The sequence below is a fragment of the Cenococcum geophilum genome (genome assembly GCF_001692895.1).
Source record: "Cenococcum geophilum 1.58 unplaced genomic scaffold K441scaffold_1, whole genome shotgun sequence".
NCBI classification, from domain to species: domain Eukaryota; kingdom Fungi; phylum Ascomycota; class Dothideomycetes; order Gloniales; family Gloniaceae; genus Cenococcum; species Cenococcum geophilum.
This window is the reverse complement of record NW_027137559.1, coordinates 4,622,824-4,677,920: the sequence shown is the minus strand read 5'-3', so window position 1 is coordinate 4,677,920 and position 55,097 is coordinate 4,622,824. Positions and strand designations below refer to the sequence as shown.

The 55,097-nt window shown below is 45.1% G+C and overlaps 13 protein-coding genes across 13 annotated transcripts; 11 read left to right on the top strand and 2 right to left on the bottom strand.

Moving 5' to 3' along the window:
- Nucleotides 1-477: 477 nt before the first annotated feature.
- Nucleotides 478-4,504, top strand: K441DRAFT_691870 (uncharacterized protein). The gene is made up of 5 exons (XM_067652515.1): nt 478-1,316; nt 1,368-1,679; nt 2,056-2,110; nt 2,163-3,781; nt 3,831-4,504. Exons 1-5 carry the CDS (start codon nt 567-569, stop codon nt 4,473-4,475), a joined length of 3,381 nt encoding a protein of 1,126 aa, XP_067510474.1. The 5' UTR covers nt 478-566; the 3' UTR covers nt 4,476-4,504.
- Nucleotides 4,505-7,038: 2,534 nt separating this feature from the next.
- K441DRAFT_422940 (beta transducin-like protein HET-D2Y) lies at nt 7,039-10,726 on the top strand (the record flags this gene model as incomplete). The annotated part of the gene is made up of 3 exons (XM_067641559.1): nt 7,039-9,312; nt 9,368-10,306; nt 10,430-10,726. Coding segments are annotated over 3 exons (3,510 nt in total), but the record flags the coding sequence as incomplete, so codon positions are not given.
- Nucleotides 10,727-10,888: 162 nt separating this feature from the next.
- On the top strand, nt 10,889-11,296 carry K441DRAFT_485688 (uncharacterized protein; the record flags this gene model as incomplete). The annotated part of the gene is made up of 1 exon (XM_067641932.1): nt 10,889-11,296. A coding segment is annotated over one exon (408 nt), but the record flags the coding sequence as incomplete, so codon positions are not given.
- A 928-nt stretch (nt 11,297-12,224) lies between these two features.
- On the top strand, nt 12,225-17,284 carry K441DRAFT_683445 (P-loop containing nucleoside triphosphate hydrolase protein; the record flags this gene model as incomplete). The annotated part of the gene is made up of 9 exons (XM_067651692.1): nt 12,225-12,387; nt 12,435-12,720; nt 12,774-13,437; nt 13,491-13,808; nt 13,843-14,202; nt 14,450-14,843; nt 15,200-15,487; nt 15,753-15,861; nt 16,102-17,284. The coding sequence occupies 9 exons, from the start codon at nt 12,225-12,227 to the stop codon at nt 17,282-17,284; spliced, it is 3,765 nt and encodes a 1,254-aa protein (XP_067510471.1).
- A 583-nt stretch (nt 17,285-17,867) lies between these two features.
- Nucleotides 17,868-21,009, top strand: K441DRAFT_672552 (uncharacterized protein; the record flags this gene model as incomplete). Its single annotated transcript, XM_067650568.1, has 2 exons — nt 17,868-20,437; nt 20,517-21,009. 2 exons carry the CDS (start codon nt 17,868-17,870, stop codon nt 21,007-21,009), a joined length of 3,063 nt encoding a protein of 1,020 aa, XP_067510470.1.
- Nucleotides 21,010-21,354: 345 nt separating this feature from the next.
- K441DRAFT_532691 (uncharacterized protein) lies at nt 21,355-21,827 on the bottom strand (the record flags this gene model as incomplete). The annotated part of the gene is made up of 2 exons (XM_067642247.1): nt 21,355-21,459; nt 21,561-21,827. 2 exons carry the CDS (start codon nt 21,825-21,827, stop codon nt 21,355-21,357), a joined length of 372 nt encoding a protein of 123 aa, XP_067510469.1.
- A 746-nt stretch (nt 21,828-22,573) lies between these two features.
- K441DRAFT_672550 (phospho-2-dehydro-3-deoxyheptonate aldolase-like protein) lies at nt 22,574-24,134 on the top strand (the record flags this gene model as incomplete). The annotated part of the gene is made up of 3 exons (XM_067650567.1): nt 22,574-22,643; nt 22,692-23,754; nt 23,831-24,134. 3 exons carry the CDS (start codon nt 22,574-22,576, stop codon nt 24,132-24,134), a joined length of 1,437 nt encoding a protein of 478 aa, XP_067510468.1.
- Nucleotides 24,135-25,662: 1,528 nt separating this feature from the next.
- K441DRAFT_650499 (HET-domain-containing protein) lies at nt 25,663-28,338 on the top strand. The gene has a single exon (XM_067647046.1). The coding sequence runs from the start codon at nt 26,048-26,050 to the stop codon at nt 28,295-28,297; it is 2,250 nt and encodes a 749-aa protein (XP_067510467.1). The 5' UTR covers nt 25,663-26,047; the 3' UTR covers nt 28,298-28,338.
- A 1,185-nt stretch (nt 28,339-29,523) lies between these two features.
- Nucleotides 29,524-30,697, top strand: K441DRAFT_600011 (uncharacterized protein). The gene is made up of 2 exons (XM_067645175.1): nt 29,524-29,734; nt 29,831-30,697. Exons 1-2 carry the CDS (start codon nt 29,560-29,562, stop codon nt 30,274-30,276), a joined length of 621 nt encoding a protein of 206 aa, XP_067510466.1. The 5' UTR covers nt 29,524-29,559; the 3' UTR covers nt 30,277-30,697.
- Nucleotides 30,698-31,035: 338 nt separating this feature from the next.
- On the top strand, nt 31,036-31,628 carry K441DRAFT_650497 (uncharacterized protein). The gene is made up of 4 exons (XM_067647045.1): nt 31,036-31,169; nt 31,206-31,425; nt 31,462-31,463; nt 31,496-31,628. Exons 1-2 carry the CDS (start codon nt 31,055-31,057, stop codon nt 31,295-31,297), a joined length of 207 nt encoding a protein of 68 aa, XP_067510465.1. The 5' UTR covers nt 31,036-31,054; the 3' UTR covers nt 31,298-31,425; nt 31,462-31,463; nt 31,496-31,628.
- Nucleotides 31,629-32,433: 805 nt separating this feature from the next.
- Nucleotides 32,434-35,029, bottom strand: K441DRAFT_672547 (uncharacterized protein; the record flags this gene model as incomplete). The annotated part of the gene is made up of 4 exons (XM_067650566.1): nt 32,434-33,070; nt 33,118-33,326; nt 33,376-34,031; nt 34,144-35,029. 4 exons carry the CDS (start codon nt 35,027-35,029, stop codon nt 32,434-32,436), a joined length of 2,388 nt encoding a protein of 795 aa, XP_067510464.1.
- Nucleotides 35,030-35,795: 766 nt separating this feature from the next.
- Nucleotides 35,796-36,166, top strand: K441DRAFT_683441 (uncharacterized protein; the record flags this gene model as incomplete). The annotated part of the gene is made up of 2 exons (XM_067651691.1): nt 35,796-35,906; nt 35,960-36,166. The coding sequence occupies 2 exons, from the start codon at nt 35,796-35,798 to the stop codon at nt 36,164-36,166; spliced, it is 318 nt and encodes a 105-aa protein (XP_067510463.1).
- A 1,905-nt stretch (nt 36,167-38,071) lies between these two features.
- On the top strand, nt 38,072-41,921 carry K441DRAFT_625057 (transcription elongation factor Spt5). The gene is made up of 3 exons (XM_067646097.1): nt 38,072-38,444; nt 38,494-39,971; nt 40,027-41,921. The coding sequence occupies exons 1-3, from the start codon at nt 38,145-38,147 to the stop codon at nt 41,420-41,422; spliced, it is 3,174 nt and encodes a 1,057-aa protein (XP_067510462.1). The 5' UTR covers nt 38,072-38,144; the 3' UTR covers nt 41,423-41,921.
- Nucleotides 41,922-55,097: the final 13,176 nt, after the last annotated feature.

Below are 55,097 nucleotides of genomic sequence, written 5' to 3'. Positions count from 1 at the left end.
GTATAAGTGAGTCGTGTCTAGGGGCACGAAATACGTATAGTATCGTATGCTTATTTAGACGGTGGTGACTGTCTCTTGTATTGAAGCAGACTACGTGGTCTATATACTAATGCATCTCCCCCTGATTAGTTAGTGCTTCATAAGTGCACCAGACGCGTAAGCGAGTGGTTGGTGCACCGAACGCGTAAACGCGTGGTTACTGTACCGAACGCGTAGGCACGCGGTTGGTACAACAGGTGCTGTAATCAGACAGTAGCAATTAACACCTTAAAACACCAAAAAATATCGATATAGAGCGTCTATTATACAAAAATAAGGCTTCATATAACCTCTATAAGACGACTATGCCGTGCGATGTTTTTTACTAGTATTTTGCCTGCAAACAAGCATTTGGCAGAATTTTGGTGTTCAAAACCGTCATAACCCCATGGACCGTCATAACCCCGTTGCTCACGTTACTTGTTAGACGCTGACGTACTAAGGGATAATCGATTTTGTTGTCGTACCAGAACAAGGCTGTGCTGCTGATCTAAGCCCTGAATTAAGCGTCAACCACTCCTGTGGTCATGTCTCCATCGTCATTTCGGTCAAGATTGAAGCTTTTCCGCAAAGATCATAGCGCATCGAACCCCGAAAACTTAAAGAGGAGGAAGGACGGTGATCAACACCAAAGTACTACAGCCTTATCCACCGTGACGACAACACCATCTAAAAGTGTCAGGGAGCGGATCGTGACGGTTCAAGATATCTCTCAACATGGTCAAACCCCAGATATCATACCCCAAATCGAATCCCAATCTACTGAGCGAGTCTTGTCACCTACGGCTCAGGCTGCTACTACTGTTCAGCAGCCAGTAACTGCTGTTTCATCAACATCTCCTTCTCCATTAGCTCCAACTGCTCCAGCAGCAACTTGTACTGATTCAGCCCCTTCCGATACCGTAGCCACTGATGCCTCAAGCATAGCGCAGCGACTCTGGGACCGAGCTTATGACGACCTTAAAGTCGATGAGTCTGCATTAGTACTGGCATACGAGAAAATCTTGTCTCGCGAACTCAATGAGAAGGCTCCAAAATCTGGAGCATTGGAGTTCCAGATAAATGTGATTGAGCAGAGAGACCCAGCGGTGCGAAGGTTGCAGATGGGTCGACTCGTCCAAGCCGGCCTGAAGAAGACGGAGAGCGTGGTCAAAGTGAAACTTGGTATTGGGGAGGTTGTAGACGTCATACTCTCGGCAAAGAATATTATAGACTTGGCCGTACAGACGGTACCACAAGCTGCTCTTGCTTGGACGGGTGTTTGTTTTGCACTGCAGGTAAATGTGTCGTCTAGAAGCACCCACTCTACGTACTGAACCTGCCTCGAGGTACTCCAAAATCCTACAACTGAGACAAAAGCCAATCGCGAAGGGATCGTTCACGTCATCTCCAGGATGCACTGGTACTGGAATATGTCAAGCCTCCTCCTGAAGGAAAATATGGTCAATGAAGGATCCTCTGCGGGATTAAAACGTGAATTAGAGAAACGAATCGTCGACCTCTACAAAGTGCTTCTCTCATACCAGATGAGAAGTGTTTGCTCGTACTACCGAAATCAGTTCCTTGGTTCCTTACGAGACGTCATCAAGCTTGATGACTGGGACGGCAACTTAAAGAATGTGCAAGACGCTGAAAATGCAGTTCGTCAAGATTCAGATGCATACAATGCCCAACAAATCAGATCTCACCTTGAGCAGCTCGTTGATAATTGTCGACCTGAATCGAAGTTCCTTACTACCATCGTAATACTGTCTGACGACCTAGATCGTCTATACGAACTATGTCTCAGTTTTCTCGTATCTTGAGCTCGTATGTCTCATCGAACGTCTCATTACCTGTTTCTCTTAACTATGACCTACTACATGACGACGTCGTCGTCATTGTATTTGGACCTACCTGATGTATATAAGAGAGCTTCTAGAGCCCTCTTTAATAAACAGAGTTCTCATTCCTGATCGTCCGTTCAACAATAATGCAAAAAGCCAGCAGACGAAACTTCTTCAAGATATCTATCAGGCGCTTCAGGAGCAGCTCGACAGAGGTGCTAACGCCGAACTTGCGTATTATTCCGGTAGGCGTACTTCAGCGATCGCAGCAAAGCGGTACACTGACTGATAAACTAGGACCGGATAGCCCGCTGAATCGTTTACCTTACGCTGAAAATGCCCCATTCAATTCATTCGACACTCAACACATTCCTACCTGCCTCCCTGATACCCGAGTCGACGTTCTTCAGGAGGTATTTGCTTGGGCTGATAGTTCAGATGAGCGGCGCATATTCTGGTTGAACGGCTTGGCTGGCACGGGCAAGTCGACGATTGCACGCACTGTCGCCCGTAGATACTATGTCCAGGAACGTCTTGCAGCAAGCTTCTTCTTCTCAAGAGGTGGCGGCGATGTTAGTCGTGCCGGCAAGTTTGTAACAAGTATTGCGGTGCAACTCGCAAAGAAGTCGTTATCTCTACTACGCTACATTTCCGAAGCTATTACGCAACATAGCAATATTGCGACCCAGTCTCTCCGCGATCAGTGGCGACAGCTCGTCCTTGGGCCCCTTTCGAAACTACATGGCAACTCTTGTCAATCCTCATACATCCTTGTCGTTGATGCCCTCGATGAGTGTGACGATGATAATAACATTCGGACGGTTCTCCAACTCCTAGCTGAAGCTCGATCATTGAGGACGGTACAGCTGCGGATCTTTATAACGAGCAGACCTGAAATTCCAATCAGACACGGCTTTTACCAGATGCCAGAGGCTGGACATCAGGATTTTGTCCTCCACAACATATCGCCGCCGATTGTCGATCATGATATCACTATTTTCCTCGAATACAATCTGGGGCTCATCAGAGAGGAATTCTCTCTAGAGACTAGCTGGCCGGGTGAGGATGTCATCAAGCGTTTGGTCCAAGAAGCAAGTGGGCTGTTTATATGGGCAGCAACCGCTTGCCGGTTTATTCGCGAAGGCAGAAAATTTGCTGCAGATCGACTGTCTAAAATCCTCAAGGACAAACCCTCTACGGATGACTGCTCTATGGATGACTCCGCGACAGATGATTCTTTCGTGGACAACTCTATGATTGCACCAGAAGAGCAACTGAACAAAATTTACATCGCAGTCCTCGAAAATTCTATTCGCATTTATAAAAGGCAGGAAAGAAAAAAATGGTACAAATCGCTGAGGGAAACTGCTGGAACTATTGTTCTTCTATTCTCTCCCCTTTCCGCCTTCTCATTGGCTGGCTTACTTCATGTTCGTAGAAAAAATATCATCCAAACACTAGATGACCTACATTCCATCCTCGACATTCCAGAAGACCAGTCTCGACCAATTCGTCTTCACCATCCTTCATTTCGCGACTTCCTTCTTAGCAAAGATAGGTGCGGCAATTCAAAGTTGTGGGTAGACGAGAAGCAAGGGCATCAGGCGTTGGCCAATACCTGCATACAGCTCATGTCGACCTCTCTCAAGCAAGATATCTGTGGCCTGAGCGCTCCGGGTGTGCTCGCGACCGATGTGGAGGGCAGTCGAGTGGATGAACGGCTCCCTCCGGAGGTACAGTACGCATGTCTCTACTGGGTCCGGCATCTTGAGAGGAGTGGTGCTCAGCTATTTGACGACGACCAAGTCCATCAGTTCCTGCAGGTACACCTACTCTATTGGCTTGAGGCGCTGAGCTGGATGCAGAAGGTTTCCGAAGGAATCGTTGCTATAGCCTCCTTAGAGTCGATTGCTCTTGTAAGCATACCTGCGGTGCATCAGAATTATTAAGCTAAACCATATTTAGATGGGCCAGTGTCCCAGTTTATACGCGTTTATTCATGATATGAAGCGATTTGCCCTGCATAACCGGTCAGCAATCGAACGGGCTCCCTTACAGATATATTGTAGTGCGCTCGCTTTCACCCCAGTGCTGAGCATAGTCAGAAAACAGTTTGCGGATCGGACGCCGCGCTGGATACAAAGAGGACCAGATGTCCAGAGGCACTGGAGCGCTTTAATACAGACGCTTGAGGGCCATTCAAGCTCGGTCTACTCAGTAGCATTCTCGCCGGACGGAAAGCTGGTGGCGTCGGGTTCGTACGACGACACAGTCAGGCTCTGGGACGCCGGCACGGGTGCGCCGCTGCAGACGCTTAGGCTTGGTATGACAACTAGGACTCTTTCATTCTCTACCTCTGGTCAGTGCCTTGGGGCGGATAGGGGAGTATTGGATGTAAGCTCTCTTGAGTTATTGTCAGATTCTTTAAAGCAGGTGCGTGCTCTATATGTGTTAAATGATTGGGTAATAGAGGAAGGAGAGAGTATTCTTTGGCTTCCTCGTGACTATCGAGCGACTTGCGTAGCTGTCTGGAACGGAATGGTCGTGTTGGGACACTTATCAGGGGGTATTTCATTCCTCAAATTTAAGCTAGGGTTAAAGACCGTATAATTAAGAAAAATGTATAGATTGCTAGTGAGGTTATAATAGTCTTATATATATAATATATTATTTTCTTTACACCTCTATTTTATAGAGGTTAAGGGGAACATGTGCCTATATAGTTGTCGTATTCGCCACTCGGATTCTGGTGTCTTCCACGAGGTTTCTAGAAAGTAAGGTATACAAGAGTTACCAGATAGCGGCAACACTTTCCTAACTACGTCAAGCAATACTAGAGCGTGCGCGGCTAAACTACACGCCAAAGTAATAACTCACTTTAACGTTATACAGTACCGGCGCTAGCAGGGAGGGTGCCAACCCGTCTCCGGTGGCGAGGCAGCCTTAAAAGATACATTACTATAAGTTTTAAAGCTGGAGTAATCTAGGAAGGGCCTTAGCTGGAATATAGGGAACTAGATACTAGCCTAGGTGCGGTATAGACAAAAGCCGAGAGCTTCAGGAAAGACCGTGCGCCGAAAATTTAAGTAGGGCGAAGCCGATGTTGCAAGGGACGTGCCCGGTGGCTAAGCCTCTCCCCAGACTTGCGGCTGACAGAATATCCTGTCAAACCTGTCAAACAGACAGGGTGTCAGCTGACAGGGCTGTCTGTCAGACAGCTGTCATAACAAGGCTTGGCAATCTAAAAATTAATCTACCCTCCTACAATACCTATCGACATAAAAATTACACCAAATTATAGAGAAAAGCCTCCTCTATAAAGCTATGAGATCTTTAGCTCCTTATACGTGCGTAACGTTAAGAGGAATTCGTCGCCGTAGAGGCCCCAATTCTACCTCTGCACCGCCAAGCCGCGCAGTAAACACCAACGCTGAACGCTTACGCCTACGCCACCAGCCCTCTGCGTAGAGCTGTGGAGCTTTGCGAGAGCTCTACGGAATAAAGCTTAGGGAGACCTGCATAGAGCTCTGCATAAAGCTCTACCAAAGCTCTATATAAAGCTCTGCACGAAGCTCCGTACGAAGCTCCGCTTAAAGCTCCGCACAAAGCTCTGCTTAAAGCTCTGCTCGAAGCCCTATTATTAATTCCCATTACCAAATACTAACTAAGTGGCGTTGTTGATAGTAGCAATTACAAATCATAGTCATTAGCTCTATCGTTAGCATCGCTATTAGCGTTTTGCTACCTATATAGAGCTCTAAAGCTCTACTAATACGCAGCACTAATATACTAGGAAGGTTCTATAATTGCCTGTACAATCGCCCGTACAAACGCCCATACAATTAAATCGATCAATTGCCCATACAATCGTCTCTACAAACGTCTCTGCAATTAATCGCCCGTACGAACGTCTGCACGTCTGCACAGCTACACGTCTGCACGCCTGCACGTGGCTCTGCACGAAGCTCTACACGAAGCTCTACACGAAGCTCTGCACGAAGCTCTGCACGAAGCTCTGCAAAAAGCTTTTATATAGAGCCTCCGTAGTAGAGCCGTCGTACGCAGAACCGCCGTATGCAGAGCCGTCGTGCAGAGCCGTCGTGCAGAGCCGTCGTGCAGAGCCTCCGTATACAGAGCTTCGTGCAGAGTCTCCGTACGCAGAGCTTTGTGCGGAGCTTCGTGCAGAGCTTCGCGCAAAGCTTCGGTACGCAGAGCTTTGTGCAGAGCCTCCGTACGCAGAGCTTCGTGCAGAGCTTCGTGCAGAGCTTCGTGCAGAACTTCGTGCAGAGCTTTGTGCAGAGTCTCCGTACGCAGAGCTTTGTGCAAAGCTTCGTGCAAAGCTTCGTGCAGAGCTTCGTGCAGACCCTGAGTAGGCGAATCGCCCATTCGGCGGCGCTTTCCACTAGATATCGTGGAGGCGTACGGAGTAGATATACTTATCGATTATAGAGCTGCTTCTGCGGATTAATTTAACGGTATTTCTGAGATAATAGCTGTTGTAGGGGTATAGATTAATTTTGTTAAAGAAGGTGACTACTCTACATATAAAATAAGTCGCATTGTTTGATAAACCTCGCGAAAGTCTCTTAGACCATAGAATTAACTTTTTAATAAAAAAGGTTAGCGATATCCGCTAATTAATTCTATGGTCTAAGCTTACTGAGGTAAGGGCTGATTAAGGAATTCTGGGTATCCCTTTATAGTTTCTTTATCGTATAGTAGCTGGTAGAGGGTTTTAAGATAATAATAAATTAAAATTTCCTTTTATGGCTTAGGCTGTCAGACCCTGTTCTGATAATATCTTGATACTGTCAGCTGATAGGCTGGCTGTTTAACAGGGCTGTCAAGCCTGTTACCCGCAAGTCTGGCCTCTCCCCATCTTTTCTCCACCTCAACAACCCTATGGCCGGAGCGGGTCGGCCGTCCTCCCTGCTAGCGGTGGCGGCATCAAGTGTTAAATTATTTGCTATTCGATCACTTCAAGCTCGCTTACTCATCCACATGTGGGAGTTCAGCCACTTTGCACTGCCTCCTGCCCCGCTATTATCCATTACTCTTCCATGAATTCACCAGCTAGCACAGTCGCAGTCCATTGATTTTTCGGACCGTACATGTCTTGCCAGTATCTTTTCTCATAACTTCCTTTGCCAGAGCTCTTGGACAATCCCCCCTTATGCGACTCTTGCGAATTGAAGACGACGGCAACTTCAGCCTGGTCGATCGTGTAGGCAACAACATTTCACGCTATGGTGTTCTTTCCCACACTTGGGGAGCGGACGAGGAGGAGGTTACTTTTAGGGATCTAATAGACGGTACAGGCAAAACCAAGGCTGGCTATCGCAAGATCTGCTTCTGCGGAAAGCAAGCTGCGAAAGACGACCTCCAATACTTCTGGGTGGATACATGCTGCATCGACAAATCAAGCAGCGCGGAGCTTTCAGAAGCCATTAACTCTATGTTTCGATGGTACCAGGATGCGGCGAAATGTTACGTATATCTGTCCGATGTTTCAGTCAGCACTTCCGATGGAGACAACGAATTCTCCCGGAGATGGAAACCGGCATTCAAGAAAAGCAGATGGTTTACTCGTGGCTGGACGCTTCAAGAGCTTATCGCTCCAGCATCCGTTGAGTTCTTCTCTAAAGAGGAAACTCAGCTCGGCGACAAGCAATCGCTGGAACAAACTCTCCACGAGATAACGGGAATCGCCATCCAAGTCCTTCGAGGAAACTCCATATCTTACCCTCCTGTGGACGAGCGCATGTCATGGGCTGCAAGACGAGAGACAAAACGCGAAGAGGACGCGGCATATTGTCTGCTAGGCATTTTCGACATCCACATGCCGCTCCTATACGGTGAGGGACGGAAAAAAGCGTTTGCTCGGCTTCAGAAGGAGATCCAACCTTCAGTTCAAATGGAGAAAGAAGATAAGGAATGCGTCCAACACTTACGCCTTACCGATCCCCGCGATGACAAGATGCGTATTGAGGAAACCAAGGGCGGCCTGCTGGAGGACTCGTATCACTGGATCCTCGAAAACTCCGACTTCCAACAATGGCGCGACGACCAGCAGAGCCGATTGCTATGGATCAAGGGAGATCCCGGCAAGGGTAAGACGATGCTTCTCTGCGGCATTGTCAACGAGCTGAAGAAGTTGATGGCCAAGACGGATCTTCTGTCCTACTTCTTCTGCCAGGCCACCGACTCGCGAATTAACAACGCCACGGCCGTGCTGCGAGGTCTGGTGTACTTACTTGTCGATCAGCAGCCATCGCTTATCTCGCATATACGGAAGAAGCACGATCAGGCAGGTAAATCCCTCTTTGAAGACGCAAATTCTTGGGTCGCCCTGTCGGACATCTTCAAGAACATACTGCAAGACACGAACCTGAAGACGACATACCTGGTTATCGACGCCCTTGATGAATGCGTTACTGACTTGCCGAAGCTCTTAGACTTTATCGTCTATACCTCCTCATCATCGGCCCGCGTAAAATGGCTCTTGTCAAGTCGGAACGAGCTCCACATCGAGCAGAAACTGAGGTCTGCCGACGAGCAGACGAGGCTGAGTCTCGAGCTGAAGGAAAATGCGGAGCAGGTATCTCGCGCCGTTGACGTATACATCGACGATAAGCTGTCCCGTTTCGAGTCACTTCAAGACGACGGCCTAAGACATCGAGTACGAGACATCCTGCGCCGGAAGGCGAATGGCACATTCCTCTGGGTTGCCCTCGTGGTCCAGGAGCTTAAGAGGCCCGAGAGCTGGGATCCTTTACAGGTGGTGGAAGAAGTGCCAACGGAGCTACACCAGCTGTACAATCGCATGGTGAATCAGATCCAACAGCTTACGAAGAGAAACTCGGAGGTTTGCCGGCTCATACTTTCTATTGCCACCGTCGCATATCGTCCACTTTACTTAGCTGAGATAGGCAGCTTGTGCAAATTACCAGGCCAGATTTCGGCATTGACGAAAAACGTAAGAAAGATCGTGGCTATGTGCGGTTCGTTCCTTACCGTCCGAGATAATCAAGTCTACCTCATCCATCAATCAGCTAAGGACTACTTAAGCGACGAGGCGAGAGCTACAATCTTTCCATCCCAGGGAAAAACCCATCATGACATCTTCTTTCGATCGCTGGAGCTTATGTCTAGTACACTGCAACGCGACATGTACCGTTTAATCGCGCCAGGTTTTCCGATCGACCAGGTCCAAGTGCCGGGCCAAGACCCGCTAGGGACGACACGGTACTCGTGTGTCCACTGGGTTAACCACCTCTATGACTCGGTTTCCGGCAAGAGCACGAGACGGGATGACGATTTACAGGATAATGGCGCCGTCTATGTCTTCCTTAAAAGGCAGTATCTTTACTGGCTTGAGGCTCTTAGTCTTTGCAAGAGTATGTCGGAGGGGATAGTTTCAATGACGAAACTTGAGGCTTTAATCCAGGTAATCCTTAGATCAGCGATGCTATCTATATATAACACATGCTAACATAACCTAGGAAAGAGAAAATGCATTTGCATTAATTAAACTAGTTCGAGATGCGCGTCGATTTATTATGTATCACAAATGGGAAATAGAGAAATGTCCTCTTCAGGCATATACGTCCGCACTCGTGTTTAGTCCAGCCCGCAGCCTAATAAGGTGTCTTTTTAAAGAGGAAGAACCGAAGTGGATCACGATAAAGCCGGCTATAGGAGATAAATGGAGTGCCTGCCTACAGACGCTTGAGGGCCATAGCAATTCGGTCCAGTCAGTCGCCTTCTCACGTGACTCGGCACGGCTCGCGTCGGCGTCGTCCGATAACACGGTCAAGATTTGGGATGCGAGCAGTGGCGAGTGCCTACAGACGCTCGAGGGCCATAGCTCTTCAGTCTGCTCAGTCGCCTTCTCACACGACTCGGCACGGCTTGCGTCGGCGTCATACGACTGGACGGTCAAGATTTGGGATGCGAGCAGTGGCAAGTGCCTGCAGACGCTTGAGAGCCATAGCTCTTCGGTCCATTCGGTCGCCTTCTCACATGACTCGGCACGACTCGCGTCGGCGTCGTCCGATGAGGCGGTTAAGATCTGGGATGCGAGCAGTGGCGAGTGCCTACAGACGCTCAAGTGCCATAGCGATTGGGTCTGGTCGGTCGCCTTCTCACATGACTCGGTATGGCTCGCGTCGGCCTTATCCAATAACACGATCAAGATCTGGGATGCGAGCAGTGGCGAGTGCCTGCAGACGCTTAAGGGCCATAGCGGATCGGTCAACTCAGTCGCCTTCTCACATGACTCGGCACGGCTCGCGTCGGCGTCATACGACTGGACGGTCAAGATTTGGAATGCGAGCAGTGGCGAGTGCCTGCAGACGCTCGAGGGCCATAGCTATTCGGTCTGGTCGGTCGCCTTCTCACATGACTCGGCACGGCTCGCGTCGGCGTCGTCCGATAACACGGTTAAGATTTGGGATGCGAGCAGTGGGCGAGTGCCTGCAGACGCTTAAGGGCATAGCTCTTCGGTCTACTCAGTCGCCTTCTCACATGACTCGGCACGGCTCGCGTCGGCGTCGCCCGATAAGACGGTTAAGATCTGGGATGCGAGCAGTGGCGAGTGCCTGCAGATGCTCGAGGGCCATAGCTCTTCGGTCTACTCGGTCACCTTCTCACATAACTCGGCACGGCTCGCGTCGGCGTCGTCCGATAAGATGGTTAAGATCTGGGATGTAAGCAGTGGCGAGTGCCTGCAGACGCTTAAGGGCCATAGCGGATCGGTTAACTCAGTCGCCTTCTCACATGACTCGGCACGGCTCGCGTCGGCGTCGGATGATACGACGGTTAAGATCTGGGATGTAAGCAGTGGCGAGTGCCTGCAGACGCATCAGGGCCATAATAATTCGGTCAACTCAGTCGCCTTCTCACACGACTCGGCACGGCTCGCATCTGCGTCGGCCGACTGGACGGTTAAGATTTGGGATGCGAGCAGTGGCAAGTGCCTGCAGACGCTTAAGGGCCATAGCTCTTCGGTCTGCCCAGTCACCTTCTCACACGACTCGGCACGGCTCGCGTCGGCGTCATACGATTGGACGGTCAAGATTTGGGATGCGAGCAGTGGCGAGTGCCTACAGACGGTTAGTATTAACAAGGTACTCTTTAGGATATCATTCGATACCACTAGCTCGTGTCTTCACACTGAAATTGGTACTATCGCTATTGATCCATTATCAGCTTTAAATATAACATCGAGTATTACGGATCTTCAAGATTCTCAATATCAAGGTAGGGCTTTAAGTCCAGATGGAGCATGGATAACATATAATTCAGAGAACTTAGTATGGCTACCTTCAGAGTATCGGCCGTCATGTTCGGCCGTGTCAGGGAAGACGATCGGCGTCGGCGTTGGATCTGGAAAGGTATGGATATGCAACGTTGAGCTCGACGAATTTTAAGAACTTAGAGTGTTTACATAGAGGGAACTAACTAATTATTTTATATTTCTATTATATCTCTATTTTATAGAGGGGTCTGGTAGTAAGTGTAAATATATAGTTAGGTAATTTGCTACGGCGAAGCTTTAAGAATTGTCAGAACTTGTATAAAGATTAATCTATAAAGAGAAGAGACTATATATAAGTTATAGGTAGGGGGGGGACCCCCCCTATAAAACTCCTGAACTAAGCCACATTTAGCGTCTGACAAGAATCCTCTAAATTGGTAACAAGATGACTCATAATAGAACTACCTTTAAGCTTAAAGATTTGCTATGCTTGGGTCTTATCAGAAGCGGACAAATACTTTAATCACGCTAGCAGGGAGGGTGGCCGACCCGCTCCGGCCATAGGGTTGTTGAGATGGCGGAATATACATATAGCATCCTGGCGCATCCCGTGGTTAGCGTGTTTTGTCAACTTTCCCCTAAACAACAAAAATACCAAAATTTCCCCTACAAAAGGCCGTGTGGGAGTGGCTGTGCTAACCACCGGAATTGAAGAGATGCTGTGCATACATACGTGGAGATGGTGAGAGCGTAACTGGGACATTGGATAGCGCCGAGTGACGTGATTCTGTTGGTTTCGCACAAACGTAGTTGGTCGGCTTGCGGACCGATTGAAAATCCGCACCAACAGAATCACGTCTGAGCTTGCTGGGGTAACGTTATGAACGGGCGACTGGTCGTTGGTGAAGAAAGCCGGGGGCGGTGGTAAAGAACAATATCAAAGCAACAATGCTTGCGCCTTGCTTTAGGACAACCTCACCGCCTTTCATCTAGCCTTTCCAATTAATTTCTGCCAATCCTATCTGCCAACCCCACCTTAAAGCCACACCTGCCATAGCACATTTGCTTCATGGATCGCATTCCAATCTCCGAACAATCCTATGTTACGCCATCTTCCGGACGACGATGAAGACAAACCGGCGGTAGATAGCGTTTTAAGGCTAGGCAAAGAGCTAGGTCAAGATGAACGCAACTATATTCGTCAAGCTGGGTTGAAAGCGCTCTTCACTTTCACAAGCAAGAAACATCTTGGGGTCCTCTCAGGTGCCATATTCTTCGCTGTGATTGCTGGTCTCATCATTCCCGGGCAGTCACTTTATTCGGCTTAATATTCAATCAATTCGCGAACTGTGGGTCAGGCAGAATCTCTGGTCCTGCTTTACTGGCAAACGTATCCAGGTATTGTGTCTACATGACGGTACTTGGTGCTGGGAGCTGGTTCTCTAATGCGCTGTGCTTCATGTTCTGGTTGGTGTTTGGGGAATTACAAGCCAGAAGCGCCAGAGACAAGATTTTCAATAACCTGCTTTCAAAAGACATTATATGGTACGATATAAGGAGGAACGGTGTGGGAGCCTTTTTACCTCGGATTCAAATGTGTGCTGTTTGATTGATGTCCAGCTAGAAATCATCTTTGTTAACGATCTCAGGCAAATTCGCGAGCTTCAGCTAGCCATGTCACATCCTGTGGGAGAGGTCTTCCAATGTCTTGTAACTGGGCTCGGCTCCCTCATACTTGCCTTATATTTTTCCTGGAACCTTACACTGGTCATAATATGCACTATGCCGATTGTCTACCTCTTTATGGCCTTCTTATCCACTCGCATGGAGCCAAATGTACACAAACAAGGAGAGAAACTACAGGAGGCGTTGAAGTATGTAACCAACGCTTTTCAGAGTATAGAGATGGTAAAGAGTTTCAACGGCCAGGATTCGGGACTTTGGAGATACTGTAGGGCAATCAAAGGCGCCGCAAAATACTATATCCGACGAGCAAATCTCCAATCTCTTCAGATGGGTTTCATGCAACTCGCAACGCTTGGGGTGTTTGTACAAGGATTCTGGTATGGAGGTTCGCTTGTTGATTCCGGAAAGAAAAATCCAGGTCAGGTCATGACAACGTTCTGGGCAGCACTTATGGCAGTTCAATCCATCACCGGGTTTCTTCCTCAGATTATAGTCCTTGAGAAAGGGAGGATTGCAGGCGCTAAATTAAGTGTTGTCATGACAGAAATGCAAGAGGAAGGAAATTGTCTGGGCCTCATCAGTGGACATAGACCTCGTCATTGCCCAGGCGATATTGAAATGAAGAATGTGAGTACCCCAGGGTAGTTAGTATAATTTTCATGCGTGCTTACATTATTAAGGTATCGTTTGCGTATCCTACTCGTCCAAGCCAACTAGCTTTATGCGACGCAACGATATTTTTTCCTACTGGTGAGACTACCTTTGTTGTCGGAAAGAGTGGGTCAGGCAAAAGCACACTTGGCCAACTTCTCCTACGATTCTATAGGCCATCAGAAGGCGAAATCCGCCTCGATGGATACCCCCTACACACTCTCGATATCCACTGGCTTCGAGAAAATATTACGCTCGTGGAGCAGCACTGTGTACTTTTTGATGACACAATATTCCAGAACATCGCCATGGTAAAACAGAAATCAGGAAATGTGACAGTCAAAGAAGTCAAAGAAGCTACCCAAATTTGCTCTGCTTCAGCAAATGATCAACGATATGCCTGATGGCTTTAATACAATGGTCGGCTCGAAAGGCAATGCAATGAGCGGTGGTCAGAGACAGCGGCTAGCATTAGCGCGAGCCAGGCTTCGGAACACGCCAGTTCTCATCCTTGACGAGTCAGCCAGTGCTCTCGATTACATCACTAGATCTTTACTTCTTGATGCCATTCGAGTCTGGCGCCGTGGAAAGACTACAATCGTCATTACTCATGACATGTCCCAAATATTACCAGAGGATTATGTGTACGTACTTGAGAAGTCTCAAGTTGTCCAAGAAGGCTATCGAAAGTCTATGCAAAGTAACACGGGTTCACCGTTTGAAACGTTTCTAAGTTCTCAGGTGGACGGCGTGGCCGAAGTCGACGAATCGGAGGGTAATTCCCCGAATGATCTGTTGTCACTCTATGCGGATCCTAGAAGCTCTAGCGAATCATGGGATGCGACTTCTCGGTATTCTCCTAGCCTCCTTGACCCATTGGATATGCATCTCGAAGAGCGTGAAGAACTGGACTTGCCAACTCGGCGCACTGTTTTCTCCATACATCTAGGTAAACCTTCACAGCGAAACTCCATAGTGCCTCATGTAGCTTTCCCATCGGGAGCAAGGGATTGGTAGTCCTATTGAGGCAACCCCAGAAGTCATGTTAAGATATGGAAAAACAGCAACCCGAAGTCAATTATCTTCCCCAAATGTAAGACGGCCCAGACCATTGAGCTTCATTCATTCCTCCGACTACTCGACTGAATTAAGAACCAAACGTCGCTCTCGGCGGAAACGGAGAAAACAGAAGCCAGAAGCTGTGGTAGCTCTACCCATGACTGCGATTCTCTCCACAGTCTGGCCAAAGCTTGACTGGATGTCTCGAATACTGTTGGTTGTTGCGTTTTTTGCAGCATGCATCCATGCCAGTGCCACGCCCGTGTTCTCATTTGTCTTTTCTAAGCTCTTGTCCACATTTTATATACCTCCAAATCAACGTCGTATGGCATTGCTGCCATTCAGTGATGGCAATAATCGGTTAGTTAGTTACGATTATGTTGTATTATATAGGAACATAACCAACCTAATCATAATCGCACCTGCTGATTATGTTACGTAGATATAACTATATAATCAACTGCGGAAATAAAAAGAGGGAGAGGTAGAGCTTTAGGGGGGAGCTCTGGGTAAGCTCTAGGGCAAGTGTGTTATCTACACGTGATAACTCACGTGTAGATAACATCACGTGGAGGCCCGTGCCTAAAAGACGTAATCAATATAACTATATAACCAAATCAGAATCACTTTCTTTAATTATATAATAATCGGAATCATGGAGCTGATTATGGTTATATAGTTATTGCCATCACTGCTGCCATTGATGGAATATCATCATACCTTTTTCACTTCCTTCTAGAGTATTGCGCTCAGATATGGATCAACAATATGAAAATGGAAGCCATGAAGCAATTGCTCGATCAGCCGCGAGAGTTCTTTGACAAAGAACAGAATGGCGTCTCTCGACTTGCGGAATGTCTCGACCATTTTGCTAAAGAGACAAGGAATATCCTTGGACGTTTTACCGGAGTCATTTTTGTTGTGGTCTTCATGATGGCTATAGCACTTGTTTGGAGCCTGATAAGCTGTTGGAAGCTTACTGTTGAACGGACGATCAGGAATGAGAGCTCTGTCTATTAAAGAGAGCTCTAGAAGCTCTTTATATACATCAGGTAGGTCTAGACAACTGAGTCAAAATAGGTAATAGAAATAGGTAATGAGACATTCGAGGAGACATTTAGTCATAAGCTGAGAGACAACTAAGACAGAGTTCGTATAGACGATCTAGGTCTTCACACAGTAGTACGATGGTGGTAAGGGAATTCGATTCAGGTCGACACTTACCCTTGTAGCTCTTGCGATTACACCAATTATGTACGTCATAACTACCAGCTACAAAGCCGTCAGTGGGAAGTGGGAAGGATACTCGAACGATGGAGATGAAAAAGTCGGCGCAATTCTGTTGAACGGACGATCAGGAATAAGAACTCTGTTTTATTAAAGAGGGCTCTAGAAGCTCTCTTATATACATTAGGTATGTCCCAAATACAATGACGACGACGTCGTCATGTAGTAGGTCATAGTTAAGAGAAACAGGTAATGAGACGTTCGATGAGACATACGAGCTCAAGATACGAGACAACTGAGACATAGTTCGTATAGACGATCTAGGTCGTCAGACAGTATTACGATGGTAGTAAGGAACTTCGATTCAGGTCGACAAATTCTCCATGAAACTTTCACTAATATCAGGACTGTTAGATCCCTGACACTGGAGGAATCATTCTATAAAAAGTATATCGACGCAACCTCAAACGCACTCAAAATAGGACTGAAAAGGGCATTCTATTCTGCTATATTTTTTGGTCTGACCAATTCCGCCATTTTATTTGCCACAGCCTTCTTATTTTGGTACGGTGCAATTGTGGTGTCATCGGGCGATTTCAACACTACGCATGTTGTCCAAACCTTTGCTCTGCTCCTCCTGAGCGCATCCTACGCGAATTCTATCAATGCACTAATCCCCCAAATGGGGGCTGCAAAGGATGCAGCAACTCGATTCCTGCGCCTGTCAGCCCTCCCACAGACCTCTCATGAACATACTGGCACCGTTCGCATTCCTCCTATTGGGAACATTGCGCTGCACAATTTGAGTTTTACTTATCCCGCTCGACCGGATCAAATGGTCTTGAGGAATGTCAATATAAATATTCCTGCTGGCAGCTGCATCGCTATTGTGGGTGCATCTGGGTCCGGAAAATCAACGATTGCCTCACTTCTGCTGAACCTGTACACAACGGACCTGAAAAACACCAACCCATCCAGAATACCTGGGATCACGCTTTCAGGCCGCGATATCAAACGAATTCACACGCCTGCCTTACGTTCTCTCATTGCTATCGTCTCACAAACGCCAACGCTATTCCTAGGCACAATTGCCGAGAACATTGCTTATGCTCTACACTCTTCTTCGCCTTATGCGTCACAATCAAGCATCCGCTCCGCTGCCGCTGCCGCAGGGATCGACGAGTTCATCGAAAGTCTTCCCGATGGATATAGCACCGTCATTGGAGAAGGCGGAATGGGGATATCTGGCGGTCAAGCCCAGCGAATAGCCATTGCGCGAGCTTTGGTGCGGAAACCAAATGTGCTAGTGCTTGACGAGGCAACCAGCGCCCTAGATGTCGAATCCGCGGCTATCATCAGGAAATCCATACGCAGATTAGTTGCTACGGGTCTCCACGAGACTGAAGCGATGAGCAGTAGCACATTCGGCGGGAGTGGTTCCGGAAGCGGAAGAGGGCAGAGAGGTATGACAGTCGTCATCATTACACATGCGAGGGAGATGATGGCGATTGCGGAGCACATTATTATGTTGGAGTAGGGTAGGGTGATAGAAGCAGGCGGGTTTGAGGAGTTGAGACAGAAGCGAGGCGAGTTTGTGAGGTTGCTACGCGGTGGTGAATGGGATAGCGGCGACATGGACAATGAGAGGATTCAGACGAATCTGGTTGGAAAGGTAAGGGAAAGGATAACCGGGGTTGATTGCACGACTTTCTTTTGGTTTGAATGTTATTATGTCTCAAGGAGCTGTATAACCTGCAAATGTTATGGTTGAGCTTCATTCCATCTGTATTTCATGTAGTCATTGATAGCGTGGTTGGGTTGTACATAGAAATCATTACCCAAGGACAGGGCGGCGAATGAGTGGACGCAAACGGGGATGTACAAGATGCATCAATCAAATGTGGCGTTGATGGACACGGCTAACTCTTTTGAGTTGGTTTTCCGCATTAGGAACTTCGGGAATGTGTTGCCCGTCGCAACGCGCCATCCACGTGACGTAAAACTCAAATCACAAATAAACGCCCTCTGCATAGGCCACCACGATTTCCTCAACAACTGCACTTGCTATCTTTACATTATACTAACCACTTGTTCTATGCAATCTAGTTGCTTTCTCCACCATGGTCCTCACACGCGCACAACGAGCCGGCAACACCGACGACACCAATCCTCCGCCAGCGGAGAATATGCTAAAGGCGCCCGCAAAACGCGGAAGGAAGAAGGAACCTGTTGAAGAGGTAAAGCCGAAAGCAAAGGCGGCGGCCGCTACAAAGGCCAAACCTGGAACCACACGAAAGACAACAAGGTCAAAAGCTGCAGCGAAAGCCCCAGAGCCTGAACCAGAGCCAATAGTCGAGGAGGCTCCCGAGGAGGCGGTACCAGCGCCGAAGAGGAGGACAGCTACAAGAACCAAAGCGGCTGCCAAAGCCCCAGAATCAGAGGTCGAGCCTGCCATCGAAGAGATCGTAGAGAAGCCAAAACTAATACCAGCAAAGAGAGCTACTGCGAGGGCTAAGGCTGTCACGAAGGCACCGGCAAAAGCCCCAGAAAAGGCTGCAACAAAAGCGCCAGCTAAAACTCGCACAACGGTACAGAAGATGGAGAAAAAGAGTAATGAGATTGGGATCGTCACATCAGGCGCAGCCGCTGCGAAACGACGGACTCGGAACACGGCTGCTGCTACCAAAGCCACCGTAAAACAGCCAGCTCAGGAAGAGCCAGCTCCGAGCCCTCCTAAACTCTCGAAGATTCCAATCAAACCAGCGCAACCTACCCCAGCGACATCTCCCGCTAGGCCTACGAACCAGGAGATCCTCGAGGACCCATTCATAGCACATGNATCACCTCTCAAGGCTCCGGCATTAAGACTGGGCTGCCTCTCGCCAGTTAAGAGCATCAACTCAGATTTTCCAGCTATCAACCTCTCCTCGGAGAAGCCAGGAGAGGCCTCGCCATTCAAGACATCAAGCCTAGTTCCACACGCAGAGAGTCAGAACCTGAAGGCCTCCCTGCTCTCAGCTTCCCCTCGCAAAGCACCAGCAGCTTCTCCACTGAAACTTCCTCCTGTCTCACCATCAAAATTTCGCACTGACCGTGCTGGGGCCAGCGAGGAGACCCAATTCAGGAGTTCTATACTCCAAGGTTCTGCCCGCAAGGCTCCTGCCTTCTCACTCTCTAGGTCCATAGTAGGCTCTCCTGTCAAGCCCAGTTCCTTCGCTGAAGAAGAGAAGGCATCTCTCAAAGCTTCTCCTCGCAAGATACGGATCGAAACTCCTGCGAAAGCTGCGCCCGCACTTTTTGGATCGAGTCTTAATATGCCGAACCCATTTTCTACTTCTCTTATCCAGGCATCGCCGATGAGACTCAAGACCCCGGCGAGAACACCAGCAAGAACTCCCAGAGCAGCTCCATTTCAGGATGTTGTTATGGAGGAAGATGAACACAACACGCCTCCGCAGTCCCCGGTTCTGGAGTCTACGACGCCTGCTCAAGAGCCTTCGCAGGAGATTGTAGTAGAGAACTCCGTAGCTGAGGAGCCGCTAGCTGATGAGCCCGTAGTCGAGGGATATATGCCTACAATCGAGGAATCTATGCCTACAACCGAGGAGTCTATGCCCGCAGTCGAGGAATCTATGCCTGCAGTCGAGGAGTCTATGCCTGCAGTCGAGGAATCTATGCCTGCAGTCGAAGAATCTATGTCTATAGTCAAAGAATCTATGCCTATAGTCGAAGAATCTATGTCTATAGTCGAGGAATCTATACCCGAAAAGTTTACGGCTGGGGAACTTGTAACTAAAGAGTCTGTTGTTGGAGAACATCTTGCAGAGGAGCTCGTCATTCAGCAATCCATCGCTGAGGAGCTCATGGCTGAGGAACCCATTTCTGAGGAGTCAACAATGTCAATGGAGCTGGACGCCGTGCATGATCTTACAGTTGAGCAGCCTGTACAGACAGTGGGCATTTATGTGGATCCAGAAGAGGATATACCACAGCCGTCTCTGGTAATGGAGCCCACGATGCCTGTGGAGATAAAGCCACAAACACCACAGCAGTCTCCTAATGCTGCGTCAACTACCCCTAAACAGGAGATGCCTACACCTGCATGCGAAGACGAGACTGTCAGGTTCGGAGAGCCATGCACCATGGAGCCAGCCGCTGAGCCTATGGACTTCATCATAGAATCCACAGTCACCGAGCCGGTCACTGAAGTTCCAGCACCCACGACTCCCACCACACCAACCGACCCAGCAGACCCAGCAGAGCCGACGGCAGTTATTACGNCATGGTCCATTAAGGCTGCTATGTCAGAACTTCCCGCCGGTCTCGCATCCCCAGTTAAATCCTCCCTCCGTTCTCCGGAAAAGAGGCTCAGCTCAACTTCGCCCAAGAAGAGCGTTAGCTGGCAGAACCTCTCGCCTCAAGCCAAGCCTCCCGTTGTCCCAGCAGCAGAGCCCGGTGTTCTTGCTGGAACTGTATTCTTTGTCGATGTAAGGTCGGCTGATGGCACGGATGCGGGCGGCTTGTTCGTGCCACTATTGGAGGAGCTGGGTGCGCGAGTGGTGGAGAATTGGATAAGCAATAACATGGATTTGACGCATGTTCTATTTAAGGATGGAGACAGGATGACTTTAGAGAAGGTGGTAGCGACGAATGGAGGGGTGAAGTGTGTGAATATCGGGTGGGCACTTGAGTAAGTCATTCTGATCTCAACGTCGACAATGATTTGCCACAAAATATGAGAGAACGATGACTGACATATATTTCTCTAGCTGTGAGAAACATAACAAACACATTGACGAATCCGGATACTTGATAAGCCTATCCCACATCCTTGGCGGCCAGACGCCTAAAGCCCTCTCCACCCTCAGTGCGGCCAATACTCCTCTCCCAGCACGCACCCCCTCTCGTACCCCGTCTAAGGCAGCGGATTGCACAACACCCGGCTGCAATATCGTGATTAAGCCGGCCGGCACTACACCTCTCAACGACCCAATGTTCCTGAATACCAACATTGATGATGAGGATAAAGAGAACGTGGTCCCCACTAACTCGGCGTCCAATTCTCCTGGCACGCCATACTATTTGCATCCTAGCGAGTTAGTGCAAAAGACATGCCCACCTAAGCAGAGCCAGGCGCCCATGTTTGAGGTGCTGGGTGCCCCAACGCCATTCAAGCAGCGCCTAATGGCAGCGAAGAGGCGGAGTGAGGAGTTTGCGCCAAGGGTCGGGAGTCCGTTGAAGAGAGTTAAAGGAGCGTGGTAGGTAGGTAAAGTGAAACTTGGAGAATGGCGAAGAAGTCGACGCCATATCTCCAAGATAGATATAGCGACACCAGGATTTTATTCAATGGAGTTCGGGCTGTGGAATGATACCCGGCTGAATGGCGTCTTGAGATGACACAAATTGGAGGAGTATCTGGGCGGTTGGTGTTTGGTTATTGAAACTTTCTGCTTCTGGATGTATATGGAGAGGGTCTGGTCGGCGTTGATTGTATTGATTGTATTAGTGTTAATAGTGTCAGTCTGGCCAAACTCAAACACGTATTTTAACAATTATCCTCTGGCGCCTGATCCTCCATCCTCCTCTTTCTCCCAGACTGTACAATATCTATGCCGAAGTCGTGATGAAAGCAGACATGGCTTTCACGGCATTCCCATCATGCGCTTTCAGCAGCTCCGTTGCTTTGACCTTCGAAAGCTCCAATTGCTCAACCTGCCCCGACCACAAATCAGTAGAGCTCTCTTAAATTAGCAACCCCAAGCTTTTCTTCGATTCTGCTACCCTCTCTCCCAAAGTAAAACCCTGTAACTCACCAGCATGTTCACGTCCGCAGGATCCACCTTGACAGCGCGTCTCGGCACAGCCTTCTGCTCCTCTTTCTTCGGTCCTCCCACATTCAGCTTCTCCATCGCCTGACCCAGCGCCTCGGAATCGGCGCCGCTCTTCGCTGCACCACTGTCATCGTCGTGCGCGTCGAGGGAGGACAGCGCCGCGGCCGCTTTGCGGTCTTCGGCTGTGCCGGTGGGAGGGGGAGGGGTCGAGGCGCCTTCACGGACGGAGGCCGGTTGCTCTTCTGCCATTGTAGAGAAGATATGGAGGAGGGAGGGTCGGAGGATGTGAGCACTGGGAGGATTGAGGGTTGTATGGAGAGGAGGGGTGGTTTACGAAGGGTGCTGTGGTGGTTGGATTTGAGTTTCTCCAGATTTTTTTGTGGGCAGGGATGGGGATGAACATCTGGTATGCGAGGTTGAAGCTTCACGAATTCTACTTTATAAGAGAATAAATCCCTTTCTTTGCCTATTTGAGCTTCTCTATCTAATTGCATCTTCCGATCAGATTCTCAGTCTTTCGCAGGGCTACCCAGGCCAGTGCTTCACCAGAGCACCCGAAACCCTGAGTCATTGACAGACCAGTAGCCTGCATTTCCCCAGGACTGAGATTCACGAACCACTTAACCTCTTGAATCTTTACTCGTGGGAAGGTATGTATACTTTTAAATGCTCTCTAATTTATCAATTGGATTTCCTCTAGTTGGCCTCGTAGGAGTCTTCAATTTAAAACACCCTGCCTTTAATTCCCGTCTCTTAGAGCTTTACTTCAGATATTTAAAAGCCTTGCACTGACGAAATATAATTGCGTTTCTTTTAATCATGGGCTTAATTACAAATCAAAATTGTCTAGGTTCACTGCCTTACCAACTTATTTCTCTTGTGGCACAGGATACTTGACTAACTATCTAACGTCTTATGCAGGAAAGTTTGTGACGTACAAGGATAAAAGAGGAACATATTGTCTTCGCAAAGTCTTCACCAATAACATTCCCATCATGGCAGAATCAACTGTTGCTTCAAATAACATAAAGTATGCGACATTAGGAAATGATTGGTCGCCATCGTGTAAGAGTTTTCTTCATCTAATGTGTACATGACTGATTTCCTCCACAGCCTGGAGGTCAAAGCCAATAAAACAGGGCGTCACATACGACTCACCTTCGGCCCTGAAAACTTCCTTGACAAAACTTGAAAGTTTACCCCCGATCGTCACTCCTACGGAAATTATCAAGCTCAAGAACAGCCTCCGAGATGCAGCATTGGGCAAAGCTTTCCTTCTCCAAGGAGGCGACTGTGCGGAATTGTTTTCCTACTGCTCCGAAGAGCCTATTGACTCCAAAATTAAGCTGTTGCTTCAGATGAGTTTGGTCTTGATTTGGGGCGCCAACAAACCCGTCGTTCGAATTGCGCGGATGGCAGGCCAATTCGCGAAGCCACGTTCTAGCCCTACTGAAGTAGTTAATGGCAAAGAAATTCCCAGCTTCCGTGGCGACATCTTGAACAGTTTCGACCCCGCCGACCGCACACCGAATCCAGAACGGCTTGTCAGCGCATACTTCCACTCTGCCACTACTCTCAACTACGTGCGAGCGCAGCTAGCGAGTGGGATTGCTGACCTCCATAATCCTCTCGACTGGGGTCTTGGCCACGTCCGCGACAAAGCTCTGCAAGCCAGATACCAACGCATTGTCGCCAGCATCTCAGATTCCTTGCGGTTCATGCGCACCGTAGGCGCAGACACCGCCGGTCAGCTGCAGACGGTAGACCTATTCACCAGCCATGAGGGACTCTTGCTCGAGTACGAGCAATGCCTCACGCGCCGCCTGCGCCATCCGGCAAACTACGTCTCGCCACCCGCCTCCGCTGACGGGAAGGGCTGGTACAACACCTCCGCGCATTTCCTTTGGATCGGAGACCGCACGCGTCAGCTAGATGGCGCGCATGTGGAGTACTTCCGCGGCCTGGAGAATCCTATTGGGATTAAGGTTGGGCCGTCGATGAAGGGAGATGAGTTGGTGACGTTACTGGATATTGTGAATCCGCGAAAGGAAGTTGGTAAGGTTACGCTGATAACGAGGTATGGGGAGGATAAAGTGGAGAAGATGCTGGGGCCGCATATTGAAGCGGTGAAAGGGAGTGGGCATGTGGTTGTTTGGCAATGTGATCCAATGCACGGGTTAGTTGTACTCTCTCTCTCTCTTTCTCTCCTACAAATGGCATACGTATGGACTACGGCTAATCGTTTACCGTAGCAACACCCGCAGCACTCCCACCGGCATTAAGACGCGCCATTTCAGTAGCATACTCTCGGAGCTCTCGTCAGCGTTGAATATTCACAAGCAGCACGACTCCTTCCTTGGTGGCGTGCATTTGGAGTTAACAGGCGATGCTGTCACTGAATGCGTTGGTGGTAGTGAGGGTTTGGTGGAAGAGGATCTAAGCCTCAATTATACTACTTACTGCGATCCTAGGCTTAACGAGAAACAGGCGTTGGAGCTGGCTTTCTTGGTGGCCGGGCATTATCGGGAAGAGCATGCTGAGCTAGGGGAGCTGTGAGAGGGAAGCTATGAAGTTCGCAAGAAGTGATTCTTCTGGGCTTAGAAAAGCTTGCTGCTTGAACGAGTGACGTAAATCATAGGCACTAAAAGTTATATTTTCAGGCGTCAAGGTACTCCACTGTATATATAGATATTAAACCCAAGTTCCTCTAGGGTATTCATTTTATTATCCAGTCCTTATATATTACGGACCTTATAACTAGAGTGTCACAACTACTTAGAGAGGAGTTCGTGGACGCCAGTTGCTATCCCTTACAACGTTGATTTGGGTCCTATTCTTATCGATAAGCTCCAGCCATTAGATCGTTAGGATCTTAGAGCCGTGATGAGGAATATGAAGCTCAACAAATATATACATTTTGATATCTACACTCAGTCCTTGGTGGAGATTCGTTAGATGGGCGTTCCAGCAATCGCCCTTCCTACAGAACGGAATTCTACACACTGCACTCGAATTGAGTTCTTGGCACGCGTTGGCGACGTTTCCAGTCCTGACTAGTCCTCCCTTTTCTAGTGGTGTTGACCGGGGATCTGCCAAAGGTTTCCGTCTTGCCATATGAGGCTCTATCCCTTGCAACGTTAGGGTCCTTAGAGTAAGTGGTCCGTGCGGGAACACCCACAAATTCCTGAGTACGGGCACCGAATCCAGCTAATCTAATTGGTTGGTTCTTATCGATAACCTGACGACCCATTTCGACTTTGCAAGGGATAATCATCTGTCGTTCGCCAAGCTTGGGCAGCTGCCAAGGCTCCGGAGGTAGTTCTTTTGCTACACGAGTTGGAGGAACGACGTATTTAGTAAGTTAGACAATATCAGGATCAAGAAAGGCGCGATTAGAAGGCATAGTGGTTAATTAATTGATGATTAAACTATCCTATATTATCTGCGAAGCTTCTGCGTAGCTCTGATTCTGGTGTTCCGCACGGACCACCTGCAGGACATCAACGTTGCATGGGATAACTGTGGGGTGACAGGCTCCGCACCAGCCACGGCACAAACCTGCAAAAGGTAAGCGAGTGACTGGCAAGATGCCAGGCACGGCTGTGCGGAACAACAGCGAGGTGACTTCGTCACCTGACAATAACTCGGGGCGTCGGGCGCGATAATAAGACAACGAATTAGAATTGGGTAATCGGGCAAAATAGTCTTCTTTACAGGGGCTCATTTAGTTATTCTAGCCATTAGTAATAGTTAGAAGGAAGCTGATGCTACTAGAATTAAGCTTAAAGTAGGCTCAATTACCCCGCGCGCCTATATAAAATCCGAACCGTGTACCGGACCTTCTTACGAATGTCTTACCAAAAGCGGCTAGCGGCTTGGTAAGCCTTGGCAAGAAGGCCCGGTACCGAGACAAGAAAATCCGCACCAACGGAATCACATCTGAGCCTGCTGAGGTAACGCATACGCTAACTAACTTGTGTCCAGCAGACGTGTCAGTTACGGAGTAGCTATACTAGACAGCCCCGCTTACTGCTAGTAGGTTTAAATATCCCTTGTCAAGACATTTTGACTTCAGCATGTTACCACAAAGGACTGCTTCGGGCATCTGTTCTCTCATTAGCCTCGTCATCTGCTTCCACACCCGTTTTATTAAAGTCCATCCAGCCAACTGGTTTCTCCCACCTCCTCGGTACGGCTTTTCTCAGACCCTTCCGCCTCATTTACGACTGTCCTTGCTCTGTGATCCCGCGTCGGGTTGACTGGTCTTGCGCCTCCCGGTTCTTCGTGCACTGTGGTCCATTGTCTTCGCAGCATTTCTATCCGGATATTGGTTGTTTTGTAACACCCAACACTTGAGTCCTTTGCCCACCGTGGAGGTTTAAAATAAGTAGCAGTAGGTTGCTACCGGTCCCACCGACCCCCAAATACTCCAGTCAGTTTATTTTAAACCGGTCCTGGGCTTCATAAACATGTCCCATCCAGAACCTTTGCCCGGCACGAACCCTTTATTGTGCAGCAATTGCCAGGCTTGGGATAACCCGCACAATGTGTTTAGACAACAAATCCCACACAGCGGCAAAGACATAAACGCTGCACCTCTCGAAACGCTGGCTCAGCACAGAGATTGTCTGCTGTGTCAATTTGTCTGTTCGGTGATCGAAGAAGCGAGAACGGCAAAACCGGATGGGTTCGACAGACTCGACGAGATTGTGTCTGTTGGACCTGGCTTCATCGTTCAATACGATGACCCATCCAATCCAGATAACATCAACAAATCTTTTTACCGCCCGCCCGTTGGTGAAAATGGGGACCCTCTCAAATGTGTACTCAAGCTCCACATCCATGGACATCACGCACCTGAGTCGGTAATCGACCCCAGACGCCGGCAGCCCAGGCTTACACTAGAAGTGCAGGCCCTTCTATTCTATGATTGGCCTGAGATCCATCTGATGCATATACAGCGCTGGGAAACACCCACATTTGACGTCCAGCTCGTGAAGAGCTGGATCACCCACTGTCACTCCGAACACGGGGACCATTGCAAAAAGCTTCCGGTGACTCCTCCGCAGGGATTTAAACTCATAGACGTTGAAAACCTACGCATTATTGAGGCATCAGAATCGGTTAGATATATAGCACTCAGCTATGTTTGGGGTAGCTCCTTGACTGGAAGAGATTTGCAGCTCGTTCGAAGCAATTTGGCACAGCTTCAACGATGCCATGGTTTAGACAAGTCCGCCTTGCCCGACGTGATTGTAGATGCAATGACTCTTTGCACTGACCTGGGAGAACGCTATCTATGGGTCGACAGGCTCTGTATCATTCAAGATGACCCCGTGTCCAAGCACTGGCAAATTTTAAAAATGGATCGAATCTATGGCATGGCCGCGTTTACCATAGTCTGTGCGCTCGAAGGATCTCATGTGCCCGGGATACCCGGTGTGAATGCCCGACCCAGGCGCTCATCCCTTCACAGTCGAAAGTGGAGTTACCACAGCGATGGCTATACTGTAGAACCAGACTTTTACGGTGTTGTTGATCGATCGATCTGGAACACTCGAGGCTGGACATTCCAGGAACGCCTAATGTCTCCGAGATGCCTTTATATTACAGAATACCAAGTATATTTCAACTGTCCTCAATTACTATTTCAAGAAGATTTAGGTGGCATTTCTTACAGCCGCGCAACTAATTCTGTACAAAGTCCTCTTGTTAACGTGTGGGATGCAACAATGCGTAAACATTACTTTGATTACGTTATGGACTACACATCCCGGGAGTTCTCGTACGAATCGGATGTTTTAAACGCTTTCACTGGAGTGAGTAATGTACTGGCCAATCATATGCGGACCGATTTTAGCTTTGGCCTCCCTGAAAAGCATCTCTTGCGCGCCATGCTTTGGGAGCACATTGAATATGGACAGCGAAGGCAAGGCGCGCCACCAGAAATTCCAAGTTGGAGCTGGGCAACGTGGTCAGGCCCTATCACGTTCAACCTAGCCGAATTAGTGAAAGAATATGGAGTACTGGTTCGATTTCACATTGCAGATCCGCACGGGAAGATCCGTCCTCTGGACATGGAGGAGAATTGGTTTGGATATACCGAAAATGAGAAGGGCCAGACAGTTGGACGGATGCCTAGATATGGTGTTATGCCTTTGCAATACGATTCCGATATTCTATGGCGCTCTTGCCCACACAACCCGTGGAATACTCCTAATCGCGCAGCCCTTAATGCTGAAGCTTCTGTATTGGCAAGGAAACACCCTGGATGCTTGATTTTCAACACCACAGTAGCACACCTATTCATGAAGAGATGCCAAAATAGTAGCAACAGAGACCAGATGGTCACATTGGACTTATGCGACGATAAGTTTCGGGATATTGGTCATATAAGGCTGAGCGATCGGTGGGTGAATAAGAATATTGATGTCCGCAGGCCGAAGCGCTTTGTTGCGATTGTTCTTTGCGCATCGTTGCTGCGAAAGTATAGAAGACGGGGTATCCTGCGCCGGAGGCCGGCAGGATGTGACCTAGGGAAAAACGTTTGGAAATTATGCGTTATGCTAGTTAGGCAGCGCCGGACCTGCCTCGATAGCCTTCTAATATGTTTCTCCGGACGGCACTGCCTTGTCGCTGAACGTATTGGAATCGGTTTTGTCGATGTGGGGTTGTGGCATCGGGTAGAACCTAAATGGAAAACAGCCATTCTGGTGTAGATTCATAGCTACTATTCCCTTTTAGAAAGCTATTCAAATATCATAGCTCATTTTGTACTCTAGGCCCAGCAGATATAGACGTTGACTCCCCAGATTAGTGGACCTGCCCACAACAACCGTACTTTTTATAGCGATATATACGAACTCCGGAATAAACCCTTCTAATTAGCTATAAGGTTTACATTATTAATTACTACTAAGCTAATATATATATAAAAGTGTAACGTGTTTTATCACTCATCCGCCAAAATCAGTCATCCGCCAGCCCCAAAAACCACCAAAAATTGGAAAAACTGCACCTTGATATCTCAACAACGGCTTAATAATAAATTCTGAAATTTTATAATTAGCCTTTTATACCTATTTTAAACCTTCTATTAGATTTAAAAAGTAATCTATTAAGTAGCTCTAGAGATATCGCAATTTAGCTTAAAATTAGGGGCCAAAACCTAATATCTTAATAACGGCCAGGCTTATTACGCTAGAATTTTATTAAGTGTCTTAACGTAGGCATAAAAGGCTAATTATAAAATTTCAGAATTTATTATTAAGCCGTTGTTAAGATATCAAGGTGCAGTTTTTCCAATTTTTGGTGGTTTTTGGGGCTGGCGGATGACTGATTTTGGCGGATGAGTGATAAAACACGTTAAGGGATCTTTTATCCCTTACTCAGGTACACGCCCAGGAGCTCTCAGGGGTAGCCTCGGCTAAGCCTTGGCACCTCCTTATCGCAGCCCTTCCCTCCTCACCGGTTCGTCTCTCTGTACGAGGGTATTGCCATACCCTACTCTTTACCATATCGTCCTCTTCCATCGACTCTCCTATAACTCATGCTCGGCTTACCTGCTCCCTACCGTACACCCCGGCAATATCCCTCACAGTATCATATACTATCCCTTAACCCGCTGGCGTCCTACCTTATCGATAAGATGATGGTCCGTGTGTATGGAACACCAAAAGTTCGTCAATCTAGGGCTTCTTATTGGCTGAAGTCTTATCGATAACGTGGGACCCGAATCAGCAGGTTAAGGGATAACGCCTACGCTATATATCCACTAAGCTATAATAGGTTTTTTAGAATAGCTATTATTAATCTATATAGGTTTTATATATATTAGTTAGCGTTTAGTAAAGTTATAGAGGTCTAATATCATTAATAACGCATTTTTTTTTGTGCGCGGTTAAACCTCGGATGAAAGTCTGTGAACGAGATAAGAGATAACATCCACATATTGAACCTCAATATCCCAGTTGGTACAGCAATGGGCTCTTCGGCTTCCAAAGGTGCTCGAGCAGCTGGCTCTGCCGCGCGCAAATATCCAACCCACGTCTCCAGGCCCACTAACGCACCACCGTTTGCCCCGCCACCAGGTCAAGCTATCAGACCCAGCCCAACCGTCCATCCCGAAGCCCAAGCGAGCGAATCGAGGAACGGAGGTATGCTTAACCGTCCTTCCAATCCAACAGCTCTTCTTCATCCTTTTCCCCCTGTAGACTAAAGCCAGCATTCAGCGCTAATTCTTAATCTCCCAGCCATAAACCTCGACGCCGAAGATCCCGCCTTCGCCGCCCAACTCCGCTCTCTCGGCGCCGTCCAGCCAAACCCACACTTTTCGCCCACCTCCACCTCACCGCTAGACCCACAGCGAAATACTTCCACGACCAGGCCCTCAAATCTCTCGCCGCTGTATCCTTCCTCCACGTCTCCGTTTCCGCCATCTGCTTTCCCGGACCCGCGCACTAATCCGGCGTTGATGGTGCTGCAGGCAAGGCAGAGGCTGCAGGAGGAGGCAGAGGAGGAGTTTTTGAATGTAGGCCGGAAGGGCTTTCCCGGGAGACGGTTTGTAGATGTTTCGACTGTTCGGCAGGCGTTGCTGTTAAGGCAGAAAGGAGAAGGGGAAGAGGACGTGGAGAGGAAGTTGGGACTCAGGAAAGGGAGGCTGAGCGTGCTGGGCAAGGGGATTGTAGAGGGAGTGTGATAGGAGAGGGAAATCTTTAGTGGTTTGATGCTGTTAGGCCGAAGTAAACACAAACCAGGAGGTACGAGAGCATCCGTGAAAGGTTTGAGTCTTGCATGGTGACTAGCAGGATTGTAAAGGCGCTGCTTTCACTCGCATGTCTTTGCGACTTCTTATGCGCGAAGTTTAGCGAGCAGTACAGACTGGTTTGCGGAATTAGTTAGCGGGGGTTTGTTGATTCCTGCTGACCTTGAGGGCAGGAAGTGGCTGAAAGCCTTATATGGAGAGCCTGGGTGCTTACCAGTTAGCAAAAGGCGTGTGGCTCAGCAAAGCCCTGGTCACACGCTCCAAGATGTATAACATGTATTTGTATATTTGCTGTGCAAAACGTGCCTGCCAAAAAATTGTATATAAGACAATAATATACAGCTATCTACTCTGCCTTATAGGATTGCCAGTACTGCTTCATCTCGCACTTACCTCAGGAGGTAAATGCATTGCAAGTATAGCAGACGTTATCGAAACACAGGGTTGCAAGTCAATCAACGAGATTTCAATATTGAATTGAATCGATTGAATCTTGGCACTCAATTCAACCGATTGAGGGTTCACTGGCTTTTCAATTCAATCGATTTGGAAGTTGAATCGGTTGACAAATATTGAAACTTTTGATATTATAGAAATATTAACAAGTCATAATGCTCTAAACCTTACCCGAGCATTACCCAATGTTTACACCGTCATATCAAGAACTTTGCCACCGGATTTGCCCATCAACAATATTAATTCTATCACCACCATGGCTTCCAACGCGTCAGATAATGGCCAAATGAACACCTCAATCCTTTCTACAGCTCGTTCTGATCCTACCGCACCTACTAACCTCCAGCGTGTCTCAGATTACAGCCTAGATGGTAATATTAACGCGTCTACCACCGATTCCCAATAAGAAGAGTATAAAGGAATTAAGTGGAAGCGTCTTCTTGGCTACCATATTCCTCATCTAACGGCGGGCAGACGTCGTGGGCCTATAGGCAGTTAAAGCGACCGGCGATAAAAGAGACAGTATAATGCAGCAGGAGAGTATATCAACACTATGCCAAGACTCGCGATAGGCCTATATTAAGAGCTGGGTGACAGAAAGGGCAGTCAGAAACGATTTTGGGCGTCGCCAGGTAGGTCCTCCTGCATCAAATCTATGCCAAGACTCATAATAGTTGCTGACTACTCCAGTTAAATTCAGTTGTAACTAGGTGCCAAGACTTCAATATTAATTCAATCAATTCAATTAACTGGACTCTCTGCTTACAAAGCTTTCAATTCAACCGATTCAGGGCCTCAATCGAGTTGAGTTGATTTATTTGCAACCTTGTCGAAACATCGCACTAAAGGGCCTACTACTAATTAACTAAAACCCTACAAGGCGCTGAATCTGATGTTGCCAAAGGCCCTGCAATATTCATACAAAGTTAGCCTGCCGCTCTCTCATCGAATGTGTTAAAGAGCTTCTGGAATCCTTACGTCCTGGCCAGCCGGGAACCAATCCAACGTAAACCACGATGTTCTATTTGACATCAAACTTACCTTACATCTAGCACAACCGCCTCTACCTACATAGCAGAAGCAAACCCGGATATCTTTATAGACTCTATCATTTATGATGATACCACCGTACAGAGCATGCGCTGCAGAGCATAGGCGATAGCCAGGTTGCTGCCGCGCGGGCTTCCAATCATCAAGTAGCGCAACCAGATACCCTTACCCGCCCACATCATTACCTTTGCTGGCCATAGCCTCTGTGGCATACACCAACTTCCTAGTTCGGGCGTTCGCTAGTTCCCGCCCCCAGAAGGATGTATACACATAAAGGCCTTTAGTGGATGTTGGTAGGGAGAATTTTGCTGCGCTAAAGAGGGATAATATTTTCGAATTATTGGAGTTAAGAGAACTTTAGCCTCTCTTGCCCTGCGACGACAAAAGTAGGTATCGCGCCGTGCGGCATCCTCGCGAAGCTTAATAACATTTCTAATAACCACCACTCCCAACCTAAAGTCCCAACAACCACAACGGGACTAATTGCAGGCTGTTCGGAAGAAAAGAAGAAGCAAAAAGCCGTCACGCACAAGCAACTGTAGCAGAACTGAACTCGTAAACGGCAAAATAAAGCTAACTATGCATTCAAGAGAATCTTCTCATCTTTGACAAGCTCTGTCTCCCCTTTGAGATTCTTTTGCGTTTTATGGCGGCCGAGCTCTGAGCGACTGCTGCTAGAAAAGAATCTTTTAGCCCATCCTGGTCCGCTTCGGACATGACTGCTGCTAGAAAAGAATCTTTTAGCCCATCCTGGTCCGCTTCGGACATGACTGCTGCTAGAAAAGAATCTTTTAGCCCATCCTGGTCCGCTTCGGACATGCAGCGCCGGTGGGTTGAATAATTGCTTAGTGACTCAACAAATGCTGTTCCAAGGTCATCCATAACTGTGCTATTTGTTGGAGCATCTAGCGCGAAGCTACCAACTAGGTTGTCAACAAAGTTGCCCATCTGCTCATCAGTAGTAGCATAACCCAGTCCAAATAAATTAGTAATCGCGCCCATACCAGCTGCAATCTCGCGGTTTAAATGTATTGCTTCCTGTAGGAATTGTGAGTGAATAGTGGATCCCTTCGACTTTGGCTTGAACACGTCAAGCCGCAGTATTTCCTGTACGGAGGGGCTATCAGAGGCCAACATTCCAAGCTCGGAGAAGTCAAAGTCGGATATCATACAACGCGATGGGATCTCTCCCCATATTAGCCATTCGTACTGGCCCCGGTATCTGCAAAATATAAGCTTTTATATTAATAAATAGAGTCTTGAGATCACCTCATTCCTATGAACTCCCCCTTGCGTTTTAAGGTGGATATAATATTCGAAGCCGGCCATGAGATCCCTTCCAGTCCACTAGTATCAATGACGGCGATGCGTGGATGCCTTCCTGCGTGTATTGATCTAGCTGCTACAATGCATAGGAATAGAATTGAGGTTGTCACAGATAGAAAGGGTGAGCAACCTTTCTTGTGGTGCCAGAAGTGCTACAAAGTGGTTAGCTGTTGTGACGATGAGGCAAATTTAGGACCGCACATTTTCAGCGAACACCTCAAATAGTTCGTCATCCATTGGCAGAGCGCTTGTAACTCCTCTTGGTCGGGAACCATATAATGAGGCGCGGAAACCCAGCCTTGAGTCCAAAAGACTTTGAGATTCCTCATCGTAGCATCGATATACAAGAGTGGGAATAGTTTGGCTCCTGGCTTGAACCTTTCGAGTGGGCTCTGTAGAAGTAAGCTTTTTGGTCAGATAATTAACGGGACTTAGAGCACCTTCAATAAAATCGTCTGCCCTGTCATGAAAACTTATTAAGCTTTTAGGAGATATGGGATTGCTTAAGACTGGAGTTTCCATTACAGAGAATTGTTTTGGAAAGCTAGCACTATTAGATAGCTTTGGCGGAGGTTTTGGTAGTGTGCGTGAGGCAAGAAGATGGAACTTGCGCTGCACGCGAGGCGATTTAGAAATAACGGCGTTTCCTACCCGAACTTGTTCTTCCTCCTCTCGATATTGGATCTCTATATCGAGCACTGCCGCACAGATCTCAATATTCTTGCGAGGTTCTTGAAAGTGACCACGTGGATCTTCAAATGGCGTGAGACAATAGACGCTGCTCCAAGCGGGGTCTTGTCCATAGTGCAAAAGATCATACCATTGGCTCACCACTACACTCTTATTTAGAGTGTTGCCTGTAAGATAGTTAAATATCTTAGTTATGCTATCCCATCCACCTTCTGTATTGTACCAGCCTTACGTTATATTAACAATGGAATTTGGTGGATTAGAGATGAGATAACTTACGGCGCACCGTGCAGAGCAGTTCCTTCTCATTATGAGTCCATTTGTGATTAGGGGCGCACTCAATGCGGCGCAGATTTTCCGTTAAATTAGACGTGAACTCACTGTGAGTTACTTGAGATCTTCTGACTGGTGGTTCCGCGATGACGATCTTTCTGTGGGGGATATACGGGATATCGTCCTTTCCTATACGCGCAAAGTAGGAGCTTGACTGCCCGGTCTTCTTCCTCGGTCTAATGGCAGAGGCTCGCCGAGGGCATGGCGAATCCAGTTCGGAAGAAACTGAGGTGTCGCCGCTCGTGTCCGACTGTAAGTCATCGTATGTGATGTCTAAGTGATGAAGAGAAGTTGTTGCAAAAGTAGGTTGGTTACGTTCGTTATTGGTCGCGATGATTTCGCAGAAATTACCTGGGGTTGGTGCGCTGCTTTTTGGCTGGTGATTGTAGAAAGGATCACTAATTGGGATCTTACCATATTCATCTTCGTTGTCGGCTTCCAATCGCGGAGGGACTTGATTTGAATTTTGAGCACTAGTCGGTTCACCCCATGGCAGCGATCTCATAAAGACATTTAGATAATCGCTGGTATCGTCCCGAACACCGTCACAATTATCGTGAATGGTTTGCTCATTAGGTAATGAGGACTTGGTACTCGCGGCGCTGGGAGAGGGCTTTTTATCGCAGAAAGATCCTTCAAGTCCGTGACACTGAGTATCTTCTTCTTTGATGCCCGGTGTTGTTTCCTCCCACTGCGCTTCATGCCCTCTAGGCGGCGGGGGGTCTGAGTCTTGAGACACAGGCGTCTGACCCGTGGGGCTGTGTCCTGGAGGCGCGTAAAGGAAGATTTGAAGGTTTTGTATACTTCCATTAAAAGTCCAATGCTGAGCCATTGCAGGTTAGAGCTACTGGTATCACAGCCAAATAACAGGTTGGATGAGGTTGTGATGTTGTCAGAAGAGATGGAAGACAGGAATCTGCCCTAGACGTGAGGTATTAGGGTTCATGCAGCCATGGCCTTATGATTACATCACAAGTAAATAAAATTAGTGAAGTAAAGAATATAAATGGAATGAGTGAGGCTAAAATATTTATGTGAAATTGTTGACCGCCAATTGGCACCCAAAAGACTGGTCCTATTGGCAGCGCCAATTAGGACAATAATAGCCTCAAATTCCGGTCGACAGAAATTGAAGCGTAGAAACCTTTATTCTAAGCGTGTAAGTTTTATCTATAATAGATATATCAACACTAATTGCAGCAATAAGAGACTAGTGAAAGAAAGGCCTATAAGTCGTTAGTTTGTTGGTCAGATGTAAGAGGAAGTTAAAGGATATGGCATTCGCGAGATGACAGAGATTGAGATCCGATTGATCTCCGAGAACCTCCCGACATCTCTCCCGAACGCTTTTGGCATCATCTTTACAACCATCTATACCACAGCAAGGAATAATTCTTTTAAGAACCTTTTTGTTATAGTCATAGGCTTCTTGCAGGAAAATTTCTATACACTTTAGTTTTACGCTTAGCAGCTGCTTAAGAACCAAATCCACCGTTGCTTTTCTAATTCATCCACTCCAGTTTTAACTCCACGAATATATTCCTAGCTTTGAGCACCCGCAGGATTTTAGGCAGCTGCCTCTTATTAACTCAGCTACTATGGATAATCAAGAAGCCACCTCCTACCTGACCCAATTCATCGGTAAAACTCTCCGGATCTATACTACTGACAGCCGCATCTTCGCAGGGCAGATGAAATGCACAGACAGAGTCAGCCTTTAATCCGCGCAAGCTATAAGTATACCTAGCTAACATCCTCATAGGATCGGAACATCATTCTCGCTCTAACTCACGAATACCGCCATCCATCTGAAGCAGCCGTTAAAAAGGCAATCCAAGACTCTGGCAACCCAGCCACCCAGGTAGCATTGACGAGCAGATATGTCGGCTTGGTGGTTGTACCAGGACAATATATCACTCGAATTGAGTACGAAGAGGGTCAGTTTAACAAAGATGGCGTTGTCCCATAAGCATACTAGGGCCAGAGCAATCATAAAGGGCTGGAGCAAGCCTGGATACATGTGAATTACGGGAATATATTATAGAAGCTATTGGGGAGCCTTGCAGAAGAGAGATTGCTCGCTGCATTATAGTGTTACCTTGCGTTTGGTCTAAGCAGGGCATACTTTTGAAGCGTTGACGCTTCTAAGGCGTTTTAAGAGGAGGGCCTCCAATAGTACCACCAACAATACGCATAAGCCGCATCGCTTCAGATCCCAGTTCAAGCAAGGTTGATAGCTTATATCAAGGAAGCAAGGAAGACGAAATCCGATTGTCAGCATTTGAAGGTGCGCCTCAACCTCGGCTAGACTTCCCCGCTGTCGATCTCCTGCCTCTCGAAACTCCCAAATCGACATCTACAAAATATTCAGACTCTCGGTGTTACAATGCCAGCTACTTCCAAGCTTTCAATTAGTCCGCCACATTTCTAACATGAAAGCCGTAGTAATTAACAAGTTCGTCACGGTACATTCCACCCCTCACCACTCAATATTCCAGCTAACCTCTCCCAGAACCTTCAAGACCTTAAGCCCACAGATACCCCCTTCCCGAAACCGTACGCCCCGCGCTCCGTATAAATTCGCACAACCCACGCCGCCCTAACCCGCGTCGACCTCCTCTACGCCCAAGGCACCAAAAAACCGACGGCACGTCATCCCGCCCTTCATCCTCGGCACCGAATTCGCGGGCATCGTAACCTCCTCACCAGCTTTCTCCTCTCTAGAACCGGGCACATAGGTACTTGGGTCCGGCCTAGGATCCTTCGCGGAGAATATCTGCGTGGATGAAGGAAACGTGAGGAGGGTTCCTGACAGATGGAGCAACACGAAAGCGCGTGCGGTTGGGGCAAGCGGAGCTATTAGTTGGGTGATCTCGTCCCTACCGCGAAGCTACGGAAGGTGGGGACGGTGCTAGTGCTTAGTGCTGGAGGCGGGCTGGGTGTGATCGCAGCGCAGATTGCGAAGGCAGTCGGAGCGAAGGTTATAGGGATGGTGGGGGATAAGGAGAAAGCTAAGATCGTGAGAGGTTTGGGTGCGGATGAGGTGGTGGGGTATAACCTGTTTAGATGGGAAGGGAGGGCTAAGGAGCTGACGGAAGGCGGGGAGGGTGTGGATATGGTTTATGATGCGGTGGCTCAAATATAGGGGACGCGTGGTTATTATAGGATGTCCTGGGCGAGGTGGCAAGATTGAGGAAGTCAAGGCTAATAGGATTCTTTTGAAGGCAGCAACCGTTGTGGGTTATGTGAGTGACTATAGATAATCTTTTAAGCATTAGATGTTGATTGACTATTTGGGATGGCTTTATGAAGTTCGTTAAGGATGGTAGCGTCAAACCTGTCATATATAAGGAGAAATGTGTGGGTTTGGAGAGTATACCCGCGCTATGGAGGATCTGAAGGCGCGGAAGACATGGGGAAGAGCTATTGTAACAATTGATGGGCAGGGAGATATAAAGGGCAAGACGAAGCTGTAGAAGGCATTAACCTGGCTCGATAAATACAATACTAGAGAATATTTCCTTTGATGTTGGAGACATTCGATATAGGGAACGATTAAACTGGGGCGAATTAGCCAGGGGGTTTTTTTTTTTTTTTAAAAAAAAAAGGGGAAATTGATGGCATTTTACCTTTTTTGTCTACCACTGTAATGCTGGGTTGGCGAGGTAAGTGGTGAGGCGCAAAGTGGTGATCTGATGGCCAAGACATGTGGCTGACGGAGAGAGCCGCAGCGTCGTGAATGTCCTTGTCGAAAGTTCGCCGGAGAATAGACAAAGCCCTCATAATTCACATCACTCCAACTACAACGCACACACTCTCTAGTCAACTCGGATCACACATGAAGTCACATTACTCGGCTTCCGCCTAATAACACCTCCGAGTCAATCTCAATCTCTCTTTCCTCCGCACCTTCATTCCCAAACGCCTCCTCCAGCTGATCCGCCATCATGTCGGGTCTCCACGATCACAGCGGCTCCGAGTCTGAAGACGATGATTTCAATCCACAACCTGAGATTGATGAGGAAGAGAAGGGTGACGGATCATCCGGCCTCCCAGATGCGGCGCGCCGGAGAGTGCAGGAGGACAACTACGATGATGAAGACGATGAGCAGGCTGCAGCACCTGCTAAGAAACGTAGGAATGAAGACGATGAAGACGATGCGGAGGCTGAAGATGAGCCGGATGTCGATGGCGCAGCCGACGATGATGACGAAGAAGAGGAAGACGACGACGAGGATGAAGTTGTGGTGAGCTTTCCGTTTGCCTGGAATTTACAGTCTTCTTGACTCTTTTTAGGGACGGTCGCGTAAGCGCAGAAAGCGAGATGCTCGTATGCAGTTCATCGATGTCGAAGCCGAAGTCGACGACGAGGACGAAGAGGAAATCGAAGAAGACGATGAACTCCCGGATGAGACTCACCCCGATGATCTCCTCGAGCCAGGTGGCGCTGATCTGGATGACCGACGCCATCGAGAACTCGACAGGAAGCGCGAAGCCCAGGCGAATATGGATGCGGAGCAACAAGCAGCCCTGTTCAACCAAAAATACGGCCACAGAAATGCTGTACGCATGGAGTCTTCTCGGGCTCCACAGACATTAACGCTTCCCACTGTTAATGATCCGGCAATCTGGGGAGTTAGGGTAAGGCCGACGAAAGAGAGGGAGGTCATATTTGCGATCACCAAGCGAATTGAAGAGCGAGCAAATTCTCGAGATCCGCTCAGGATATACTCGGCCTTTGAGCGTGGAGGCACGATGACTGGCTACATCTATGTGGAAGCGGATAGTAAGCAGGATCTGATGGAGGCACTTGAGGATCTATCAAACGTCTATGTTCGGGCGAATGCCCCTATCAATGTCGACGTCAAGGAGAGGCCGGATCTCCTACGAAAGCAGAAATCTGAGCCATTGAAACCGGGCCAGTGGGTGCGAATGAAAAGACCACCCCTATATGCTGGTGATCTTGCAAAAGTCTACGAAGTGGAAGGGAACGGTCTAGATGTCTCAGTACAATTGGTTCCTCGTCTCGACTATGGCCTCAACGAGGACGCCAACGCAGTTCCAGACGCCAACAAGCGGAAAAGAGGAGGTTTTGCTGCAGCTGGACCACGCCCCCCACGGAAGCTTTTCAACGAGGCTGATGCTAAGAAGAAACATATGAAATACCTGCAACAGGTTTCATCTTCTCTGGCCACCACGAAGCATTATATTTACAGGAACGACACCTATATCAATGGGTTGCTTATCAAAGACGTCAAGATAAGCCACCTTATGACGAAGAACGTTGATCCCAAAATGGATGAAACGGCGGACTTCGGGTCAGTGGCCGCGGACGGCACGACGACGCTAGATCTCAACAGTCTGGCTGCCACACTCAGAGCGGCTACTTCAGGCTCTTCTTACGTGCCTGGCGATAATGTTGAGGTCTACGAAGGCGAACAAAAGGGCGTTGTTGGTACGACTGTGTCCGTATCAGGAGACATCGTCACTTTGAGGGTCACAGAAGGCGAACTAAGAGGTCGAACAATTGATGCTCCCGTGAAGACTCTTCGTAAGTTGTTTCGGGATGGTGACCACGTCAAGGTCATTGGGGGCAGCAAGTACGTCGATGAAGTGGGCCTGGTGGTTAAGATTAAAGATGATCGGGTTACGCTGCTCACCGATTCGAACCAGCAAGAGATTACAGTTTTCAGCAAAGATTTGAAGCGGGCAGCTGACTCCGGAACCGTTGGAGACGACTCGAATTTTGACCTTTATGATCTCGTACAGCTTGAGTATGTACCCCTGGCTGCTGTTTCAAGAATATTCATCACTAACCTGATCTTCTAGTGCTGCGACTGTTGCATGTGTCATTAAAGTCGACCGTGAGACCCTTCGTGTACTTGACCAAGCGGGCTCGGTCCGCACTGTTTTGCCATCACAAATCGCCAACAAGCTCGAGAAGCGCAAAAACGCTGTGGCTACAGATCGGGACGGTTCCGAAATCCACCACGACGATACTATCAAAGAGCACGGAGGAGAGTCGCGCCAAGGCCGTGTTCTCTACATCCACCGGAACTTCCTTTTTGTCCAGAATAGAGAACAGGCAGAGAACTATGGCATTTTCGTTGTCCGCAGCACCAACGTCACAACGATGGCTGCCAAGGGTGGTCGTGTTCAGGCTGCGGGACCAGACTTGTCGAAGATGAACCCGTCCATGATACAGCCTGGTGCAAATGGAAGTTCCATGCCACCACCCCGATCCATGGGCCGCGACAAGCTCATCGGCAAAACCGTCACAGTCCGCAAGGGCCCGCATAAAGGTCTGCTCGGTATCGTCAAAGACACCAACGGCGACGACGCCCGCATCGAGCTGCACACCAAGAACAAGACTATCACGGTGAAGAAGGACATCCTCGCGGTCAAAGACCCCATCACAGGCACAAGCATAGACTTCGGCGGCAAATTCGCCAACCGCTCGCGGCCCAGCGGCGGCGTACCGAACTACAGCGGCGGCCGCACACCCGCCTGGGGCGGCGCCGGCGGTGGAGCGCAGCCACGCGCACCATCCTGGGCCACGCCCGCACCCTCAGGCAGCCGCACGCCCGCATGGGGAATGTCAGGGTCAGGCGGGCGCACACCGGGCTGGGGCGCGGCGAACGACGGATCGCGGACCGCGTACGGCGGTAACGACGGGTCCCGCACGGCCTACGGCGGCACCGATGGGTCCCGTACGGCCTACGGCAGCAGTGACGGCTCGCGCACCGCGTACGGCGGCTTCAGCAGCGGCGGGCGCACGCCCGGCGGGCCCGCGTGGGGCGCCGCGCCGTCCGGGTCCAAAACCCCCTCGCACAACGGCGGCGCGGCGCACCCCTCCTCCACCACCACCTCCTCCAACTCCAACTCGAACACATACCACCCCCCGACGCCATCCTACCAGGCCCCCACCCCCGCAGCTTACCAGGCGCCTACCCCCGCCCCTTACGCTTCCTATGCCGGCGGGGCCCCGACGCCTGCGGGCCCGCTCGATGCGCCGACCCCGGGCTTCTCGGCGCCCACGCCGGGGGATTCCGCGCAGCATCCGACGCCTAGGGGGTATGGCGGGTATGGGTATGGCGCTACGCCAGCTGCGGCGCCGACGCCGGGAGCTCCGACGCCGGGAGCGTGGCCGGACACGCCGTGGGGGGCGCCTGAGACGCCGGCGGCGGCGGGGGGGATGGGGGAGGAAGATCCGAGATATGAGTAGGGTGGGCAGGTGGGTCGGGTGGAAGAGGGTGTGGAAGAAGGATGGGAAGGGAGAGTGGAAAAGGGGGTGGGGGGTGTGGAGACCGGGGTGGAGGAAGGGGAGGAAAGGGGAAGGGAGATGGACAAAAGGGGGAGGAGAAAAAGGGAAAGGGAGCGAGTGCGAGTGCATTTTTGGCGTTTTTCTACTTTGTCTACCGGGGCGGGAGGGTGGGGGTTTAAACCAGGAGCCTTTTTTTTTCTCCTTATCAAACCATTTTTATACACCTGCTTTAGCGGCCGGGCTGTGTTAGTAGTGTTTGAGAGTTCAAGAGCTGGAGCGTTTGACAGGGTGACAAGACGCCAACGGGACGGGACGGGGCGGGAGCGGGCGGGAGGAAATATATTTTAAGGAGCCGGCTAGCTTAGTTCGGCCGAGGCTTAGAATAAAAGCGCTACAGTCAAATCTCTTTATTACGATATTGGGTATATAACGATATCATTTATATTACGATCTACACCCCTTAATTAAGCCTTTTTTGGTATAATATTACGATAATCTAACTTTTAATAATATCGTTAAGTACCTACCACCAATATCGGTATAAGCAGATTTTAATTCATTAGATTTAGCCTTTGCTTACCATAAGTTTAGCTATTAAATCCATTACACTACAATTAAAATCTATTAAAATAACCCTTAGATCTCGCTCTCCATACTTAATTCTACCTTATTTATTATGGTAAGACATAAAAATCCTAAAAGGCTACGCCGCTACGGGTTCTCTAATTATAAGCGCTAGAAGATACGCGCTTACTACTAAAAACACCCTAATAAATTATAAAAGTAGATTACTTTATAGGTAAGCAACTTCCTCCGTTAAAAGATTAGTTAATCCTTAATATTAGAAATACTAGGCAACAAATTCTAAAAGCTTAATATAGCTAAATTGCTATTTAGGTAAGGCATATAAGAGTAACAGAGAGGTAGTAAATAGCTTTTAGAGGAGGCTTTCTTTAAGTGGCACTAACGCCTATAGAACTTTCGTATTCTTATTACTAGTGATTTTATATATACTGCTGCCACTTAGTTATAGCAATAAATACCTATACTAGTAGAAACAGTAAAGCTAAAGTGGTTACTTAGCTAGCTAGAAGGCTTTAAATCTTATAATAGTATTCGTAAGAGAAAGTAGTACGGTAAGGCTGCCTTAGTTAATATAGAGGGAGCAGAAGATCGCATAATAGAGCTTTAAGTAATTATCGCTATCACGGAACCTTATAGTAGATACTACGGTAGGTCCTGTTATTGGGCTAGGTGTATAAGTATTACAAGTAAGTTAACAATGTAATAATAACTAGTGGAGTGGTTGCCTAATAGATTAACTCTAATTATATTCTAAGAATCACTATAAAGAAGGAACTATCTAGGTAGAAACTAAGGGTCCTTAAATACACAACCGTACTTCTATAAAATCCTCCTTATACGTAATATATATATACTCTATCTACTCTATTACAGATTATATAGATTTTATAGATTATATAGATTACATTATATAACCTTAGTTACTATTCCTCGTTATATAGCTTTACCGGATCTATCTTGGACTATACTTTTATTAACTAACTAGCTTCTTTTAACTCCTTTCCTAGTAGTTATAATATTATACTTAAAGCGTCCGTAACACCATCTCCCTCCTCTTTATTTTTATCCTTAAAGATTTTTAATATCTCTAAGTCGTTTACTAGAGGTATAATGTCTATCTAATTAATTTAGTTAATATCGTTGCTTATTATACTTAAAGTAATTTCTTCTTCTTCTACAGCCCGTTGGTCACATACCGTTGCTATAATATTGTTATTAGGTAAGATAATGCCGTCTCTATATTCTTGTTATGCGAAAGAGGGGTTGGTTTATATTATATTGGTAAGTCCTTCCTCCTAGTAACCCTCTTTATATTCAGAGTGCACTAAAGTAAATATTTATTCGTCTTGCGACGTTCGCTTTATCTCTAACGCTAAGTATATACGTCTTATAACTCTTAATAGTCTCTAAGTTCCCTAAGTAATTTGTTATAGGGTCTTATGTTTAATCTGCCGCTATAAAGCTCGACGATAAGCTCTTAGTAGCCCTAGTGGAACTTTGTTATTCTTATAACGCTAAGAAGGAGGCTGCTAATACTTAATAGCGAGCTCTTAAGTCTCGTCTGGCTACGTCTACTTGTTTAATTCGTTTTAAGAAAGTGCGTAAGAAGGTCCGTTTTAAGGAGTAGAAACTTATAAAATAAGGTCTATAGGAACTTAGTAATAAGAGAACTAACTCTCTTCCTATAAAGGGAACAACTCTAAGTAGTTTAGCAGTCGCTCTTCCTAGGTTCCCCTTAGGTAACTTGTTCTTTAGCGATCCTTCTTTATTAATATTACCTAACCTATTTTCTTCTGATACTTTTATACCTTTCCTATAGCATTTTTTAAATTCTCTAGTGGTTCCTAGGTAGTCTTAGTATAGCTTATCTACTTAACCTTATACTATATTTTATTATTAACGTCCTTATAACTAACAATCCTTAAAACTTACTATTTATCTTCTTCTTATTCTCTATATGTGTCTGCTTTATAAACTAATAGCTTAATATTCCTATATACTAGCTCTAGCATTACGATATACTATATAGGGTAGATCTTTATTTTAGCTGGTAGGTTTAACTTAAATATAACTAGTAAAATCTTTTATATAATTTTAAAAGGTTTTAGTCTAACATAGTCCAACTTCTTGCTTAGTTGTTAACTCTTAAAATTTTTATATAGTAGCTATACTTTATCTCCCTCCTTAAGATCTGGTCCCTTAGATCTCTTAGTATTATAGTACTTTTTTATTCTTTACTATACTACCTTAGCTGTTTCCGTAAGGTTTATATAAAGATTTATTAACGTCTTTATCCTTTCTTTAGCTATACTACTTATTTTCTTTACTTACCGTAGTAACAGCGATATTCTTAGCTTATATCTATAATTTGCCTTAAATAGTAATATGCCTATTCCTTCTTAAGGTGTTGCATTATATATAAACTATATAACTAGTAATAGCGATACCCAATTATTCTATACGTAATTAACGTAATGCCTTAAATACTGCTCTAGTGTCTAGTTTAATCTTTCCGTTTAACCGTCTATCTGCGGATAATATATAGTGGAAGTTACTGCTTAAACTCCTTATTCCGCTAAAAATACCTCCTAAAATGCTACTATAAATCTTAGATCTCTATCCGATATAATTTTACTTAGTACTCTATGTCTTATAAACACTTCTTTAATATAGATTCTAGCAACATCCTTCGCTGAGATTTCTTCCGTATATACTATAAAGTATCCCCACTTTATAAGCTTATCTACTATTACTAAGATTGCGTTATAATCTTATTTGGTAATAGGATCTCTTAACTTTAGTAACTTAATAATAAAGTCCTATAATATAACCTCCTATAGTCTCTCTGGTATTTTAATAGGTTATAGCCCTCTATACGGCTTATGCCTCATTAGTTTATTCCTTTAATAATCTAAATACTCCTTAGTAACCTTTCTAGCTATCCTCTAGATTCCGTTAATAATATACTTCTCCTAGAGTCTTAATACTAAGCCTATAGCTCCATTATGTCCTTAAGTTAGTCCCTTATAGAAGTCCTCCATAAACTACTTTATTATACTTTTTAGGATATACTTCGCTTTTCGGTTTTTGTATATATCTAACTACGGATCTTCTAGCTGTGCTTCTAGAATTCTTTATACCTAAAAGCTTTCTAGTGACTTATAAACTTTTCCTAGTTTTTCCTAAGTTACTATAATCTTTAGATAGTTATACCTAATTAATCCGTTTATATCTTTTTGTAGTAAAGCCCCTAATAGCTTCTTATTATTTTATAGTTTAGCTTTTTAACTTAACGTATCGGCCCGCGTATTGTCTATACCCTTAGTATACTAAATCTTAAAATGGTATTCCGTAAGCATCTCTGCCTATCTAACCTATCTTTAATTAAGTTCCTTTATTATTAGGGATCCTATTAGGTTTTTATAATCCGTCTTAACTATAAATAGTTTTTCTATGCCTTGCAAAAATGCTCTCTATTTCTTTAGTACTATAACTATACCTAATAACTCCTTATTATAGATATTATAGTTTAACTCTAGTAGTGTTATCTTTTAACTATAGTATGCTACTAAATGCTATCTATCTAGATGCTTTTGTATAAAATATACTCCTAGTATAAAGTCTAATACATCTATCTCTATAACCGTCTCTAGTCCTAGTTAATAGATCTTAAGAACTGGCTTCTAGGTAAACAACTCTTTAATCTTTTTAAAGAGTTTCTGCTATTCCTCTCCCTATACCTATAGTTCTTCTTTCTTTATTAACCGCGTAAGTGGTTTAATATCTTTTAACTACTGCGCTATAAACCTTCTATAGTAATTGCAAAACCCTAGAAATAATCTTAACTACGTAACGTTCTCTAGTTTTTACTAATTTACTATAGCCTTAATCTTTTTTAGATCTATACTAAGTTGGCCTAGTTTAATAATAAATTTTATAAAATTAGTCTTCCTGGTAAAGAACTTGCATTTCTTAATTGCTACTAGCATCTATTCTTCCTATAGTCTCTTTAAAAACCATTTAACGTATTCTCTATATTCTTCCTTAGTTATTAAGTAGATAATAATATCGTTAAGATATACCATAATAAATTTATCTAAGTATTTTCCTAATACATTATTAATACGCTTCTAGAACGTTGCTAGTACATTTATAAGCCTAAATTGCATAACTAATAGTTTATATAGTCCTTCCTTTAATCTAAAGGCTGCCTTCTATTTATTGCCTTCCTTAATTCTAATCTAATAGTACGCCCATCTTAGATCTATCTTTATAAAGATTTGCGTATTACTTATTCTGTCTTAGATTTCGCTAATTAAGGGTAAAGGATACCTATCNTTNNTAGTNATGCTGTTTAACTGTCTATAGTTAATACACAGCCTTAGTTTGCCATTCTTTTTTGGTATAAACAGTACTGGATAACCCGCTAATAACTGCGATGGTCTAATATATCCCTTTCGTAAGTTCTCTTAGATAAACTCTTTTAATGCTCTACCTTCTTCTTTAGTAAGCTTATAGATTAGAAAAAACCTTAGACTTGTTCCTAGTTCTAATTCTATTTTATAGTCCCATACTATATACTTTAACAGCTTTTTACTCTTAGGTAACCATAGTTTCTTACCATACTTATAGTATCTCTTCGGTATATAGCTTAGCCCTTTTTCTATTTCTTTATAGGTCGCTCCCACTTAGTACTATACTAACTTGGCTTATTGTCGTATCTTGCGGCATTAAATATCCCTAATATCGACCTAACCTATAATCTAATTGATCTTTAAATTATATTCCTATAATTAAGGTATTCCTAGTACTGCTTTATTATTTCCCAATAGTAATATATTAAAAGATATCTCGATTTATCTTCCCTTAATAGTTAGCTAAATAGGTCCTGTTTTAAGATTAATAATGCCTCCTCTATAGGCTATCGGATCTCCTAAAATTGTTACTAATAGGTAAGGACGTTCCTTCTATCTATATAGTAACTTTATCCTTTTAACTACTACTGGCGAGATGTGGTTCCTTATTGCTCTACTATCTATTAGTGCCTTAAACTATTAATCTTACTATTTAACTCATAAATTTAGGTGTAGTTCTTAAATTCCTTTAAGGGTCTAAGGCTTTACTACTGGCTCCCTCTGGTTCTATAGGCCTCTACTTTTCCTAACTATTGGCTACTAGATCCTGTTTATACTTAGTCTAACTTAGGCTAATATTTAGTTCTCTTTTTATCTTTAATATACTATAGATAAGTATTCTCTAGACATTCCCACTATTATTATCTATCTAGGCATTCTTCCGTAAGGAATCTTCCTGGTTAAAGTATTAAGTCCCCTTACTCTTAAACTTCTACTAGGTGCTAACTATATATATACTTAGCGTTTTAATATTTTACCTTGTCCGTTATCTAATACATCCTTATTAAATACTTCCGATTTTGTCACGGAGCGCGGGCAATGGCTACAAAGCGTATGTATTCGGGGAGTCTACAAGACGTTACGCGATCGATCGTAAGGGTCGAGGGCGTAAGGAGGTGATATACCCTCGCGTAGCTGACATAAGCTATACGCGAGGTATACGCGAGAGCACGGGGTTCTCCTATGGAGGCCCCTGCGGTCGGGTTCCGTAATACTACCCCCCCTCCTATTAAGGCGGAGCTCCGGCGACGCTGTAGTTACTATATATATATAGGGGGAAATGCTTAGGGTATTTAGAAGAAGGAATATCGTTATAAGTATAATGGGCTCGTATAGGTACTTCTAACTTAAAGCTTGTGGGTTACTACTATATAAAGGTACTAGGCTATAGAGGGAAAGGAGACTTAGTAAGGTGCGAGGGTATTGCTAAGGCGCTAGTAGCAAGCAAGCCAATAGCAATTTTCTATCCCAGGGATAGAAAATCCTAATTAGTTAGCTTCTTCTTAGCGTCTAGAATCTAACTAATTAAACAACTTTAACCGGCGGTTAAAGTTCCTTAATATCTTATTAGAGTAGTTACGTAACGGTAATATATAACGATTTAGCTGTGACGGCTCCTATAGGGGATTAGGTACGAAATCTCTACTTAGGCCTAGTTTCTATAGGTTTGCGTAGTGGAAATCGCTAATTAGATCTTTTACATTTTTAAAATCTTCCTATAGTTACTATTCCGGCTAATCTATGTTAAATCCTATATAGGTAGCTTTATAGTAGAGCCGCTATCCTCTGCCTTTGCTAAAGTATTTAAAGTTAATAATTTATTTAACAGTCCACTCCTTATAGTTTTTATCTTTATTCTTATCTTAGATTAGTACCGGTAGGGGTTTAGGCTATATTTATCCTAGTAGAGGGTTAGGCTAGTAAAGGTGTAGTAGCTATAGGTAAAATACGGGCTATATCCTACGGGTGGCTAAGGTAGGTAGGAGCTCTAGTTTATATGCAGCTCCTCTATTAATAACTTATTTAATCTAGTAGGGGTTAAGGTTCTTATAATTAAGTAACTTTATAGGTCTCTATATGGAGATATTATATATATCTAACTATACCTAGTCGCCAACACGCATCTTAGGTGGTAGTGTTTTATAGTAGTTAGCAAAGTAAGCTTATTTTGCTTAGGCCCAGGCCATCTCTCCTTTATAGTAGTTAAGTAGGTCTTTTATACGGTCTATATATTAATTAGTAAGTAGCATCTTAAGGCGTTTTCTATATGGCAGTTTCTTATTAATAGGCTCTAGTGGCTCTATACCAGATTATAGGTAATATCCTTTATTCGCGAAGAACGGGGTAAGTCCTATAGTGGCTAAGACGTAGTTATTTGCTGCGAATTTACCTAGCGGAAGGTAGTCTATCTAGTTGTCCTAACTATAGGCAACTACCTATCGTAAGTACGCCTTTATACTAGCGTTAGCGTTTTTTAGTTATCCCGCAGTTTTATAGTAAAAGGATATAGATATCTTAACGGAGATACTAAGGCGTTAGCAGATCCGCCTCTATATATTAGAGTTAAATTACGTGCCTTAGTCAGACGTAATAGAGTTAGGTAACCCATATAGTCGGTAAACTTTGTAAAAGAAGGCGTCAGCAACGTTACTTATAGCTATAACGGCTCGAACTATCGAACAAATGTCTCAACAGAGACTTAAACGAATGCTTGCAAGATTAAGCGAACGAATGCTGTATTATAAAGATATTAAGCTAAGGAGCAAGAGAAGGTGGTAAGGCCACGTCTATATACACACGCCAAGTCTTAAGCGAACCCCTAACTAGGTGACGCGCTCCAGCGCCGTCACAATAGCTACGCCTTCGGTTAGGACGTAGTGGCGTTCTTTTATAAGTTAGTATATTATTATAAGAATGTTCTTATAGGTTCGGCTATATTATTTATAAGGCGGTAGGTCGACAATAAAATCTATAGCAATATCTGCCCATTATTATATAGGTACTAGTAGAGGGTATAGCAGTCCTTAGTACTTTATATAAAATGCTTTAGCACATTTATAGCTATAGTAGGCGCTTATAAAGCGTTTAACTAAGTCTATTATTTTAGGCTAGAAGTAGTATCGGCTAAGAAGCTTATAGGTTCCTCCTTTACCTAGGTAGCCGCTTAATTAGAGGTCGTAGGCTATTTAGATTAGTTACCGTTGTAGGTCTTCTAAGTTAGGGATAAATAGATAGCCTCTATAATAGAGCCTGTTCTCTTTTACTTCTAAGGCTGCTATATTAATCTAGCCTAAGCTTTAGAGGTTAGTAGGTAGTATATAGGTACTAGCAATCTTTACGGCAATTAGTTAATATAGTAATAGGTTAATAGGGATGTTATATACTGCGGTAATAAGTTTGTTAATTTTAGGGGGTAACTCTAGTTCTATGGTATAAAGCTAAGGGGTAGTTAGTTCTGTCTTGGGTAGTATGCCTAGGGCTAAGTTTCGTGCTTTTAGGATTGTTTATTGTTGGAATTAATTATAAGGGTTATCTTCTAACTAAGGAAGGTCTTATAAACGGCGTATTAGGCTATTAGGCTTAGTACCTTATACTCCTAGCCTATATATAATTTTAAAGTTAAAACTAAAGAGGAACTCGTTCTAACGTGCTTAGCGTTAGTTTAGTTATTTCATAGTTATAAAGTACTTAAGGTTGCGATAATCCGTAAGGACCTTAGTTAGCTAGTTAGGTTTTGCTAAGGAGAGTTCCAATTAGAATTCCTTAAACGCTTATATAATTGCGAGGAGTTCCTTATTATAGATTTTATAGTTACATTCTTATAGTATAAGCTTAGATAAGTAAAATGCGACTAGGTAGAGGAAACCATCATCGCCTATCTAGGAGAGGACGCCCGCGTTAATATGGTCTAAGGAGTTAATCTTAAGATAGAGTTATTGTCCTGGTATAAAGTAAGCTAGGATAAGTGCTTTAGTAAACGTATCTTTTAAGTCTTAAAACGCCTTTTTATATTTAGGCGTCTAGATAAAATATAGATATATTTTTCTTCCTTTTATAGAAAGGCCCTTTATTCGCATTATTGCTATAAGTAGTGCTATAATACCCAAGAAGTTATATATAAATTTTTAATAGAAGTTAGCGAAACTAAGAAAGGCTTATACGTCCTTAATATAGGTAGGGGTTTACTATCTAGTAATTATGCATACTTTTTTAGGGTCTATACGGACACCCTTAGTAGTAATAATTAGTTTAAGGTATTTTACTTCTATAACTAAGAATTTACACTTCTTTAAATTAATATAAAGTCCTACGTCTCTAAGGCGCTATAGGACCTTTTAAACGTGCTTAGTATACTTAAAAGGGTTATTACTATAAATAAGTATATTGTCTAGGTACGCGGAGCAGAAGTCGTTAAGGTAGTCCCGTAAGGCATTATTAATATAGCTTTAAAAGCTGCCTAGGCCGTTATATACGCCAAAAGGTATAACAGTATATTTAAATTGGCTAAAGCGCGATATAAATGCGGTTTTCTATTTATCACCTTCCCATATTTAAAGGCGGTTAAAGGCGGCAATAATATTAAGTTTAGTATAGATTTTAGCTTAGCTAAGCCGTTTAAAGGTCTTATGTATAAGTAGTACAGGGTATTAGTTCTTAATTGTAATAGTATTAAGTCCTTTATAGTTAACGTAGAATTAAATACCTCCTTTTAGCTTTTTAGTAAGGAGGATAGGGGCGGCTACTAGGGATATGCTGGGACAAATAAACCCTTTGTTAAGGTACTTGTTAATATACTTTTTAATAACTAGGAGTTCGTTTTTTAATATTAGGTAGGATCTCTTATAGGGCGGCGTTTTTCCTTATTTAATATTAATAGTATAGTTATTAGGTTAATATAGGGGGAGTATATCTACGCTTTTTTATAAGTATATATTAATAAAGTTATAGTATCTTTTAGGGAGGAGCTTACGGAGTTCCTTATTAATAAGTCCTTTTTTAAGCTTTATAAACTTCTTAAAGTCTAAGGGTAAAAGTCCGTAGAGTTCTACGGGGGTATTATTTTCTAGAAGGTTAACTATATCTATCCTATTACTATAAAGGACGTAGTCCTAATCTTTATTAAGCTTATATAGTTATAATCGGGAAGCTATAGCAACGGTTTAGCCTTTCCTATATGCTATATAGTAGAAGGCCGCGGCGCTTACGTAGTAGTAATTAGTTATAGGTGGGGTAATAAGGGTTTCCTTAGGTTAATATTTTAGGGAGTAGATAGAGGCGGCTAGGCCGTACCCTAGGCAAGTCTCTCTGCAGTATTTAGAGTTAAAGGTTACTTCTCTCTTTTACTAGTTAATGGCGGGGTTATATTATTTAAGCTAGTTTATTCTAAGGATAATAGGGTAGTTTATAAGTAGTATAATATAGGCCTAAAGATCCTCCTAGTGTCCGTTTATATTTAGGTAGAGTTATACTATATAGGTAATCTTTTATATAGTATAACTACCGTTAGCGAGTTATAGGGCGCGGGTTTTAGTAAGGAGTAAGGTAGGTAGGTTATAAGTACGCATAAATTAGGTATCTATAAATTTATTAATAGCTCTATAGTTAATTATAAAACGGGTTTTATATTATTTCTTAGCGGTAGTTTCCTCTATAGATAAGACTATTTACTTCCGTTCTTCTATTCTTACTAAGCTATTTATTAAATAAGCCGATATATAGATCCCTCTATTGTTAAAGTATCCTAACCTATAACTTAGGGCTAGGACTTTACGTTTTCTACTTTTATATCTAATTCTACTACCGTTGCTATATTTTCGTCTTATGCGGTAGTAGCATATAGCGATATATTTAGTATCCAGGGTATAAGGTTAGGTATTTAACGGCAGCTACTAAACCTAGCTATTAGGTAGTTTGGGCTATAGCTATAATAGCCTTCTTAACGGCATCTATAGTAACGCCTTAGCCTTTAAAGTAGCTTACGCTCTCTATCTAGTAGCTTCTTTAGGAAGGCTAGTATAGAGAGGTTGATATTAGGACTAGTAGTATTACTTAGGGTAGTAAGCGTTAGTGGTTTAGTAGGTCTAGAGGGCTTTTATAGGGAGGTCTTTAGGTAGGGGTTTACAGTAGTAATCTAGTTTAGCCGTCGTTTAATCTTCTATAGGGCTGCTACTATATTATAAACGTTATTATAGTTATAGCTAGCGGCTGCGTAACTAAGGCAATAAGTAACTTTTTTAAGGAGATCTTTCTAGTCTTTAGCGTCGCCTTAGGCGAGGACTCCGGTATATTCCTAGAATTTAATATAGAACTTATTAAATAATTTAGTAGGACTTATCTTTAGGGCGCGTAGTTTAGCTCGGCTAGTAGCTACTAGGTTATAGTTGCGGTATATTTAGTTAAGGTCGTTAAGGACTTCCTAGTAGGACTACTACTTCTAAGGACTGCTAGTCTCCTATTAAGCGAAAAGCCTATTAAACGGGATGCCCTTTATTCGTCCGATAATATAGCTAATCTTAGTATCTTCTATAGGGAAAAGGCAGGCGCTCTAGGTTAGTTTCTTGCGGGTTTATATTTTCTAGTAGCTATATTCCTTACGGTTACCCTTAAAGATTAGGGGATTAAGGTAGCGTGTATTAGACCCTATAGTAGTAGTTTAGGTTTAATTATTATAGCTTTTATCGTCGCCGCTACTATAGTAGGGGTTCCCGTTAGGTAAAGCTGCTCAGTACTAACCTTCTATTAAGCGTTAAGTAGGTAAGGTTGCTAGGGGCGTAGAGACTTAAGTGGCGTTATATACAGTAGAGAGGTATCTAATATTATTATAAATATGCTCGTTAAGCTAAGATTATAGATATTTAATTATACCCTCTCTTTTGGTAACTGTAGCAATAAGTATAATCTCGGCCTTCTTTAATTATTAGACGTCGCGTTTAGACGCGTAAAGGTTATCTTTAATTTTTTAGCGTGTGTTATTAGTAAGCGCCTTATAAGCTTATAGGTCTTAAATAATATTATAATCTTAGGTAGTATATATCTTAGCTCATATAAGCTTTAGATAGTAGTTCTATAGAAGGCGGTAGTATTTATTAGGTTTTTATACTACCATTTTTATAAATATCTCAGCGTCTCGTATCTTAATCTTAATAGATAGTAGCCCTTCGGCTTATTTATCCGTGGTTATATAGTTAATAAAGAATAAGATATTATTAATGTCCCCCTTATAGTCGTTATAGTCTTTTAAGCTACTAGGCTTCCTTTTAGGGGTTAAGGCTAGGGCTAATAAATTAAATCCTCCTAGAACTAATTAGTGTTATAGTTTCGATATAGGTATTAGGTTATTCTTTAAGTTTAATATAGTAACTAGTAAGGAATTTCGTCTTATTATTATTAATTCTTTAGGAGTATAAAGTAAGGTAACTTATAGACACACTACTTTTAGTAGTGTCTACGGTATTATAAAGACGTAGAATTGGTCGTAGGCTAAGCGTTAGTAAAGAAAAAGGCGCAACGTAATATTATAGAGCGCGGGCAATGGCTACAAAGCGTATGTATTTGGGGAGTCTACAAGACGTTGCGCGATCGATCGTAAGGGTCGAGGGCGTAAGGAGGTGATATACCCTCGCGTAGCTGACATAAGCTGTACGCGAGGTGTATGCAAGAGCACGGGGTTCTCCTATGGAGGCCCCTACGGTCGGGTTCCGTAACAGATTTTTATCTTTTAGTGCTCTATGTATATTATACGCATTATTTATATATACTATCTATAATAGTATATAATGTGCTTAGTGTCTTAGGTTAACTCTTAGTTTATCTTCGTTTCTAAGTTTAAACCTTTTTTATGTTAATCTAAGCGTTATAACTTTATTTACAGGTACTAAGATTTATCTTTTACTTCTCTAGTCCTCTAATTGCTCCTCTAAATCCTTTAATATTATAATTAAGGCTCCCTTAATGTGAGTTATAGCCTTCTCTATAATTAGGTGGTTTTGGATAACCTTTTTATCCAGCCATATATAGAAATCTTCCCACTTATTATTATGTCGTTATCTATACCACTTTTAGTATAGTTATTTAAGTATACACGGCTTATCCGTAAGAAAGTATCTCTTTATTACTATATCGTAACAGCCTTTAGTGTGTTATTCCTCAAACCTAGTAGGAATCCCTAAATCCTCTTCTTATTCCAGTTTAGTAAGCCACTTAGCTCTTAGTGTGCCTACTCTAAGCCTATTAGTAACTCTTCGTACTAGCGCTCTGTCCCTTATACGTCCTAATATACTAGATCTCTTATTTAGTTTCTATTCTTACTATAAGGTAATTCTTACTCTAAATTCCTCTATAGTTTCTTTTCTTTTACGTCTTATAAGTGGATTCTTAAAGTCTTCTTACTTCTTAATCTTAGTATTAACTTTTTAATCTTTAGGCCAAACACTATATTCCCCTAGTAAGTCCTCTAGGTCTATATATCTGTCTATATAAATAGAGGTTATAAATTGTATTATGCGTAGAGCGTATGCGGCAGGGGCTATATACGTAGCGTAGGTCACCTAACCACCTATAGCCCAATAGATAGCCCGACCTTTACTACCCCTTTCTTTCTCTTTTAGTAGACGAAGAAAGACACAAATGAATTAAAA

Coding starts and splice junctions, on each gene's coding strand:
- K441DRAFT_691870 (XM_067652515.1), top strand. CDS start 567: ATGTCTCCATCGTCATTTCGGTCAAGATTGAAGCTTTTCCGCAAAGAT. Junction 2,111..2,162: donor CGAACTTGCGTATTATTCCG/GTAGGCGTACTT, acceptor CTGATAAACTAG/GACCGGATAGCCCGCTGAAT. Junction 3,782..3,830: donor CCTTAGAGTCGATTGCTCTT/GTAAGCATACCT, acceptor AACCATATTTAG/ATGGGCCAGTGTCCCAGTTT.
- K441DRAFT_650499 (XM_067647046.1), top strand. CDS start 26,048: ATGTCCCATCCAGAACCTTTGCCCGGCACGAACCCTTTATTGTGCAGC.
- K441DRAFT_600011 (XM_067645175.1), top strand. CDS start 29,560: ATGGGCTCTTCGGCTTCCAAAGGTGCTCGAGCAGCTGGCTCTGCCGCG. Junction 29,735..29,830: donor GAGCGAATCGAGGAACGGAG/GTATGCTTAACC, acceptor TTAATCTCCCAG/CCATAAACCTCGACGCCGAA.
- K441DRAFT_650497 (XM_067647045.1), top strand. CDS start 31,055: ATGGCTTCCAACGCGTCAGATAATGGCCAAATGAACACCTCAATCCTT. Junction 31,170..31,205: donor CTCAGATTACAGCCTAGATG/GTAATATTAACG, acceptor ATTCCCAATAAG/AAGAGTATAAAGGAATTAAG.
- K441DRAFT_625057 (XM_067646097.1), top strand. CDS start 38,145: ATGTCGGGTCTCCACGATCACAGCGGCTCCGAGTCTGAAGACGATGAT. Junction 38,445..38,493: donor ACGACGAGGATGAAGTTGTG/GTGAGCTTTCCG, acceptor GACTCTTTTTAG/GGACGGTCGCGTAAGCGCAG. Junction 39,972..40,026: donor TATGATCTCGTACAGCTTGA/GTATGTACCCCT, acceptor CTGATCTTCTAG/TGCTGCGACTGTTGCATGTG.